Source organism: Somniosus microcephalus, chromosome 9 (genome assembly GCF_052327205.1).
Source record: "Somniosus microcephalus isolate GS21.2 chromosome 9, FLI_Smic_1.0, whole genome shotgun sequence".
In the NCBI taxonomy this organism is placed as follows: Eukaryota; Metazoa; Chordata; class Chondrichthyes; order Squaliformes; family Somniosidae; genus Somniosus; species Somniosus microcephalus.
In genome coordinates, this window is record NC_140995.1 from 185,757,724 (window position 1) to 185,829,812 (window position 72,089).

The 72,089-nt window shown below is 42.1% G+C and overlaps 2 protein-coding genes across 4 annotated transcripts in view; one reads left to right on the forward strand and one right to left on the reverse strand.

Moving 5' to 3' along the window:
* Positions 1-7,776: 7,776 nt before the first annotated feature.
* On the reverse strand, positions 7,777-55,946 carry ttk (ttk protein kinase). 2 transcript variants are annotated; one of them, XM_085997682.1, is made up of 22 exons: positions 55,801-55,946; positions 52,766-52,894; positions 52,072-52,297; positions 47,346-47,452; positions 47,096-47,245; positions 46,308-46,389; positions 45,125-45,215; positions 44,293-44,381; positions 43,883-43,961; positions 42,583-42,700; positions 39,394-39,575; positions 37,113-37,258; positions 36,814-36,985; positions 36,605-36,697; positions 32,247-32,404; positions 27,293-27,444; positions 26,618-26,742; positions 23,702-23,779; positions 19,660-19,836; positions 18,064-18,151; positions 13,077-13,174; positions 7,777-9,495 (listed from the first exon to the last, which is right to left on the reverse strand). In XM_085997682.1, the coding sequence occupies exons 1-22, from the start codon at positions 55,880-55,882 to the stop codon at positions 9,418-9,420; spliced, it is 2,700 nt and encodes an 899-aa protein (XP_085853808.1). In that variant the 5' UTR covers positions 55,883-55,946; the 3' UTR covers positions 7,777-9,417. The 2 variants fall into 2 exon arrangements, with proteins under 2 accessions (XP_085853808.1, XP_085853809.1); XM_085997683.1 differs by lacking the exon at positions 55,801-55,946 and adding an exon at positions 55,619-55,755.
* A 5,587-nt stretch (positions 55,947-61,533) lies between these two features.
* Positions 61,534-72,089, forward strand: part of elovl4a (ELOVL fatty acid elongase 4a) — a 68,167-nt gene continuing 57,611 nt past the window's right edge. Inside the window, exon 1 of one of the 2 annotated variants that reach the window (XM_085997686.1) lies at positions 61,534-61,556. The gene's annotated coding sequence lies outside the window, so the exon portion shown is untranslated. Of the gene's footprint in view, positions 61,557-67,894; positions 68,278-72,089 lie in introns of those variants that run through there. The other variant, XM_085997684.1, reaches the window with a different exon arrangement.

The following is a 72,089-nucleotide window of genomic DNA, read 5'->3' on the forward strand; positions in this document are numbered from 1 at the left end:
CAGTGTGGCATTGGCAGCGGGTGGAGGCGGAGCTGAGCAGCAGAGCGACTACAAGAGGCCCCAGAGGCTCAGGTAGGCCCCAGTGTGGCATCGGCAGCGGGTGGAGGTGGAGCTGAGCGGCAGAGCGACTACAAGAGGCCCCAAGAGGCTCAGGTAGGCCCCAGTGTGGCATTGGCAGCGGGTGGAGGCGGAGCCGAGCGGCAGAGCGACTACAAGAGGCCCCAGAGGCTCAGGTAGGCGTACCAATCTCAGGGAAGGAGAGGTAAAAAGTATTCAAGTGTGACATCACCACAAAGCGGGTAAGTGATTGGTTGGTAAGTATTTCTCCCTTTTTAGGCTTAAATCTCCTTGGTTTATAGTTTCTAAGGTGTGATATTCACCATCTAGAATCGAGGCAGAGAGTATTTAAGAATATTAATAAATTTAATTAATTACATAGAATGGGAGATCAGGCGATGTGTTGCTGCTGCAATATGTGGGAGCTGGTGAACACCATTGATGCTCACGGTGATCACATTTGCAGTAAGTGTTGGCTGCTCGAGGAATTCCAGCTCCGTGTTGAAGAGCTGGAGTCCGAGCTTCAAATACTGAGACACATCATGGAGGGGGAGAGTTACCTGGACTCTGTATATAAAGGTAGTCGCACCAATTAGATTAATTAATTCAGATGTAGTCCGTGGCCAGGGTCAGGCTGGTGTGACTAGAAGTGAGGGAGGTACGGGGATCCAGGAGGTAGTGTTGGAGGAGCCGCAGCCCTTGCACTTGTCCAACAGGTCCGAGGCTCTTACTCCCTGTGAGGATGGGAACAGGGACTGCGAGGAGGATGAGCAACCTGGCCACAGCACCGTGGAGCGGGGGGCCATTCAAGTGGGGGGAGTTAAAAGAAATGTTGTAGTGGTAGGGGATAGTATCGTTAGGGGGATAGATAGAGTTCTCTGCAGCCGAGAGCGAGAGTCCCGAAGGCCGTGTTGCCTGCCCGGTGTCAGGGTTAAGGACATCTCCTCTGGACTGGAGAGAAACTTGGAGTGGGAGGGGGAGGATCCAGTTGTCGTGGTCCATGTTGGTACCAACGACATAGATAGGACAAGGAAGGAGGTTCTGCTGAGGGAGTTTGAGCAGCTAGGGCCCAAATTAAAAAGCAGAACCACAAGGGTAATAATCTCTGGATTATTACCTGAGCCATGAGCGAATTTGGCTAGGACAAATAAAATTAGAGATTTAAATGCGTGGCTCAAAGACTGGTGTGGGAGAAATGGGTTTTGCTTCCTGAGACACTGACACCAGTACTGGGGCAGGAGGGAGCTGTTCCGTTGGGACGGGCTTCACTTGGCCAGTGCTGGGACTAGAGTCCTGGTGGATCATATAACTAGGGCTGTAGAGAGGGCTTTAAACTAACTAGTAGGGGGGAGGTTCCTAGAGAGCAAATAATACAAATGACAACAGAGAAGGTCATAGACTTAGGTAGCAGAGGGGAAATTAAAAACCAGAGCATGTCAGGAAGCGGCAGAAGGTATGGAGTAAAAGGTAAAGTAATAAAAAGGGCAAAAGCAGGAACTAAGTGTCACAAAACATATTTGAAAGTTCTCTATCTGAATGCACGTAGCATTTGTAACAAAATAGATGAGTTAATGGCACAAATAACTACATATGGGTATGATCTTGTGGCCATTACAGAAACATGGCTGCAGGGTGACAGTGCCTGGGAATTAAACATACCAGGTTATTTAACGATCAGGAAGGACAGGCAGGAAGGAAGGGGAGGTGGGGTGGCTATGTTAATAAAGGAAGGAATCACTGTAATACAGAGAAATGATATTGGGTCAAAAGATCAGGATAATGAAACAGTTTGGGTGGAGGTAAGGAATAATAAGGGGAAAAAAACTAGTGGGCGTAGTCTATAGGCCTCCGAACTGTGGCAACTCTGTTGGACAGAGTATCAATCAGGAAATAGTGGAGGCTTGTAATAAAGGAACATCTATAATTATGGGGGATTTTAACTATCATATTAATTGGACAAATCAAATTGGGCAGGGCTGCCTTGAGGAGGAGTTCATTGAGTGTATTAGGGATGGGTTTCTTGAGCAGTATGTAACTGAACCGACCAGGGGGCAGGCAACCTCAGATCTGGTCCTGTGTAACGAGACAGGATTAATTAAAAATGTCCCAGTAAAGGATCCCCTTGGAATGAGTGACCATAACATGGTTGAATTCCATATTCAATTAGAGGGTGAGAAGGTTGGATCTCAAACAAGTGTGCTAAGCTTGAATAAAGGAGACTATGAAGGTATGAGAGCGGAATTGAGTAGAGTGGATTGGGGAAATAGATTATTAAAGGGTAAGACGATACATGATCAGTGGTGTACATTTAAGGAGTTATTTTACAACTTCCAAAAAGTATATATTCCACTGAGAAGAAAAGGGTGTAAAAGAAAAGACAGCCATCCGTGGCTAAGTAAAGAAATTAAGGATAGTATTCGACTAAAAACAAGGGCATATAAGGTAGCCAAATCTAGTGGGAGGATTGGGAAAACTTTAAAAGACAGCAAAAAATAACAAAAAGATTAAGAAAGGGAAGATAGATTATGAAAGTAAATTAGCAAAAAATATAAAAACAGATAGTAAGAGTTTTTATAGTTATATAAAAAGAAAAAGGGTGGCTAAAGTAAATGTTGGTCCCTTAGAGGATGAGACCGGGAAATTAATAGTGGGAAATATGGAGATGGCAAAAACACTGAATGAATATTTTACATCGGTCTTTACAGTAGAAGACACTAAGAATATCCCAACACTGGACAAACAGGGGGCTAAGGGGGGGGGGGGGGGGGGGGAGGAGCTAAACACGATCAAAATCACTAAGGAAGTGGTACTCGGTAAAATAATGGGACTCAAGGCGGATAAATCACCTGGACCTGATGGCTTACATCCTAGGGTCTTGAGGGAAGTGGCGGTAGGGATTGTGGATGCATTGGTAATAATTTTCCAAAACTCCCTGGACTCGGCAATGGTCCCGGCAGACTGGAAAACTGCTAATGTAACGCCCTTATTTAAAAAGGGCAGTAGACAGAAGGCTGGAAACTATAGACCGGTTAGCCTAACATCTGTGGTAGATAAAATTTTGGAGTCCATTATTAAGGAGACAGTAACAGGACATTTGGATAATCATAATTTAATAGGACAAAGTCAGCATGGTTTTATGAAGAGGAAGTCATGTTTGACAAATTTGCTGCAGTTCTTTGAGGAAGTAACATATAGGGTGGATAAAGGGGAACCAGTGGACGTAGTGTATTTAGACTTCCAAAAGATATTTGACAAGGTGCCACACAGAAGATTATTGCTTAAGATAAAAAATCACGGGATTGGGGGTAATATTCTGGCATGGATAGAGGATTGGCTATCTAACAGAAGGCAGAGAGTTGGGATAAATGGTTCATTCTCAGACTGGCAATCAGTAACTAGTGGTGTTCCGCAGGGGTCAGTGCTGGGTCCCCAACTCTTTACAATCTATATTAACGATTTGGAGGAGGGGACCGAGTGTAACACATCAAAGTTTGCAGATGATACAAAGATGGGAGGGAAAGTAGTGAGTGAGGAGGACATAAAAAACCTTCAAGGGGACATGGACAGGCTAAGTAATTGGGCAGAGATTTGGCAGATGGAATACAATACTGGAAAGTGTGAGGTTATGCACTTTGGCAGGAAAAATCGTAGAGCAAGTTATTATCTTAATGGCAAGAAACTGGAAAGTACTGAAGTACAAAGGGATCTGGGGGTCCTGGTGCACGAAACTCAAAAGGTTAGTATGCAGGTGCAGCAAGTGATTAAGAAGGCCAATGGAATGTTGGCTTTCATTGCTAGGGGGATAGAATATAAAAATAGGGAGGTATTGCTTCAGTTGTACAAGGTATTGGTGAGACCGCACCTGGAATACTGCGTACAGTTTTGGTGTCCATACTTAAGGACATACTTGCTCTCGAGTCAGTACAAAGAAGGTTCACTCGGTTAATCCCGGGGATGAGGGGATGGACATGGAGAGGTTGAGTAGATTGGGACTCTACTCATTGGAGTTCAGAAGAATGAGAGGCGATCTTATTGAAACATATAAGATTGTGAAGGGGTTGGATCGGGTGGATGTTCCCGATGATGGGTGAAACTAGAACTAGGGGGCATAGTCTTAGAATAAGGGGCTGCTCTTTCAAAACTGAGATGAGGAGGAACTACTTCACTCAGAGGGTGGTAGGTCCATGGAATATGCTGCCCCAAAAAACTGTAGAAGCTACATCATTACATAAATTTAAAACAGAAATAGACAGTTTCCCAGAAGTAAAGGGATTTAAGGGTTACGGGGAGCGGGCAGGAATTTGGGCATGAGTCTAGGTTCGGATCGGTCATGGCCCTGTGGGTAGCGGAGCGGGCCCAGGGGCTGTGTAGCCTGATCCTGCTCCTATTTCGTGTGTCTAATTCTGTTAGATGCAGGAGATGGTTCTGTGATGGTGGATTGGCAGTTAGGATCAGATCAGCCATGATCTTATTGAATGGCGGAGCAGGCTTGAGGGGCCGATTGGCCTACTCCTGCTCCTATTTCTTATGTTATGTTAGCATTCCTGAAGCAGGGCTTCATGCATCAGGACGACATATTGGAAAATTGGGACACAATTTTCTATCTATTAAAATAAATGAATGGAAAGTCAGGGAAGCGTGATTCTGGCATGCAAAGATCTGCACGAGGGGCAGCAATGAAGATTTGCCTCATAATTTTTTGTTGACTGTATTCCAACATACTCCTGACTGGCCTCCCACATGCTACCCTCCGTAAACTTGGTCATCTAAAACTCTGCTGCCTGTGTCCTAACTCGCATCAAGTCCTGTTCACCCATCACCCCTGTGCTCGCTGACCTACATTGGCTCTCAGTTAAGCAACGCTTCAATTTTCATCCTCGTTTTTAAATCCCATCATGGCCTCACCCCTCCCTAGCGGCTGCAATCTCCTCCAACCACCACCCCCGGATATCTGCACTCCTCTAATTCTGGCCTCTTGAACATCCAAGATCTTAATCACTCCACCATAGGTGGCCGTGCCTTCAGCTGCCAAGGCCCTAAGCTCTATAATTCCCTCCCTAAACCTCTCCGCTCTCTACCGCTCCTTTAAGGCATTCCATAAAACCTACCTCTTTGACCAAGCTTTTAGACATCTGCTCCAATATCTCCTTATGTGGCTCAATACAAAATTTTGTTTTATAATATTCCTGTGAAGTGCCTCGGGATGTTTTACAACGTTAAAGGCGCTATATAAATACAAGTAGTTGTAGCGCAAGACAAATTACGAAAGGTATTCCTTAAGGTGCATCTTAAAAAGGAGGAAAGACAGGCGGATGGGAATTCCCGAGTTTAGGGCCTCCGCAACTGTAGGAATGGCCACTAATAGCGGAGCAATCAAAAACAGGGATGCGCAAAAGACCACAATTGCAGGAGCGCAGAGATCTCAGTACTGTGGGGGTGGAGGAAGTTACAGAGATAGGAAGGGTGAAGCCATGGAGGGATTTGAAAACAAGGATGAGAACTATAAAATTGAAGCGTTGCTTAACCGGGAGTCAATGTAGATCAGCAAGCACAGGGGTGATGGGTGAACAGGACTTGGGCCGAGTTAAGATACAGGCAGCCGACATTTGGGTGACCCTAATTTTATGGAGGGTGTAAGGTGGGAGGCTAGCCAGGAGAGTGTTGGAACAGTCAAGTCTAGAGGTAACCAAGGTATGGATGAGGGTTTCAGCAGATGAGCTGAGGCAGTCACATAGTCAGGCAATGTTAGAGGTGGAAATAGGCGGTCTTGATGGCGCAGATGTGTGGTCGGAAGCTGAAAGATCAAATATGACATCAAGGTTACGAACAGTCTGGTTGAGCCTCAGAGTTGCCAGGGAGACAGATGGAGTCGGCGGCTAAGGACTGGAGTTGGTGGTGAGGATCAAAGACAATGGCTTCAGTCTTCCCAATATTTTAGGTGGAGGAAATTTCTTTTCAGAAGAGCTAGAGAACCCCCACAGAAATTCACCCCCATGGACTCGATAAACAGAAGGGGGCTTATGGCAAACTACCTCCGTGGCTAGACTTGCATGGACTTTAAAAACAAAATAGCTTTATAGTATTTTGCTGTGAGGTTCACCCACTGAAATGGATTCCCAACTTCATTCTGTAAGAGGAACCTGAATGTCAAGCTGCCAATCAATGAGGAATCTAGCCAATTAATGGCCTTGCCCACTCAATGGTCTCAAACTGCTGTCAATCAAAGCCACGACCCTAGGCTGGCACCTATGCTTTGATCTGTTACCAGATGACACGTGAATACCCTCAAACCTATCCTGAAATTTCTTAATCACCTTAAATCAACAGTCAATAGGCTATCAATTGGTTAGAATGTCTTAGTGATGGACATTTCTCAGTCTGACTGTCACTGACATGCCAAATTGTACAGAACACCTTAAAAAGTAAGTGTTCATCAATTACTTTATGGAACAAGCAATGGCTTAAGATGCATTTCATTGCAAATAATGACTGATTACTTCAGACAACCATGGCGTAGGCTATAGAAAACTTGCAGTTTAGAGTCCTTTTGACTGTTCTGAGCTGATGGCTTTTTTGCTGACAAGTTGTTTGTGTGGCCTTGAATATTAGTGCCCTTGCATGCTATTTCTAGCTGTACAAAACAAGTAATGTGAGTACAAAAAAGTAAAGGACAGATTTTTCTGTAGCAGGGTATCTAATGGCACCCTTCAACTCCAAACATTTTTGCCCAAGTTGCTGAAAGTGCGAGCTAATAAAAGTGCAGCGAGGGAAAGAGCATCTGGGACCGAAGTGAACAGAGCAGCCAACTCTATCTCCTTAACCAATCAGAATGAAGGATTAAGAAATACACAATGGAAGGACGGAGGAGGAAATTAGAGTGGGTGACTTAATTGTCAAATCAGGTACAGAGAGAGAAATAAAAAGAGGGAGTGAAAGATTAGATTGAGAGAGGAGAGACAGAAAGGAAAGGTTAAAAGAGAGACTTCTAAAATCTTCAACAATTAAATCTGAAGGAATGAGGCTTCACACTCCTAACAGTTCATTTTCAGTGCCAGAGAGGTTGGTTGGCAGTAATTAACAATCATGCTATTAAAAAGTTACTTACACTTGAAATGACAAGACAACTTTGTGGCGAATTTAGCTCGTACCTGCCATGCAAATAGAGCAACTTCACGACATTCAATCCCTTTCAACGGTGAGCCAGATTTGCGAAGTTAATGGTGGAGCGGCGCAACAGCAACTTTTGGATATTAGCATTTAACCGCACATCTGCTCCTCACCTGAAGTTGTTATACCATTTACATATAAATAACAGCGAGCACCATTAGCCTAATCATTATTTTGAAACCAAAATCTAGCCCAAGGTTTTTTATCACAAGTGCATTGTATTCTTATGAACACGATACAAGGCCCAGGGCCGAGAGTCAGTCAATGATTTCTGATTGTGAAACAGGCTCTGTAGACCTACTGTATGAGAGAGTCTATTCAGAGGTGGCTGCATAAAAATTCAGGGAACAGAAAAATGGCTGCTGCGATCAGACTTAAACATCACAAATCTTTGCTGGAATCAAGCAGCCTCCTTGTAAAGAAAATATTCAAAAAAGTGTATTCACAAACAGGCCTAGCTGGACAATGTGCTGATGAACTACATGCAGGCTGTGTCGACCTGTTACATTAGCATTAATGTAAACATTACATCATGTTTGAAGAAAAAATAGCTGCTTGGTACAAATATTTAATTGGAATAGGAATGCTATATCAACATTTATTAGCTGACATTTTAAACCAAATTTTTCCAGTGAGCAACAAACTACATAAAACTGCAGAGAATTTCTCTTCTATAGTAGTTAATATCTTAATGTGGGCATACTTCTGAAACAAATCTGCATTACGTTTAGAGTGTATGAGCATGGTCACAAATGGTTATATCTTCACTAATGTCACATTAATGTTCCACATTATAACTAGCGTCTCATAATTTCACTGCTAATTGCCAGTTAGCTTCAACTTTCCCTCAATTAAAGCAAGTAGGTTAGATCGACAATTTAATGTTCTTTTCCCTCTTCTCTCCCCAAGGCATTAATTTAAACAGTGTTGTTATCCAACAGCCTCTTCAACAAATTCTTCAATGACTAAGCCATGCCTTTTCATAGTTCTTGTACAACTATTTTAAAATCTCAGGAGCTTTGAAAGGTGAAGTTATGATGTGATATACCTATTAGAGAAGCAAACAAATATCACTATACAGAGGATTCATGGTGAGTTAATACTTCAACCAAAATTGTCTGAGGTTATGTACTTGCTTACATGTTCTCTTTATTTGTATTTACAAAACAATTAGGTATAGTATATTAGTAACAATTGCAATCAGCTGATTAGTTTATATTTAGATTCATCAAAATTTGTCTTTTCTTTTTAAATACAAGAGTACTTGTATATCTAGCGTAGACCAAGTTTAATAGGTGCTACAGTTCAAAGTATTTACAGGTTATCTCAACAATATGTAGGTAGGTAGCTGGGTGGTGCAACACACTGACTTGTCAATCAGGTTGTGTATAAAAGAAAATTCACCATCAGTGCAGGAAAATAAACTAAATCTCCATCTTTACGCACCTCAAATTCCAATTGATTGATCAAGAAAATACAAATTCAAGATTTTAAAGCCTCAAATGTGAACGTGACAATGGGTTAGACTGCCTTTTCACCTTTGGTACCCATGTTAAATTCTAGCCCAAAAGGATGGGAATGAAATCTCTGGTAGCTGTATGTGAATGAGTTTGGATAGTCTCCATTCAGTTCCAAGAATGTAATGGAACAAAGCACAAAACAGCCTTTATTTAACAATCTGAAGCCCACGGATGGTTATGCAAAATGCAAAAAGATCAGACTGGTGCAGTGGCGGCTGGTCTTCCTAAGTTGGTGAAAAGCAGGGAGAGCTTTACTTTGCCACTAACTTCTAAACCTGACGCAAGAGTGCTTGATGAAAAGAAAAACATTTGTTACCAAATTATTTGAAAATACCTTGAATCTTGCATCTTTAGAAATAGTGCTAAGTTCTTTGAGCCAACCTCAGTCCTCCCCCTCTTTGTAAATCAGCATATGTAGACTTGTATGCTACTGCTACTACAGGTGGATGGGAAGCATTGTTCTTGGCAAGACACCATGATGTTACACACAACAGGCTGTATACTATATACACAAAAAGATCAGCGACAGCCACATGGCAGTTTAAGAATCAGATCAATCTTCCATTGCTCTACATGTTCCAAGAGACATAGGATCCAAACTCTCAGTCTTCGGGATCTGCTATTCTCTGGCTCGATTCACATTTTTCATCTGAGGAATGCATCATTATATTTGCTACAAATTGTGACGGGATGGCTTCACAAAAGCGGACACATCGAGATCATGGCCATTGTTGCACTGTTCCCATAAAACCTACAAAAGAAAGAGTTAGGTTGCTGTAAAGCATGCTTTCAGCATTTAAAACTGTTAAATCTTGGTGATACAGGATGGAATGTGTATTCAATGATGCAGACCTTGCCTTCTGCAAAATCAATGACAATGGAATGCAGTTTGCATGCACAGACAAGCTTCTAAATGTTGTCCAAATTGCTAGCTCTGCTTCAATCACAGAGTTATTTTAAATTAAACAATATACCAAATAGTGTTATAGGGGAAAATTGTGCGCAAAAGTATTGACAATTCTGAAATACCTCCCCCCACTTAAATTTTTATTTTATAAGTACAATTATTATTCTGGACACCACACACGTGCTCAGTATGCAACAGACTGCTTTGGCTGAGGACATGCACACATAATTCCAAGAGGCAACTCCAAAGCAGAGTTTTTAGTTCGGTACCAATTGAGTACCATAATATTATTTTGTGAAATACACTGTTAAGTAAGATTCTTGCTGTGGGTAGGATTACAGAAAAATGCAACAGAAATTGACCAATATTCAAATACACTGGTTCATATATTGACTTAAGGAACATAATCGGGAAAAGTTCCAATTCAGTACTGCTTCTCTCAGAAGTACGTTTCAATTAGAGTAAAATTAGCCTGTAAAATGTTTTACCCTTACACACACTGCTCCAGAATACTCTAGGTCATGCCATGTTGTAACACAAAATGTTTGAGAGCACAAATCAGACAATTTATAGTGGCACTACAATGTAAAACATGTTTATGGACAGAAACCTGTACCCTGTGCTGGTTTGCCTAGCTTGGCTCAGTTGGTAGCCTCGGAGTCAAAAGGTTATGGGTTGAGGAGGCCCCTCCCAGCACTTAGGCATATACTCTGGAGACATTGTGATGCAGTCACGAGGGAATGCTGCATTGTTGCAGGTACCACCTGTCAGATGAGGTGTGAAAAAGTCCCTATCCAATGTCCACCTGATCAAACAACGGGTAAAGTTCCCATAGTACTGTTTGAAGTATAGGCAGTTCCCCTGGTGCCTTGACCAACAATTCTTCCTCAACCACCACCACCACAAACAGATCAACTGGTCACTTACTTCATGGTGAGATTTGACTGTGCACAAAACAGCTGTTTTAACTAGAACAGATAAGGGGGAACCAGTAGATGTGTTGTATTTGTATTTTCAGAAGGCATTCGATAAGGAGCCACACAAGAGGTTATTAAACAAAATTAGGGCTCATGTGATTGGGAGTAATATACTAGTATGGATTGAGGATTGGTTATCGGACAAAAAACAGAGTAGGAATAAACGGGTCATTTTCGAGTTGGCAGGCTGTAACTAGTGGAGTACTGCAAGGATCAGTGCTTGGGCCTCCACTATTCTCAATCTAATTCAATGATTTGGATGAGGGGACCGAATGTAATGGCCCAGAAATTCAGGTCGGAGGCTTCCCGCGGGTGCAAGCCCCCGATCTGCACTTACCTAGCGCGCCGGCCGTTCAGCTGTGGGCCCGCATGGGATTCCGATCCTGGGCCTCCTCCAACTGCCGGCGTGCAGTGCTTGCATATCCCAGGGGCGCAGTTAGTTCGATGCATCCCCTAGGATCACGTGGGCCACGGAGAGCCAATGGTAGCAGGGAATGCTTCATTCATAAGTTTGACAGGAAGAGCTGTCAAACCTATAAATACTATAAGCCCCAAAACACCACTAAAACCTCAAATAAATTTTTTAAATCTTTTAAAAGTGTAACTGCTGGAGGCTTACCCTCCCGGAGAAAGCTGCAAAAAAAAACGTAAGTTCAATGCGCACGCGCTGCCTCTCCGGCGCGCGCGTTCGACTTCTGAACCCCTTCTTTCAGGGGAACGGAAGTGCCGGTTTCCCGCGCATGCACGAAACCGGCACTTTCGTTGGGCCTACGCGTGAGTACCCAGTGCGTACTCACCCGTGGGGACCCGAATTTCTGGGCCAATATATCCAAGTTTGCTGATGATACAAAGCTAGGTGGGAATGTAAGTTGTGAGGAGGATGCAGAGGCTACAAGGGGATATAGATAGGCTAAGTGAGTGGGCAAGAACATGGCAAATGGAATATAATGTGGAGAAATGTGAAGTTATCCACTTTGGTAGGAAAAAGAGAAAAGCAGTGTATTTTTCAAATGGAGAGAGATTGGAAAATGTTGGTGTGCAGAGGGACCCAGGTGTCCTTGTACACAAATCACTGAAAGTTAACATGCAGGTACAGCAAGCAATTAGGAAAGCAAATGGTATGTTGGCCTTTATTGCAAGAGGATTTGAGTAGAAGAGTAAAGACGTCTTACTGCAATTATATAGGGCCCTGGTGAGACCACACCTGGAGTATTGTGTACAGTTTTGGTCGTCTCGCCTAATGAAGGATATACATGCCATAAAGGGAGTGCAACAAAGGTTCACCAGACTGATTCCAGGGATTTTGGGGGGGGGGGGGGGGGGGGGAAATTGTCCTATGAGGAGAGATCGAGTAGACTAGGCCTGTATTCACTAGAGTTTAGAAGAATGAGATGTGATCTCATTGAAACATACAAAATTCTTACAGGGCTGGACAGGGTAGATGCAGGGAGGATGTTTCCCCTGGCTGGGGAGTCTAGAACCAGGGTCAGTCTCCGAATAAGGGGTCAGCCATTTAGGACCGAGATGAGGAGAAATTTCTTCACTCAGAGGGTGGTGACTCTTTGGAATTCTGTACCCCAGAGAGCTGTGGATGCTCAGTCGTTGAGTATATTCAAGGCAGAGATCGATAGATTTTTGGATATTAAGGGAATCAAGGGATATGGGGGATAGTGCAGGAAAGTGGAGTTGAGGTAGATCAGCCATGATCTTATTGAATTGCAGAACAGGTTCAAGGGGCCAAATGGCCTACTCCTGCTCCCATTTCTTAGGTTCTGTTTACCTACAAAAAGGAACTGTATTTCCAACCAATTTATTGTATGTGACATGTCTCTCAGAAATGTTGTGACAAAACCCTAGTTGCACTGCATGGATTTTAGCGTTGTTCTGGTTCCCAAACTGCAGTATTAATCACGTTATGAAAGAAATGAATATGAAATAGGGAACCACAGAAGGGACGAGTTAAAAAAATTAAATTTTAAAAAACAGAAGGAATAAGCAAATACGTTAACTATTTAGGTAGCCACAGTGATTTCCTTTTTGATGCCTGGATCACTGACTCCGAAGTCAAGACTATTACTGATGCTGGAGAGACAGCCTTGATCCTTACCAAATGTCAGCGTGAATGTAAAATTGAAAACTTAATGAAAACATGGCATGTCTGATTACTTTACATTACAAGTACTGTATAACCACTGCAAGATGGTCAGGTCAGAAGAACAAGAACTATTTGACTTTGTCTATTTCAATACAAAAAATGTCAGTGAAGCACTTTGATAAAGTACTATAGAAATGAGTGTATTATATTGCAAGCTACTGTACTATCTAGTGAAAAATACAAAATATGGTACAAGTTTTGCAGTGTTTCCTACTAAAATGAAGTAGACAGTTAACTACAAAACAATTATTGACAAATCCAAAATGTGAAATAAAAGTCAGGATATGACTTACTCTAGTTGCCCTGGTGATGCTGTTTGGAGAATTCAAAGCTACCAACTGGCTTAAGATGTGATGCACTTCTTTTCTGGATGCCTTGCTGGATTCCACTTCTATACAAAACAAAGCATTCCATTGTTATGCCCAACACAAACTCTCAAACCGTTTAGCCAGATAGAGGAATGCTCTCTTTACAAAGTGGCACTTTCTCAGATACAATCAGGAGCCCCCTCCCATATTTTCTCCCCAGCCATTGTGTAACTCAACAAGTGCACCTTTTAAGTAGGAAAATCTTAAACATTTCATGTTCACACTTAATTCCCATTTTATTTTGCACTCAAAGGCTAACTATGATTTTAATTACATTTTGCAATGAATTTTCAGAAAGATCTCTAAATTTCCTGTTTCTGTGCAGAGCTCATTTCCCCATCTTTCCCAGAGCAATTAAACTTCATATTTACTGTATGAATTATGCTAGTGACATTTGACAATTCTTTGGAGAAAATAGATGCATTTCCAACCTAGACAGCCTATTAAAAACAAAGGATTAAGGGTACACAAGCCTCGCCCCAAAATTGTGATGCTTTATGCATCACAATACATTCTCACCTACCCACCCAAAGCCATGTAATCTCCTGGTAGAGGCAAAAAAAGACAGATTTCTTACATTAGTGACTACACTTTAAAAGAATTTAATTGGCCGCAAAGCACTTTGGGACAATGAGGTTGTGAAAGGCGCTAGATAAATGTTAGTCTTTCTTTTATAAAAACCCAGGCCAATTAATTAAGAACTTGGAAAATTCCTCTCCAACCCCCTTAGAACATAAAGGAGCAGGAGTAGGCCATAAGACCCTTCAAGCCTGCTCTACCATGCAATAAGACCACAACTTCACTTTCCTGCCCTATCCCCATATCCCTTAATTCCTCTGGAGTCCAAAAATCTATCTATCTCAGCCTTGAATATACTCAACAACTGAGCATCCACAGCACTTTGGGCCAGAGAATTTCAAAGATTCACAACCCTCTAAGCGAAGAAATTGCTCCTCATCTCAGTCTTAAATGGCCTACCCCTTATCCTGAGACTATGCCCCCTAGTTCTGGACTCTCCAGCCAGGGGAAACAATCGCTCAGCATCTACCCTGTCAATCCCCCTCAGAATCTTGTACGTTACAATGAGATCGCCTCTCATTCTTCTAAACTCCAGAGAGTACAGGCCCAATCTACTTAATCTCTCCTCATTGGACAACCCTCTTATCCCAGGGATCAATCTAGTAAACCTTCATTGCACCGCCTCCAAGGCAAGTATGTCCTTCCTTAAATAAGGAAGCCAAAACTGCACAGTACTCTAGGTGTGGTCTTACCAGAGCCCTGTACAATTGTAGCAATACTTCCTTACTCCTGTACTCCAACCCTAACAATAAAAGCCAACATGCTATTTGCCTCCCTAATTGCTTGCTGTACCTGCATGCTAACTTTGTGTTTCCTGTACAAGGACACCTAAATCTCTCTGAACACCAACATTTAATAGTTTCTCACCATTTAAAAAATATCCTTTTTTCTATTCTTCCTACTGAAGTGAATAACTTCACATTTCCCCACATTATACTCCATCTGCCACCTTATTGCCCACTTAACCTGTCTATATCCCTTTGCAGGCTCTTTATGTCCTCCTCACACCTTACTTTTCCACCTAGCTTTGTATCGTCAGCAAACTTGGATACATTGCGCTCGGTCCCTTCATCCAAGTCATGAATATAGATTGTAAATAGCTGAGGCCCAGGCACTGATCCTTGTGGCACCCCACTAGTTACAGCCTGCCAATCTGAAAATGACCCATTTACCCTACTCTCTTTTTTCTGTCTATTAACCAAACTTTATCCATGCCAATACCTTATTCCCCAACCCCATGTACCCTTATCGTGCTTAACCTTTTAAATGACACCTTATCGAATGACTTTTGGAAATTCAAATATACTACATCCACTGGTTCCCCTTCATCTACCCTGCTGGTTACATCCTCAAAATAACTCAAATTTGTTAAACACGATTTCCCTTTCATAAAATCATGTTGACTCTACCTAATCATATTATGATTTTCTAAGTGTCCCGTTACCACTTCTGTAATAATGGATTCCAGCATTTTCCAGACAACTGATGTCAGGATAACTGGCCTGTAGTTCCCTGTTTTCTCTCTCCCTCCTTTCTTGAATAGCAGGGTTACATTTTGCTACCTTCCAATTAGCTGGGACTTTTCAAAAATCACATCCAATGGATCCACTATCTCTGCCGCCACCTCTTAGAACCCTAGGATGTAGGCCATCAAGTCCAGGGGATTTGTTGGCTTTTAGTCCCATTAGCTTCTCAAGTACTTTTTCTCTGCTGACATTAGTTACTTTAAGTTCCTCGCTCTTATTAGCCCCTTGGTTCCCCACTATTTTTGGTATACTTTGTGTGTCTTCTACTGTGAAGACAGATACAAAATATTTGTTTAAAGCCTGCCTATTTCCTTGTTCCCCAATATATCTCCTGTCTCAGCCTCTAAGGGACCAATGCTTACTTTTGCTGCTACTCTTCCTTTCTCTTACAATCTGTTTTTATATTTCTTGCTCCTTTACTCTCATTCCATTTTCTCCCTCATCAATGTTTTGGTCATTCTTCGCTGGTTTCTAAAGCTCTCCCAATCCTCAGGCTTACTACTATTCTTCTTTTATTCTAATACTATCCTTAACTTCTTTAGTTAGCCATGGATGGCTCACTTTGCCTGTGGAGTTTTTATTTCTCAATGGGATGTATATTCATTGAGAATTTTGGAATATTGAAAGCGATTGAACGTAGTTCAAGAGATCCTGATTTATGTTACAGGATACCCAACTCTTCTACAAGGGGATTTCCACTCCAACCAGAAACAGGTCCAGCTCTCCCTTGAAAGAATACACCGAATCAGCATTCATCACGAGTCGGAAACCGTTCCAGAGGTCCAGGGGAAAAGAAGAACCGCCCAACATCCAACCTGCTTCTGCCCTTACATAACTTGTAAACAGGACTTCTAACATCTTATCTGTCTCCCTAACCTATCCAGTTGAAATAATTGCTCTATATAAGCACAGTTACATCCCTTAATTATTTTATATACCTCAATCAAATTATCTCCAAGTTTACACTTCTCTAAAATAGAGACTGAGCTCATTGAGCCTATCTGGGTAACTAATTTGTTTTAAACAGGGAAATCTAGTGGCACCCTTTCCAAAGCCTCAATATCTCCCACCATGTGAAGAGACCAAAACTGGGCACAGTATTCTAACTGAGGCCTAACCAAGTCCTTGTACAAAGACAAAATGGTATGCTCCTTTGCTTTAAAAAAAGTGAATTGTCTTGCCAGAACACTGTTCGTTTAGCTATAGCTCCATGGCATTGGTCATGAACCTTTAGAGATTGATACACTAAAACACCCAGATCCTTTTCTTTCACCACTAGGTTTATTTCTATTCCCCGTAAGTTTAGCATTTGACCTGCCCATGTGCATAACATTACACTTTTCTAAGTTGTACATTATTTGCTAAACAGGGGTCAGATACCCCAGAACATCCAGCTCTGCTTGCAGTAGTTGAGCATCCTGTAACATTCGCACATATCTTCGTATCTTCTGCAAACTTGCAGAAAATGACCAATACCTACACGTAGCTTATTAATGAAAATAGTAAATAGCAAAGGCCCCAATACCCATCCCTGCAGGATACATTCTAAGCAGATTGAAATCCATCGACAACCACGTTCTGCCCACAGACAGACATTCACCCATAATATGGTCTTCTCTGTCCAACTGCTCATATAGTACATCCCTAATGAATCCCTCGAGCATCTTACCTATTACTGAAGTCAGGCTTGTAGTTTCCAGGGTTTGCCTTAACCCCCTTTTAAAAAATTTGAACTATGTTAGCCTCCTTTCAGTCTAACAGAACAGTTCCTGACTCCAGTGAGCTATTAAAGATACTGGCAAGGGTTCACATAGCATCCGTCCCATCTCAAGGATCCTTGCATAGATATCACCTGGGCTGGAAACCCAATCTATTTAAAGTTCTGTATTCTTTCTAAAACAATATGCTCATCTATTTTATTAACAATTTTTTTTGTTACCAGTGTCCACAATCCTCTCTTTCATTAACCATTTAGCTGATCTAATAGCAGCCATAGCAACTTTTAAACTGTTATTGGTACTTGTGTTTGTTTTGCTGTGCATTATGTACTTCTAATTTATAAAAATAATTTTTGTTTACATCTTATCTGTCTTTGTACATGACCAGTCAACCACCTTGGCCTCTTCTTACCACACACCCTTTTTAAAACATTTTTTGGGACGTACATGGCTTCCACGTGCTTTAGTTTGCTCTTTAAAACTTGCCTTTTATATTCTGCATCAGTTTTAACCCCACCCAGTAGAGTTGACCAATAGACCTACACCAAATACTCTGGTCATTTTATTAAAGCTAGTCCTTTTGAAATCTGGAATTAATTGTAGTTTTTCAACACGTGGTCTGTTTCCCAGCTGTTGTCCCACATGGAGGCCTGACACCATGTTAGGCTCGCTATTAAACACTAGATCTTGTATAGGATTGCTCCTGGTTTCCTCTTTGACATGTTGCCATACAGAAACATTGAAGAAGATGTAAAAATCATAGATTCTTACAGCACAGGTGGTGGCCATTTGGCCCATCATGCCTATTCTGGCTCTTTGAAATAGCTATCTAATTAGTTCCACACCCCTACTCTTGCCCCATAACCCTGCAAATTTTTCCTTTTCAAGTATATATACCCAATTCCCTTTTAAAAGTTACTATTGAATCTGCTTCCACCACCCTTTCAGGCAGTGCATTTCAGACCATAACTCAGTAAAAAAAAAATTACTCCTTTGGTTCCGTTTCCAATTATCTTAAATCTGTGTCCTCTGGTTAGAGTAAAGAGTTCAATTCATTGGAAACAGTCAATTTGAGGTTAGATGACCTACCTGACTGCTGAACTTGGAGATGCACGTAGGGATGATCGAGCAGTGCTGCAATAGATATCCTTTCCTTAGGATTCCTCATCAAGCATTTCTATTTATATAAAACAAGCTTCAACTCATGCAGTACAGCAAAGGACCACATTACAGGATATTTAGTCACATTAAATACACTAAGAAACTTTCAGAATTAAAGCCGAGACATCAAATGCAGGCTTCACCAACTTTGTGCAGTTACAATTTTTAGAGAATTAAAGAACCGCAACATTGTCAACTTTTATTTTTTCCTCACTTAATTAAATTACACTGTTTAAACATAGACTAACACTACACCATTCAGAGGAGTACATATATTGCAGTACAGAGTCACATTTATTTTTCAATTTTCTCTCCAGTGAATAATAGATGCCAGACTCAAACCCAGACAGTTGCATCTTAGAACCAGACATTTACAGGACAGCAGGAGGCCATTTGATCCATTGCGTTGGTGCTGCTTCTTTGCTAGACTAATTCAAACCTAAACCCACAGCCCCATGCTATCCCTATAGCTCTATTTCTTCTCCGGCATCAAATATTCCCTGGCTCACCGCCCCTTTCTCGAGCAATTAGGGATGGGCAATAAATGCTGGTCTTGCCAGCGACACCCACATCCCAGGAACGAATAAAAAAAAAAGTATCTACTTTTCTGTTAAGATACAATGATCTTTGCTATACCTACTCCCAGTGGCAATTTATTCCATGTTCCAACAACCCATTGCATGAAGAAATGCCTCCTAACCTCCCTCCTCACTGAGTGACAATTTAAAATGGAGGACTCTACAATCTACAAAGATAGCCTTTCCTTATTCACCATATAAAAACCCTTTAATTTTAAAAACCTCTTAATTTCCTCTTTTCTGTTTTGGTGGAAAGTTCCACTATCTTAAGTATCTCCTCAACTATAAGCTTCTCATCCCAGGTGTCAAAACTGAACACAGTACGCTGAATTGCCTTGTGTAAGGAAATAGGGAAGAGAGAGATATGGCAACGGAACAGGCACATGGGATTAGGGCTACTGCTCATGTGGAGGATAAACAACATGGACTTGTTAGGCTGAATGGCCCGTTTCAGCATTGTAATTTTTAAGTTATTAATCGAAAATAAATATGTAATCATTTAGAACAGGAAAACTCAGAGGCAAAGCACTTTAGTAACTGGTCACAAAATAATTGCAGGTTTCCACCATCTGGTAGTGGTGTGGAGCAATCTCAATTCTCTTTTCCCTCCATCCCCAACTCTGGTAGCCATGTTGTTTTTTATTTGCTGGGAAGACAGGTTTGATTTTATTTCTAAAATATATAGATCGGTGAATTTTTATTTTACATTTACTTTTTTCAGCCTCCAGCTGCCACTCCCAAAGCCACAAGTTAACCCTCCTCGAGCATTCCACCGAGCTCCCGGACTGTGATCCACTCCTCCCAACTTGGGGGAGGAAAAGAATCACACAAACACAGGTTTTCTTGTGTTCTCACTGTTCTCGCCTTTACTTGGGTTTGATATGCAAGATGAGAAATTAAAATAAAATGTTGTTTTAAACAATTTATTTGATAGAAAATTGCATACCTTCAGTACATCAAGAAGATCCTTTTCTGCAATAGCAGGGAATTGTATTTCATGGCTCAGGTCTGTAATAGCCTGTAGCTTGCTGATCTGGTTTGTAAGGTGTTGAAATGGCGTCTTCCCATAAGTCATGTAGTACAAGATACAGCCAAGGGACCACACATCACTCTTTGGACTTATCTGTAATGAAGTGCATGGTGAAAAAGTCTTCTGCAGTGCCATGGTTAGGTACTTTTTAGTAAGGCAATCAGAATAGATCTAGATGTTCTAAGCCTGTTAAAAGTTTGTGAAAAAATGAGAGCTAAAATTGTCAATACTTTTTAAATTAATATTTTCCTTTTATTTCCAAGGAGTAACCAAGGACAATACACATAACCAAAAGCAAATGATGCAACAATGGTGCATTGTACATCTACTAACCCAAATTATAGGCATGCATTTTAGAGAATGGCATTGAAATAGCTGGTGTAGTGGCTCAAGCTATGAGCTATCCACCTAGAATACAACCCATGAGCCATCTCCTAATTACCTGTAGCCTTCAGCAAACTTGCTACCCTGCATGGCTCTAAGCCTCCATTCATATCTTGCCCAGGTATGAAACGTTGAGAAGCGCAATTCGGTGCCACTTTATTTTATCTATGCATTCAATTTTTATCTTTACCAGTTTTAAAGTTGAGAAAAGGTAGCAAGATTGTGTACAAGATGCATCAGTTGGCTATCTGTGCTGGGAATTTCCTCGGGGCTTTGCCCATCTGCTGCTGTAATTTCGGCAGAGTGGGAGAAGCCCCAAATACCTGATGCTGGCATTTAGTAATGCTGGGTAGAATAAATGGGGTTTAACTGCACTGAGGGCTGTGCTCGGTTTTGGTAGCAATGGGAATCGTCTTGGACATTGACATCAGTGCAGTGGCACTACTGGGATTTGGCACCATGGCGAGGGAGACGATTCCTTTGGTTTCACATTACTATGGAAAGAAAACCTAGGGTTTAGCAGAACTGGGGTGGGTGGGACATGGCTCATTGGTGGCTTCCTAGCATCGGTCAATAATTAGGGGAGGGGTACGGCATGGGCCTGATGGTTTAACATGGGTTAGGAGCATCTCAAGTCAGGCAGCCATGGTTTGTAACTTTCCAAAGAGATCTCTGCAAAAATAAAATTTGAGGACAGATTTTCACCTTCACTGCCCGAGCGGTAATCTGGCAGACAGATCGCCCACCCGTTATAGTACCCACCAGATGTTCATTCCACTGAAATCACCAATATGAAAATCAGGCAGGTTGTATAAAGTGCAGGTGATCTGCCCACCAGATTACTGCCCTGGTGGTAAAGAGGACAGCCTATCCCTTGGTTTCTGGAAGTGCTGCTTTGTTCATCTGTCAGTCACTAGCTCGGTCTCAGATGTCAGAAAATGTAAACATTGTAATCAGCATCAACAAAAAACAGGTGAATCATCATAATTAGAGGCTTTACTAATTCTCAAATTAGGATGAGAAAAGTCAATATGCCTCTCAGCCCAAGACAGATTTTGTTAGTTAATTTAGCTAGCTAAATGCTAAAGATACATCCTGGGGAAACTGCACATTACACATACTCCTCCTGCAGGACCTCCCTTCAACCAAACCTCCCTTCAGCCAACAGTCAGACGTCTAGGAGAAAAAGATCAAGGCCAAGCTCAAGCTTTTGGAGAGGCTGAAGCCCTCAACTAAAAATTTTGAAGGTATTAAAATTCACAAAGCTAGGTGGCAGTGTTAGTTGCGAAGAGGATGTGAAGAAGCTTCAAGGGGATCTCAACAGGCTCAGTGAGTGGGCGAGAACATGGCAGATGGAATATAATGTGGATAAATATGAAGTTATCCACTTTGGTAGAAAAACAGAAAGGCAGAATATTTCCTAAATGGTGAAAGATTGGGGAATGCAGATGCTTAAAGGGACCTGGGTGTCCTTGTACATGAGTCACTGAAAGTGAATGTGCAGGTGCAGCAAGCCATTACGAAGGCAAATGCTATGCTGGCCTTCATTACAAGAGGATCTGAGTACAAGAGTAAAGAAGTCTTACTCCAATTATAGGGCCTAGGTGAGACCACACCTGGAGTACGGTGTACAATTTTGGTCTCCTTACCTAAGGAAGGATATACTTGCCATAGAGGGAGTGCAACGAAGGTTCACGAGATTGATTCCTGGGATGGCGGAACTGTCGTATGAGAAGATAGTGTGAGTAAACTAGGCCTGTATTCTCTTGAATTTAGAAGAATGAGGGGTGATCTCATTGAAGCATACAAAATTACAGGGCTTGATAGGGTGGATGCTGGGAGAATGTTTCCCTTGGCTGGGGAGTCTAGAACCAGGGGCCACAGCCTCAGGATAAAAAGGTAGGCCATTCAGGACTGAGATGAGAAGAAATTTCCACAGAGGGTGGTGAATCTTTGGAATTCTCTACCCCAGAGGGCTGTGCAGGCTCAGTCATTGGGTATATTCAAAACAGAAGTCGATAGATTTCTGACGAGTAAGGGCATCAAGTGATATGGTGATAGGGCCGGTGAATGGAGTTGAGGCAGAAGATCAGCCATGATCTCATTGAATGGCGGAGCAGGCTCGAAGGGCCGAATGGCCTACTCCTGCTCATATTTCTTATGTGACAATGCAATTGAAAAATATCATGCTATTAAGAGTATTTTTTTTAACACTTTATTTTGTACATTAGAAATTTTAAGCAGAGAAAATAGAGCAGACTTTTTTTCCCTCCAAGAAAAGCATTGAATGATTCAATTGGTTCATCAAAAAGCAGGAGTAAAATATTTATATAAGATTTCCCCTTATAAATGCTTATAAAGGAAGATTCCATTATAAATGCTGACACAAAAATAACAAGCGTGTATAAGAACTGAAATCCGTATGAAATATTTTTAATGTACTAGTTGCCATAGCATTGCTCATGGCGAGTTGGAAGGTAAAGTGGGAAAGGGTTGCTGAGTAAGTTGGGGTAGGTTGCGTTAGCAAGGGACCATGAAGTTTAGGCTGGGGAAAAAAGGATTTGAAGTAGTAATCGGACTGTTTTCCAAACATAGATTAAAATAGATCGATTTTTTTCAATATTGTTTTGTATAGCATTGCCCATGGTAAGTCACAGAATATAATCTATGTATCGCACGTCTGACAGTGTTGCTGGTGGTAACTGATTTTCCTCTATTGGTTGTCGGTATATGCTCTTCTAGTTTCTTGTGTTTATTTTCTTCTTCTGCCTTTCGTTATTTTGTTTCTTATCCCTCTCGTCAATGGGCAGTGCAGGCACAGGTCAGGAGAGTGAAGTGTGATGGTTGGTGGAGGAATCTAGCTGGAGCTATAGGAAGGTTTTGAGTGATAGGGGCTCCTGGCTGCCTTGAAGTTTCCCCTACCTTCCCATAACACACTTGCTCCAGATGTCTATTTTTCATTTCTGCTTAGCATCGCTACCTGATGCTCGTGTACTCTTTGCTGCTCCCCATCTGTACACTTCTCTCCCCGCGTAACCCGATCCCTTTCTTTGTGACTCATCCGGCCTTACCCACCCCCAAATTCATCTTTCATTGCTATTTCCACCATGCACTTTATTTTCACATTCCCAACCCCTTCTATTCTCCATCTCCCTCCTCACAACACCACTTCCCCTGCATACTCACTCCCCAGTTGCCCTGCCAAACTCCCTTCCCACTTAACTCACAAATATCCCTTCCTCACCAGAAATTCACCTTTGCTCCGTTTCAAACCCCTTGGTTCTACAAGTTGCAATCTCATTTCTCTCTACACTCATCCCTCCCCCACCATGGCAGACTGGGGAGTGCTCTTTGCCAGCCTGTTCTTTCGCCGGTGCAGCCTGTAATACTTCACAAGCCTCATCAGTTATTTTTTCTGGTAAGCCAGCAGTTCAATTCTCAAAACACTAGGAGGACATCTGATTCTTCTAGTGGTTATAGCTGTAACTCATGCGATACAGCAAAATTTAAATTCAAGTACATGTACCGAACCTATCCGTGTATATATAAATATATACTTAAACACAGTTCTTACCTTTGACTTTGGTCTGTTTTCACCATTGGAGAATGTATCTTTAATAGTCTCGGGTGCCATGAAATTTAATGTGCCAACCTGAGAGGCAGAGGTAAATAAGGTTAGTATTCAGATATTGGTACACTGATCTGGTTAAAGAAAAATAATATTGGTTCATTGTTATCGAATTGTAAACGTTAATTCTTTGGCTTAGGAATTCCATCACATGTTACTGTGGCTTTGAGAGAGAATTTGTACCCTAAACAGTTTGCCAACTCAGGCATGCCTTGATCAGAGGTAGGATTGTTGTTCTTTGCTAGGAGACAGCTAGAACTAAAACATTACATCCAATGAAACAGATAAATTGAAAAATCTGTAACAAGTCAAAAAAGGTACAAACACAGCTCCAAACCACACCAGACCAGATTGAAAAGGGGTGATCAGGAGGGAGCTTTGTACTTGGATACTATACTTAAAAGAACAAAGGAAACCGTACCTATATTAAGTGACTCTCATTCATTTAACCGCCACATATAATTTGGTGGTGGGTGAGGACCTGCATCTTTAGGCCACCTTCAGACACAGCAGACTCCGGAGATCCCCACCATCACAGAAGCCAGTCTTCAGCCAATTCAATTCACTCCACGTGATATCAAGAAATGGCTGAGGACAGTGGATACAGCAAAGGCTGTGGGCTCCATCCTGACAGCATCCCAGCTGTAGTGCTGAAGACTAGTGCTGAAGACTTGTGCTCCAGAACTAGCCACACCTCTAGCCAAGCTGTTCCAGTATAGCTACAACACTGGCATCTACCCGACAAAATGGAAAATTGCCCAGGTATGCCCAATCAACAAAAAGCAGGACAAATCCAATCTGGCCAATTACCACCCCATCAGCCTACTCTCAATCAGCAGCAAAACGAAGGGGTCGTCGACAGTACTATCAAGCAGCACTTACTCATCAATAACCTGTTTACCGATGCTCACTTTGGGTTCCGCCAAAGCCACTCTGCTCCAGACCTTATTACAGTCTTAGTCCAAACATGGACAAGAGTTGAATTCCAGAGGTGAGGGGAGAGTGACTGCCCTCGACATCAAGGCAGCATTTGACCTAGTGTGGCATCAAGGAGCCCTAGTAAAATTGCAATCAATGGGAATCTGGGGGGGGGGGGGGGGGGGGGAGGCAGGGGGGTAACTCTCCACTGGCTGGTGTCATACCTAGCAAAGGAAGCTGGTTGTGGTTGTTGGAGGCCAATCATGTCAGCTCCAGGGCATCACTGCAGGAGTGCCTCAGGGCAGTGTCCTAGGCCCAACCATCTTCAGCTGCTTCATCAATGACCTTCCCTTCATCATAAGGTCAGAAATGGGGATGTTCATGGGCGATTGTACATCTGCAACTCCTCAGATAATGCAGTCCATGCCCACGTGCAGCAAGACCTGGACAACATTCATGCTTGGGCTGATAAGTGGCAAGTAACATTCGCGCCACACAAGTAATGACCATCTCCAACAAGAGAGTTTAACCACCTCCCCATGACATTCAACGGCATTACCATCGTCAAATCCCCCACCATCAACATCCTGGGGTCACCACTGACCAGAAACTTAACTGGACCAGCCACATAAATACTGTGGCTACAAGAGCAGGACAGAGGCAGGGTATTCTGCACCTCCTGACTCACCAAAGCCATTCCCCATCATCTACAAGGGAGTCAGGAGTGTAATGAATACTCTCCACTTGTCTGGATGAGTGCAGTTCCAACAACACAAGAAGCTAGAACATAAGAACACCAGAAATAGAAGCATGAATAGGCCACTTGGCCCCTCAAGCCTGCTCCGCCATTCAATAAGATCATGGCTGATCTTGGGCTCAAAGCCACTTCCCTGCCCGCTCCCCATAACCCTTCACTCCCTTATCTTGCAAAAATCTGTCCGTCCATCTCCACCTTAGTGACCCAACCTCCACAAAGATACCATCCAGGACAAAGCAGCCCGCTTGATTGGCACCCCATCCACCACCGGCACCCCATCCACCACCGGCATCAACAAGATGCACTGCAGCAACTTGCCAACGCTTCTTCGGCAGCACCTCCCAAATCTGCGAACTCTATCGCCCAGAAGGACAAGGGCAGAAGGTGAATGGGAACACCTTCTCCTCCAAGTCACATACCATCCTGACTTGAAAATATATTGCCGTTCCTTCATCGTCACTGGGTCAAAGTCCTGGAACTCCCTACCTAAAACCACTGTGGGAATACCTTCACCACAGACTGCAGTGGTTCAAGAAGATGACTCACCACCGCCTTCTCAAGGGCAATTATGGGTGGGCAATAAACGCTGGCTTTGCTAGTGACGCCCACATCCCATGAATGAAAAAAAACTTGGCATGTTTAACTTTTGCATAAAAGATCGGAAATTCAAGCAGTGGGAGGTGGTCTCAACAGAAACCTTTCATTCGGTCAAGAAACACAACAACAAGGCCTGCTTCTCACTAGTCACCAGAAGAGATGTTGGTGCAGTCGTTGGGACAGTTCTGGCAAAAACAAATTACTTTTAGTGGCTCTCAGACCCTCCACAACCAGCAGCATCACCTCATTCCTTTGTTACAATGCCACCAAGGGTAGCCTGATTGCAGTGGCAGCAAAGTTAAGTAAATGGGGCATGAATCAAAACTGCCTAAACTCAGTTTTCTTCCAGAGGAGTTAGTATACAGCTATTTTAAAGAGGTCTTTCACCCCATCAGTCTGAATTGGATTCAATCCTAAATTATACAAGTAAAATCATAGCATACAACCCACCATCATCTACTCGCCCAATGGTTTCTCTCAACACATCACAAGTCCAACTATGGACAAAGTTAACCTTAAACACTACAAGTTCTATCAACCTACTAAAATCTTTACAAAAGTCAGCTTAACCCAACACACCCATCACTCACCAGAGCATCTTTACTAATACTGGTCACATCTGGTTGTATCTCGTTGGCAATACCAAAATCTATCAACTTCAGCATTCCTTCAACCATCAGAAAATTGGCTGGTTTCAGGTCACTGTGAATAATGCCTAAAAAAAAAAAAATTCATTATGCTTTCTCATGGAATGGGGATGAAATTACAAAGACTACATAGTCCCAACATTCAAGAATTTTACAGTGGACGGTAAAACAAGATAAATGAAATGTACACGTGACCAAATTCAAGAAATTGGTTGGTAGCAATCTTAAACCAAATTGCAAGATGAATACACCTTAAAATCCACTTCAATTATGCACTTTCGTTACGACACAGAAATCCCTTAGAGGTGTTATGCCTCATTTAGTGGTGGCTGGGCGGGGGGTGTAAAAGAGAAAGGGAGTTGGTCGTTGTCAGGAAAATCTTTAGATATTACCCTTAGTGTTACCACACCCGATTGCATTACTATTGCATTAGTAATGCACCCTCATGGTCAAATACCTGACAAACACGCCGTTCAGCTCACACATGAAGAGCAGCCACTTAGGTGGGGGAACAGCATTATCGGCACTCGTGCATTTTTTACACATTTGCAACATTTTTAGGAAAGAAAAAAATTGAATATCAATTTTAGTTAAATGGAGTCTTAAGCAAGTACTTACCATGCTGATGAATCGTGTGAACAGCTTCCAACATGTTTTCCCAGTATAATTTGCGCTCCAATGGATTGATGACCTTTTTCCTTCGGAGCAAAGTGTTTAAGTCTATGTTGCCACATTCCATTACCACGTAGATATAATTTTCTGTGGTCTCACTGTGTTAAAAGGAACCAACTATAAGAGTACATTATTTGAAAGCATTATACACAAAATGTTAAATGCAAAAGACAAGGCTGAAGCATTTGCAACTATCTTCAGCCAGAAGTGCCGAGTGGATGACCCATCTCGGCCTCCTCCAGAGGTCCCCAGCATCACAGATGCCAGTCTTCAGCCCATTCAATTCACTCCACATGATGTCAAGAAACGGCTGAAGACACTGGATACTGCAAAGGCTATGGGCCCTGACAAGATTCCGGCAATAGTACTGAAGACTTGTGCTCCAGAACTAGCTGCGCCCCTAGCCAAGTTGTTCCAGTACAGCTACAACACTGACATCTACCCGGCAATGTGGAAAATTGCCCAAGTATGTCCTGTCTACAAAAAGCAGGACAAATCCGACCCAGCCAGCCAATTACCGTCCCATCAGTCTACTCTCAATTATCAGCAGTGATGGAAGGTGTCGTCAACAGTGCTATCAGGCGGCACTTACTCAGCAATAACCTGCTAACTGACGCCCAGTTTGGGTTCCGCCAGGGCCACTCAGCTCCTGACCTCATTACAGCCTTGGTCCAAACATGGACAAAAGAGCTGAACTCAAGAGGTGAGGCGAGTGACTGACCTTGACATCAAGGCAGCATTTGATCGAGTGTGGCACCAAGGAGCCCTAGCAAAACTGAAGTCAATGGGAATCAAGGGGAAAACTCTCCATTGGTTGGAATCTTACCTAGCACAAAGGAAGTTGGCTGTGGTTGTTGGAGGTCATTCATCTCAATCACATGACATCACTGCAGGAGTTCCTCAGGGCAGTGTCCTAGGCCCAACCATCTTCAGCTGTTTCATCAACAACCTTCCCTCCATCATAAGGTCAGAAGTGGGGATGTTCGCTAATGATTGCACACTGTTCAGCACCATTCGAGACTCGTCAGATACTGACGCAGTCCGTGTCCATATGCAGCAAGACCTGGACAACATTCAGACTTGGGCTGACAAGTGGCAAGTAACATTCGCACCACACAAGTGCCAGGCAATGACCATCTCCAACAAGCGAGACTCTAACCATCTCCCCATGACATTCAATGGCATTACCATCGCTGAATCCCCCACTATCAACATCCTGGGGGTTACCATTGATCAGAAACTGAACTGGACCAGCCATATAAATACTGTGGCTACAAGAGCAGGCCAGAGGCTGGGAATTCTGCAGCGAGTGTCTCACCTCCTGACTCCCCAAAGCCTTTCCACCATCTACAAGGCACAAGTCAGGAGTGTGATGGAATACTCTCCACTTGCCTGGATGAGTGCAGCTCCAACAACACTCAAGAAGCTCGACACCATTCAGGATAAAGCAGTCCGCTTGATTAGCACTCCCTCCACCACCTGCGCACTGTGGCTGCAGTGTGTACCATATCTACAAGATGCACTGCAGCAACTCGCCAAAGCTCCTTCAACAGCACCTTCCAAACCCGCGACCTCTACCACTTAGAAGGACAAGGGCAGCAGACGCATGGGAACATCACCACCTCCAAGTTCCCCTCCAAGCCACACACCATCCTGACTTGGACCTGTAACGCCGTTCCTTCAGTGTCGCTGGGCCAAAATCCTGGAACTCCCTTCCTAACAGCATTGTGGGTGTACCTACACCATATGGACTGCAGCGGTTCAAGGCGGCGGCTCACGACCATCTTCTCAAGGGCAATTAGGGATGGGCACTAAATGCAGGCCTAGCCAGCGACGCCCACATCCCATCAATGAATTAAAAAAAAAATCTTATCTATTTAGGTACCGACTGTACATTTCCAGTAATTTGTTTTTGTTTCAGATTTCTAGCATTTACAGTTTTTTTTTAAATTTATAATTGGATGGTTGGTAGTGGTGAAAAGAATCGTGTGTTTATCTTTGCTCTCCAAGGTGATCCTGGAGTAGCAGGCTTTCTTAGGAGAGGAGAGTGGGACCCATTCACACTTCGTGTGGTCCAGCCAGATCTAATGGATGGCTAAATCAGTTGTGTGCCAGATATGTTCAAGCCTGCATCCTCAGTGCATGAGCAATCAAACATGGAAGCCATACCAGGGAAACAACCAGGATGGAGGAGAATAAATGTTTTTTTTTTTTTTTTTTACTGGGAACAAGGGGAGGGGTGGGGAAAAAGTGCAGTTGAGAAAAGTCGATGGCTCTAAGTGACTTGAGGGAAGTGTGTTTTCTGGGGGTGAATGCAGAAAGAATTGGAGTTGGAAGCAGCTAGGGAACGTAGGTGGGGAGCAATACAAGGAACTGGTCAGAAAATACGTCAGTGATCGAGACCATAGGAGTCAAGATGCAATGGGACATGGTACGGTTAAAGGGTTGGTCATGAAAACGAATAGGAGAATTTATATGGATGTAGGGGTTTAGGGTGGGCAATGAACTCTGAGGAGAGTGCAAGGGCAGCTGAAATCACCAAGGATGTGAAGTTGCTCAGTGCAGAGGTCGAGGGAAGATATCTCTGGGTGAAACAGGATGGGCCTGGAAGACGGCAAGAATTTTTGAGGAAAAGCGAGGGGTGGAACAAGGCGAGGTGCTCGAAGGAATAGAAAGTAGCAGAGGCGATGGGATACTTCAGCCCCTCAAGCCTGTTCTGCTATTCAATTCGATCTTGGTTGATATGTACCTCAACACCTTTACGTTAAAAAAAAGTGACTGTATATTGGAATCCTAATCAATCCTTACTCTCCCCCTTGAGAGATGCGAAGGTTAATTCCAGTGCGCTTGCTAAGACCAGCTACAGCAGTACAGGTGGGAAAACATGTGATCTTCCTCATCTGTATGGATCAGTAAAATGGCTGATCCCAATCGGCCTACTCCTGAGGTCCCCACCATCACAGAAGCCAGTCTTCAGTTAATTCAATTCACGCCACATGATATCAAGAAACAGCTTAGCGCACTGGATACAGCAAATGCTATGGGCCTCGACAACATCCCAGCTGTCGTGCTGAAGACTTGTACTCCAGAACTAGCTGTGCCTCTAGCCAAGCTGTTCCAGTACAGCTACAACACTGGCATCTATCCGACAATACAGAAAACTGCCCAGGTATGTCCTGTCCACAAAAAGCAGGACAAATCCAATCCGGCCAATTACCACCCCATCAGTCTACTCTCAATCATCAGCAAAGTAATGGAAGGTGTCATCGACAGTACTATCAAGCGGCACTTACTCACCAATAACCTGCTCAATGATGCCTAGTTTGGGTTCCGCCAAGACCACTTGGCTCCCGACCTCATTACAGCCTTGGTCCAAAAATTGACAAAGGAGCTGAATTCCTAGGGTGAGGTAAGAGCGACTGCCCTAGACATCAAGGCAGCATTTGACCGAGTGTGACATCAAGGAGCCCTTGTAAAACTGAAGTCAATGGGAATTGGGGGAAAAACTCTCCACTGGCTGGAGTCATACCTAGCACAAAGGAAGATGGTTGTGGTGGTTGAAGGTCAATCATCACAGCCCTAGGACATCGCTGCAGGAGTTCCTCAGGGCAGTGTCCTAAGCCCAACCATCTTCAGCTGCTTCATCAATGACCTTCCCTCCAACATAAGGTCAGAAATGGGGATGTTCGCTGACGACTGCAGTGTCCAGCACCATTCACAACTCCTCAGATAATGAAGCAGTCCATGCCCACATGCAACAAGACCTGGACGACGTTCAGGCTTGGGCTGGTAAGTGGCAGGTAACATTTGCGCCACAGAAGTGCCAGGCAATGGCTATCTCCAACAAGCGAGTCTAACCACCGCGCCTTGACATTCAACGACATTGCCATCGCCGAATCCCCCATCAACATCCTGGGGGTCACCATTGACCAGAAACTTAACTGGACCAGCCACAAATACTGTGGCAACAAGAGCAGGTCAGAGGCTAGGTATTCTGCTGCGAGTGTCTCACCTCCCGACTCCCCAAAGCCTTTCCACCATCTACAAGGCACAAGTCAGAAGTGTGATGGAATACTCTCCACTTGCCTGGATGAGTGCAGCTCCAACAACATTCAAGAAGCTCGACACCATCCAGGACAAAGCAGCCTGCTTGATTGGCACTCCATCCACCACCTTAAACATTCACTCCCTCCACCACCGGCGTACCGTCGCTGCAGTGTACACCATCTACAAGATGCACTGCAGTAACTCGACAAGGTTTCTTCAGCAGCACCTCCCAAACCCACGACCTAGAAGGACAAGGGCAGCAGGCGCATGGGAACACCACCACCTCCAAGTTCCCCTCCAAGTCACACGCCATCCTGACTTAGAAGTATATCACCGATCCTTCATCGTTGCTGGGTCAAAATCCTCGGACAATTTTCATAGGATAACCCATTCAAAACTCTGCAACATGTATCCTGTCCTATTTACCATCACCCTTGTCATCTGACCACTAACTCCCCGTTCAGTGTGCCAAATCCAAAATCCTGGTCTTAGTTTACAAATCTCTGTGATTTTGCCCAAAACTACCTCCACAAATGTCTTCAGCTCTACCTAACAATCCATATCCTCCTTCCTGGTTCTCCATCTTCCCATCCCAACACTCCTCACTCTGACAAATCTGTCAGCAATCTAGGTCCTACCCTATGGCACACTCTCTAAACCTCTTGGCCTGGTTACTTTCCTCGCCTGCTTCAGACTCTGCATTTGGTCAACCATGTTCTTCTATTACTCCATGGCCCATTTCACTGAGATGAAAAGCCTTGGGACACGATTACTTTTAGGCAAGTTGTTCATAAAGTAATTGGTAACTAAAATGCAACTAGAAATACAAAGTCACCTGGTAAAAACTACTCACTAATCTAAAAGCTTGATTATCTTGTCACTGTGTTGTTGTAGACGCTTCAAGTATTCAATTTCATCCTTGTAGCCAGTTACTGCCTGGTTATCTGCATCCTGCAGATTCACTTGCTTAACAGCGTACAGTTGTTTCTTCTGGTCAAGTACTTGGAACACCTGGTGGGAACAGAACATGTTATTTTCTGGCTACAAGTATTCCTCGTTCTTCTAAATAAATTTTTCTCTATAAACAACTAGATTTTTTTTTAAACCAACAGTTAACTCCGCCTTCCATCCAACCTTCTTTGCCCTTTCCAATCCTGCTCATTAAGCACATCAGTAACTCAAATGGGGGAGCATGGGGGAAGAAGGAAACATTAAACATGGTAACAGAATGTTTTACCTTTTTTCAAAAGAAGTCCCTGTTGCATCACTCTTTGAACTTTTGGGATTGCTTCTATCAAAGAGAAAAATGTTGTACTTCTTTTTAAATATGTAACTGCAGAAGAGCCAGAATGGGTTTTTAAATTGATTTTCAGTTAGCCTTGGCTGCAACAGTTCTTTTGTCAGGTCAGGGAGAAAAACAATGTGCAAGCAGTCTAAAGATGCCTTCAGTTTCAAGGAGAGGTGCAAAGCTATTCCATCGGTGTCATTGCTTAATCAGAAACCATTCAGGCCAAATTTGTTTGGCCAGTCCATCACTTTTTTCAAAATGTTTATGTATGCAAACTTGCGGACTCGCGTTAGAATCAAGTTCTGTTGTGGTCAGGTATTCGATCAAGTATCTCAGACGACGACAATAATTTGCGTTTATATAGTCCCTTTAATGTAGAAAAATGTCCTAAGGCACTCCAAAGAAGTGTAATCACACAAAAATGGGCTTTGAGACAAATGAGGAGATATCTGGGACGGGGTGGGGTGAGAGCCAGTAACAAAAGCTTGATCAAAAAGATTGGTTTTAAAGAGGAGGAGAGTGTTTAGGGAGCGAATTCCAGAGCACGAGGCATAAGATGCACAGCTGATGGGGCGAGGGGGTGCATAAAAACAGATTCAGATAAATGGAGCATTTAGGTGGGAGGAGGGACAAGGCCATAAAGGGATTTAAGCACAAGGATGAGGATTTTAAATTGGAGGAGTTAGCCTGGGAGACAGTATAGGTCAACAAGGATAAGAGTGATAAGTGAGGCAGTCCTGGTGCAGAAGATATGGGAAGCAGAGTTTTGGATGAGCTGAAATCTGCAGTGTGGAAAACGGGAGGCTGGCCAGGAGAACATTAGCGTAGTCAAGTCTGTAAGTGGCGGTTTTTGTGATGAAGAGCATATGGGGTCGGAAGCACAGCTCGGTGTCGAATAGGTTGCAGAGGTTGGGAACAAGCTGGCTCAGCTCGAGACAATGCCCAGGCTGTGGGTGGAATCAGTGGCCAGGATCTGGAGCTTTCCTTGGGGGGGTCGAAGACAATGACTTCAATCTTCCTAAAGTTTAATGGGATAGCAGACAAATAATGTGACAACAGAAGCAGTGGAGGAGGTCGAGACAACTAGCAGAGAGGTAGAGCTAGGTATTGTCAGCGTACATGTGGATGCTGTCCCCATGTCTGTGGATGATGTCACCAAAGGATGGTGTGGTCAAAAGCTGCAGAGGCTTCTCCTTGTACCCCACTCAGTTACTGCGCTCCTACTCACTGGAATCTCCTGTCTAATTCAGTTTGTCTTGCCACCTCCCTGCCTTCAAAAACTCCGCCAATTGTGCCTTTGGTTCCTTATCCTAATGCTCAATTTTTCTCCTTTTCACTCCTGCTTAGCATACATTTGTTTTGTGCTTAATGCAAAATGCAATATAGAAATGCAAGTTGTGAAAACTTTTGACAAGTCAAAAATTTTAGCTATCTTTAATGTAAATGTTAATTCTGGAAAAAGTAAAATATTGCAGCTCGAGCTCCATGGACATTATTATGGAATCATAAAATGATATAGCGCTGGAGGCCATTTGGCCCGTCGTGCCAGCATTGACTCTTTGAAAGAGCTATTCAATTAGTCTCACTCCCCTGCTCTCTCAATAACCCTGTAAATCTTTTCCCTTCAAGTATTTATCCAATTCTTCTTTTGAAAGTTAATATTGAATCGGTTTCAGCTATCCTTACAGGCAGTGCATTCCAGATCACAACTCGCTGTGTAAGAAAATGTGTCCTCATGTCACCTGATTCTTTTGCCAATCACCTTAATCAGTGTCCTCTGGTCACCGACCCTTCCGTCACTGGAAACAGTTTCTCCTTACTTACTCTATCAAAACCGTCCATGATTTTAAACACCTATATCAAATCTCTTAACTTTTTTTAAAAAAAAACTTGTTTATGGGATGTGGGCGTCGCTGGCAAGGCCAGAATTTATTGCCCATCCGAAGCTGGTGGTGAGCCGCCTTGAACTGCTGCAGTCCAAGTGGTGGAGGTATTCCCACAGTGCCGTTAGGTAGGGAGTTCCAGAACTTTGACCCAGCAACAATGAATGATCAGCAATATACTTCTAAGTCAGGATGGTGTGTGACTTGGAGGTGGTGGTGCTCCCATGTGCCTGCTGCCCATGTCCTTCTAGGTGGCAGAGATCACGGGTTTGGGAGGTGCTGCTGAAGAAGTCTTGGAGAGTTGCTGAAGTGCATCTTGTAGATGGTACACACTGCAGCCACGGGTACGCTGGTGGTGGAGGAAGTGAATGTTTAAGGTGGTGGATGGGGTGTCAATCAAGCGGGCTGCTTTGTCCTGGATAGTGTCGAGCTTCTTGAGTGTTGTTGGAGCTGCACTCATCCAGGCATGTGGAGAGTATTCCATCACACTCCCTACTTGTGCCTTGTAGATAGTGGAAAGGCTTAGGGGAGTCAGGAGGTGAGACACTCACCGCAGAATACCCAGCCTCTGACCTGCTCTTGTTGCCACAGTATTTATGTGGCTGGTCCAGTTAAGTTTCTGGTCAATGGAGACCCCCCAGGATGTTGATGGTAGGGGATTCGGCGATGGTAATGCCATTGAATGTCAAGGGGAGGTGGTTAAACTCGCTTGTTGGAGATAGTCATTGCCTGGCACTTGTGGCACGAATGTTACCTGCCACATATCAGCCCAAGCCTGAACGTCGTCCAGGTCTTGTTGCATGCGGGTATGGACAGCTTCATTATCTGAGGAGTTGTGAATGGCCGAGGATGCATTCCATCCGCACTGGGTGACTTTTCTATTTTAAAGGGTTGCTAACCTTTTAAGTACCTCCTCTTTATTTTTATCTTATCCAATATCACTATCTCCTCCTTTACTGCTACATTGGCCGGAACTTTCAAATTAGTGCCTCATGCAAATCTAGAGTCACAAGATAATTATGGATGAGGAAGACCATTCAGGCCATCTTAGTTTCATCAGACTCTCCAACGCCTTTCCATCATCTACAAGGCACAAGTAAGGAGTGTGATGGAATACTCTCAACTTGCCTGGATGAGTGCAGCTCCAACAACACTCAAGAAGGTCAACACCATCAAAGGCAAAGCAGCCCGCTTGATTGGCACCCCATTCCCAACTTAAACATTCACTCCCTCCACCACCGGCGTACTGTGACTGCAGTGTGTACCATCTACAAGCTGCACTACAGCAACTCGCCAAGGCTTCTTTGGCAGCACCTCCCAAACCCACAACCTCTTCCACCTAGAAGGACAAGGGCAGCAGGCGCATGGGAACACCACCATCTCCAAGTTCCCCTTCAAGTCACACACCATCCTGACTTAGAAGTATATCGCCAATCCTTCATTGTCATTGGGTCAAAATCCTGGCACTCCCTCCCTGACAGCACTGTGGGTGTACCTTCACCACACAGACTGCAGCGGTTCAAGGCAACAGCTCACCACCACCTTCGAGGGCAATTAGGGATGGGCAATAAATGCTGTCCTTGCCAGCGACACTCGCATCCCATAAACGAATAAAATAAAGAGAATGGCGCTAAAGCCCCCCATTGCAGCAGCGAATTATTCCATGGTTTTCAGTTCCACTGTGCTATCAGAGACTCTATTTCATGCGCTGATCACTCGGAAGATAAAACTCCCGATAGCAGCCCTAAATTTTCCTTTAGTTTGAACGTGAGAGCTTGGGCTACTCTTGCAATTTAACAATTATTGTCCAGATTTACCTTTTCCATATTGTTGTCTTTATTTATTTATTTATTTATAAAAGGGTACAATTTCATCACCGTTAAATGTTGTACAGTAATAATCCAGCTTATATTGTAACAAGTTCTTCAACCCAGCTCTATGGTCTTGTGTTACTGTACAGTTTTGCCTTACTTCATATTGGTCCCATAAAATGCTTTCAACTGATAATTCATAGCAAAGGAGTTAAATGCAGTAAATTACCTTACTTGATCCTCCTGTTCCAAGTAATTTTATTATGGAGTAGATTCTCTGGTTAACCACAATACTTTCATTGGCAGCAAAAGTACCTGCAACCTGACCAAATAAATCTCAAATTTAAAATATAACGTTACATTCAAATTCAGAACACGTTCAATTATTTCTCAAACGGATATACTGTATTAAAAATTCAACTTGCAATAAATCATTACCCCCAACTGTGACAGATGCTGAGAAGATCCATATTGTCGGAACTGATCACAAGGTTGCTGTGGTGTTGCTGGGGTAGGTGGGAAACTGGTGTAAAATTGGGGAACTGGTGTAAAATTGCACGGAGTTGAAACCTGTGCCAGTGAAGATTTGCTCACAACTGGAGTCTGTGAACTTAAAAAAATAAAAAAAATCCACAGCACTTATAGTTTGGAGATTACACGTAAGACAAGGTGAAAATCAAGTTTTAAGAAGGCATAGTATAGAACTTCAATGACTATTTAACAGACATGATTATTACCTGCTTGTGTGGTGACGGGCCATTTTGTTGCAGGGTGTCTGACAACTAGATGCTGTTGAAACTGCACTTTTACCAACACCACTAGTGGATGGAAATTTCTTCGGAGCAAGCATTACACCAGCCTTTTTAAATATTGCTCCATTAGCCTGTAGTTGAAAAAAAGTGAATTAATACTCTCAAAAGAATGCCAAACCGAGCTGCTCCAAAATTAGTGTAGCCTTAATGGGGTTTTGACATTTGCAGCTGCATGCACATTCAGGGCACCAGCTAATTTTAGTACAAAGACAACTCGTAGTTAGAAAGTGATGGTTATAGTGAAACCCAACTTTCACTGGTGGGTCCTGTCAAAATGATATGATTGCTATTAATCAACATCTTGGATTTGATTATGATTAATAGCGACGATCAAATCTCCAACAGAAAGGTTGGTGAGGCTTTAAGAACCAGTGTTCATAATGTGATCACATTTGACATTACAAAGATTGGAGAAGTTATAAAAACCCAAACTAATCGGCAAAATTTTAAAAGGAGCAACTTGATGTGCTTGAGAAGTCTGGTCAAAAATGGACCTGACAGTTTTGAATATGGCTGGGGGGAGTGGAGGAACAAGAGAGTTCCTACAGGAAGATGATTCTGAATGCACTGAACCAACATATAGCCATGCAAAGCAAAGCTACCACAATTGAATGCATTCCTGCCTGGCTGAACAGGATTACCAAGCAACTCAAAAAGGAGAAAAAAGGCATTTATGGCCATGAAGGAAAATGGCACAGAATTAAGACAGATTCAATACTAAAAAGGCATGTCAGGATTGGAGAAAAGGCCAAGACAAATTTCAAATTGAATATGGCAAGAGAAGTGAATGGAGTGGGGCCACTGAAAGAGATCAGTGAGGGCATGACAACTGATAGTACACAGGCTGCAAAAAGCGCTTTGGTTTTTATAAAAGGAGGAGACGGGTAACTGATTTGATTTGCAAAGGGAAATAGAGGGTGCTGCAGAAGTAAGTTGTGACACCATTCACATTACAACCAGCATGGTTGCCGAACAGCTGTCCAAACTTAAGGTAAATAAATCTCAGAAGCCGGATAAGATGTATCTGAGGGCCCATAATGAACTAAGGCAGGAAATGGTAAAATCTCTGGCACAAATCTTCCAGAAATCACCAAATAGCGGCGAGGCGCAGATGTTACTCCCATTTTTATTTTTATATATAATTTTTTTTAATTTTTTTTTTTTAAAAAGGTAGCTCACGTGACCCAGGAAACTAGACATCCATTGTGGGTATAGTTAGGGAAACCCTTATAAAAGATAGGATTTAAGATACATCTGGATGGAAATAAAATCATAAAAGATAGTCAATATTGCTTCATGAAGGGGAAAGCTTGCCAATCTAATTTACTGATTTTCTTTGAGTTTGTGACAAAGGAGCTGGTTAGAGGCAAGGCAGGGGATGGGATGATGTACTTGGGTTTCAGCAAGGCCTTTGATACATTTCCTCTGGAAAGGCAAATACTGAAAATAAAGAAAGTTGGAACTGCTGGCAATATTTTACAACGAATACATAATTGGTTGATCAATAGAATCCAGAACGTGGTGGTACAGGGATGGTCGGTCATCAGCCTGGGAGACTGTTGCACAGAGTCCCATAGGAGGCTGCTTTGGAAACTCTTCTGTTTAATGTCTTCATAAATGATCTGGAGCTAGGAGTCACGAGCATAGTGGCTAAATTTCTAGATGATATAAAGCTAATGAAGATGGGAAATTTTAAAGCTGAGCAGGTAAAGTTACAGGAGGATTTAAATGTACTTGGGAATTGGCAGCAGAGGTGGCAGATGGAAGTCCATGTAGAAAAATTCAACACACTTCACATGGGGACCAAAAAAATGGAAGGGACTTCAATTACTTAAATGGATAAAAATGTGTATGGGAAGTGACAGAGATCTAGGGGTCCTGAATGACAATGAATCAAACTATCGCAATAATGCTTGGTGGCAACGAACAAAGCAAATCAGATGATTTCAACAGTAGAAATCAACAGTTTCCTAGTATTAAGCAGCACTTGACGGACCAGTTGGATTTTAGAATTGCACTAACAAATGCAGTAGTCTTAGATGCCAGAAGCAGGTGTCAACAACAGGTTCTGGCATTCAATGACAGCTCCACAACTGTCACTTAGAGAAACTTGGGAGCGAAGAAAAGAAAGAGTTGTGATAAAATTATAAATCCAGCCTGCACAAAAAACTATAATGTAAAAAAAAAAGTTACAGGAGTATGTTACCTCAGGTGAAATGTGAAGAAAAGCACCGCCAAATATTTCTCTCTCCTTTACAGTTTCTGCAGCAAAACAACCTGGTTTCTTTATTACACCAACACTGTGCATCTTGGCTTCCTTGAACGCCTTTTCTTTCAGGTTGTCAGATTTTAGTTCACATTCTTGTTGCTTAATTTGGTCAGGAGTTGCTGTGAGACAAAAGCCATACTTCTTACCTCGATTCCTTATTTCAAAAAAAACTACTAGCTCATTGGGAAAGGAGCTGGGGATGAAAAGGGTTGGGCAGATAGAAGGGACAGAAGGAGGAAAGGAAAGAAAAAAGCCTAGCAATTTAATCTTCAAATGCTTTTTACTGACGAACTCATCTCAATATAACTAGATTTGCAATGATTTGGGTCTTTTACAAAACACTTGTACAGCAGATGTCAAATTAAGTTGAAATAAACTTAAAGTATACAACAGCAAGGAACCAAAATAGACCATATGCATATATTACAGCAGTTATTACAGGAATAAAAAAGTTACTGAAAATCTTAAGTGTAGCGCTTGGCTGCCAGGGGAAAAGTCAAAAATGAGCAGAGACATAGAATGTAAAATCAAAAAAGGTAAGATTGATACTGTACAAAGCACTGATTGGATCCCACCCGGAATACTACTTGCAGTTTTGATCATTTTTCCATGGAAAGGATATCATTGCCCAAGAGGGCCCAGTATAGTGCAAAATGATGCCTCAAATCCAAGTTATGAGTAAAGGTTGTGAGTTTGACTTGCTTTCTTTCAAGGTCACAAATAGGTTTTCACAATTGTAGAGGGGTTTTTATAACATTGATCCAGACAAATTTGTTACACTGATGAAGGCTTCAGAAATATATGGAGTATGGAATTTAGGGAAAATTATATCACAAAGGACAATAGACCCAGCTTATTATCAAAGCAAATAGTCTTGGTGGGGGGGGGGGGGGGGGGGGGAAAGGGAGGGGTGAAGGAAATGAGGGACATGGTGAGAAGTTGAAAAGAATGAAAAGATTTTGGTATATGCAACATAAGTCTCATACCAAGGGTCTATAGCAATATACTATAAATACTACTGCCTACATGCATAGTGTTACATGGAGTAAAAGACAACATGATGCACTGCAATGTAGCCCACAATAACACCAGAAGGGGAAACAGGGATTTCCCCCAGTTTTACATTTTCAACGAGTTACTTCCATGTGATGTCATTTGTACCATTGCACCCAATATTATTTAGAATTTACATAAAGCAGATGAGGCCTGCCCACCCCAGAGTTGAAACCACTGAGACAGCAGCAGAGACACAAGTGGACTTCCTGAAGCTCCAACTTGAACCAAATATTTCCCAAGTGGAGATAAATTAGGATAAAAGTCAGCTGCTCCTGGCCATAAGTAGTTAAAAAAGCACTTACCTGCTGGATCCGGCAGTTCACGCATCCTTTCAGCTGCCAGGTCCCAGACCCCAGCTGTTAAATCTAAAAGGCTGTAAAAATCTGAGGCGTGGAGCCTCTAACATATTTAAATTACAGCCCCGCCTCTCGAGCAGGTTACTCGCCTGCCCCCCCAACCCGCAACAGTTAAACCCGAAGTCGGCGAGTTCATGGCGGCTTTCAGATTTAATTAATTAGCCCCCGGTCCGGGGGGGGGGGGGGGGTGTTAAATTCCTCCTACCATTTCTGCAAAAGTATAGAAAGACATGAAAGATAGCTAAAAACTGTGTCCAGTTTTGGTTTCCTCACATGGTGGGTGATATTGAGGCTTTGGAGAGGGTGCAGAGGAGGGCCACTAGACTAATTCCCAGTCTAAAGCATCTTAATCATCAAGATCGGCTAAAAGAGTTGTGATTCTACACTTTAGAGAAGCGCAGACTTTAGGGGCAGGGAGAAAGAAAAAAAATCGGTTTGAGGTTTATAAGATAATGAAGGGAATAGATTGTGCTCCAGCTGACAGTTTGTTTCAATTAAAATAGGTTAGGGAGAACCAAGGGTCACAAATTTAAGTTGCAGATGGCTAGATCTAGCTTAGATGTCAAAAGGTGGTTCATTTTCCAGAGAATAGTGGACCTCTGGAACAGACTGCCGTCTCGTGCAGTGGACGTGGACTCGCTGAATTCCTTCAAGCGAGAGCTGGACCCATTTCTGGCTGGAGCGGAGATCACCTCTTACAGAAGGTAGGTACTGCAGGAAAGCAGTGATCTCCTGGAGTGGTTTCGATCGCCTAGATGGGTCAGAGAGGCATTTCCTAGATTTTTTTTCTCCCAAATTGGCCTGGGGTTTTTTAATCTGTTTTTTTGCCTCTCCGAGGAGATTGCATGGTTTCAGGTTGGGTGGAGTGTATATACTGTGATACACAAAGTACCACAATTGTGCGGGACAGGCTCGATGGGCCAAATGGTCTTTACCTGTCCGTCATTGTTTGTACATTACATGACATTCTCATTTAGAAATTTCAAGGACAGCTAATGTAGAAGACAGAGGCAATGTCTTTAGAGGTTAAGGTATGAGTGGGGTAGAATAAGGACCATCACCTTGAATCTATCCTTGGCTCACTTGCTAGTCAGCAAAAGGTGAGTGAAAAAGGGCTCCACTGTCTAGCATTTGCATTCCAGACTTAAAATACACTAAATGCCCCTCTCTTCTCCCCACTATAGAAAATACATTTCAATCTTTAGCTTTCAGCTTAGAGAGTGATTAGTTACAGTACCCCTTCCGCTCTTCCCAACCAAAAAAAGCCAGTACAGGAAACTTTGGTTTATCCGGAGGTTGTATGTCCGGAATACTCGATCTAATGGCAAAAATCAGGAGCCGTTTTCCATAAGTTTTTTTAGATCTCGTTCTTTTTTTTTTCCCCCCCAGTCAGCCACTGCAAGGTCTGTAGCTATAGCAACAGCTTCAGCTAGAGACGCTTGCAGCTGCAGCCGACTCTTTAGAAGCTGTTGCTAAGCAACAGCGTTTGTTGTCAGATACGGAGATGAAAACCTCCGTATGCTTCAACATTAACTTTGTATGTCCGGCAGTTTTGATAGATCGGCAACACGCCGGTCCCATATATCACAAAGTTTCCTGTAAATATAAAATGTTCAGTGTTCACTCATGGACAATACCCAACAACCAAGGTCAGGTAAGTAAAACCCAGGAGCTTTTAAACTGGAGGTTACACAAAGTTGTATTAAACACTTACCTTCTTGCTTTTTTAAAGCAAATGGTCTGCTGCAAGAGGAGCTGCGAGAATCATTAACCTTTTCACTATCTTCATCTGAGCTGAGCAAATCTGGGGAACGGGTGACACTTGAACCATACTGAAAGTGTAAAATAAATACAAATTAAGAACTTCCATATACTGTTGATATTTATTGGAGACACTTCAGTACAGAATAGTGGCCACGAATTAATTACACTGAATGAAAGTAAACCTGGTATATGCATCATTCATTTCTACAAAAGCATAATTTAATTTCTCAGGCTTCCTTTACTGAAGCCAAGAAGACAACCCAAAAACCTCAGTTCTAAATTTGCCCATTTAAATTACTGAATACACAAAATAATTCTGAAATAAAGATAGAAAATGCTGGAAAAACACAGAAGGTGCCTCGACATCTGAAAGAGACAGGTTAATGATGCCAATTGATTTGCTGTGTGTCTCCAACATTATTTTAGAATTTCAGCTTTGACAATTTTTTTTTAAATCCCTAGATAGTAATTCACACTATTTAGGCTAGAAATGTATGGTATGTATATTTCAATATTTATCCTATTTAAGTGCATTTTCTAAATCCAAGTACTGCCCGAGACACCTTAATGGGGTTGGGCAGAGGAACTGGACCATATCAGGCCTTTTAACATAACGTACTCCATCTAGATCTTCCAAGTTTTTGGAACTAAGTTCGATATCAAGCAATGCAAGCTGGTCTGATCCGTCTTCCGCCACTTATTCCAAGAGGATAAAGACGATATATGCATTTATATAGCACCTTTAACATAGAAAAACATCCCAAAGTATTTTATGGATGCGTTATCAAAAGACTGACACCAAGCCAAAGGACAGGTGACCAAAAGCACAAGAAAGATCAGTGCCACCTTGTATAAAAAAAAATTACACACTGCAGAGTCAAAAAAGTGTCTGAAAGGAAGGATTTCAAAACATTTGTCTATTTAATAACAATTGGCAGGCCTTTCATCTACCCACAAATAACCTTGGAATTTGCAGATTTGAACCGACCGTACACCAATTTATATGCTTGTAATGTAATAAAAGAATTCAAAGCAATGGACAACACTGTGGCATAGCATGTTGAACAGAGTGGAGAACACACATTTACACTGAAAGTTTCCTGTGTGGTAAGTTCTCAATTTCAATTGCATTGTTATGAGATGAGGCACATAGAAGCCAGATATCACTGTACAAACAGCTGGCTTGAGAGAAGCATTAGCCTCCCTACAGTATTGTCCGAAGAGGAGTTTGAAAAGGTTATATAAATTACCTTCAAGTCATGGGTACATGGATCTGGTTGAGGCAATGCTGAAGCCAATACACTCATAGCTTTTGTTGGACAGGTTTGCCTGAAGATTTTTAAAAAGAGAAATTGCCCACAAAATTAAGTACAACCAATTACAGTATAAAGCTTGTAGTACTCCTGCAACATTTGTATCACTGCAGAAAGTAATTTTTAATATTTTATACCTGTGCTATACTTGCTACAAATTACCAGGCACGTAAAAGTTATTTTATGATATACCAAATATCTGGTCAACACAACAAAGATACTGCCCATAATGGAAAATACGACTCACTGACATGGTAAAAAAACAGTATTCACCCACTAATAATCTTTTACTCAAAGGTGAATATGTATTCACTAGTTACACAATTATGAATTTGTTTAAGGTTTACATCTTCACAGAAGCAGCATCCATCTTCTTTAAGCCACTCACTGCTTCATTCATTATTGGCTGAAGGGGGACACTGCCTGCTTGCAAGATCTGCAAAGAAAACACAAAGTTTTGAGCTGCAACAATTGACAGGACTGATTTTTTTCTTCTGTGGGGGGGGGGGGGGGGGGGGGCGGTGCACAGTAGAGGAAGGGGCGGAGTCAGATTGCCCTCATTTAACAACACTAACCTTTGTTCAATAATTAACCTAGATTGAATAATTATTGATTATTTAAAACCATATATTAGACATTAGAAATTTTAGTTTGTAAAAAAAAGGCAGCCATTTTTTTCAGAAGGATTTGTGGGGACTAAATACTGGGCCACCTAATGGTGTGAGAGATCATGTGTTTCTTTTTGACAAACCAAAATGGATAATATGGAACAAGTTAGTAAGAAAGGCCAAAGAAACAAATTGTACATAGAGTTCAAGTGACAAGAAGAATTCCTGAAGAAAGAAAGGATAGGAGGGACAAGGAGTTTTTTTTTTTTAAAGTCATTCGGGTTGTATTCTGACACTTAACACAAGTAGCATCACCCTCATATCCTGCTTCCATAGCAGACCGTCAGATCATATTTCTGTATGTATATCAGTCCTTATTTAGTAACCATAAAATCAGTGAAAGTTGAGGTATGTTTGTCTTAGAGACATTTCAAGGAAATTAGTAATTTAAATTGGAGAAAACAAGAATACAAGGACACTTATTTGGCAACAAATAAAAATGGATATTAGGCAGTTATCAAACATACATGAGATAAATTACAGTTAAAGTTTTTGCTGTGAAATCTCCTACCTTGTTACAAGCACTGTTTTTCAGCTGCTTAATGGTTATCTGCTCTGATAGTGATACATCATTCTCTTTGGCCAAGTTGCTTGTGTCAGCCCTAATAATACAAAAAAAAAGCAATAATTGGTGACCACTTGGTGACTTGAGCCTATGCGCAAAGAATGAAAACCTGAATCAGTGCAGACAAACAGGAACCTTTTGCAACAGTAAACTTTTTTTTTTTTTTTTTAATAAATTAGAGGACTTTACCTCACACGTCGAGTTCAGCAAAGACTACACTCATAAGCATGTTCTCGCTCCCTATGAGCCGTTATCAGCACAATATCTTGATAATTTTAACAAGCCATGGGGTCCAACAGAAAACCTCGTCAGTGTATATATCACATACTACCACATGATTTCTTTGACTTTAGAAGGCAGAATAAACATCAGACCATGGCTTACACTATAAACTACCAAACACATTTACTAAATGATAAAATAGACAGATAATAATTACAAACTTTGTTCTACATTCCAAGAATGAATAGTATAGTTAAGTTTCCTACGCTATAACTATGTAAAACCAGAGGACTGTTCCCAACAACCCTGCATGCAGTTCATTCCTAACCTTCCAAGGGGTCTTCTGCCTATCTCCCTCTCTGGTGGCTTCAGAAAGACTTTGCACTTGGAGATAGACCTGAACAAACTAAAAAGGTGCCAATCCCACAAGATATTTTTAATTGAGTGGCTCAACCCTCTTCTGGAAATAAACTAAATCAGTTCCAAACATTTTGGACCAGCTGCCAAACATTGCACCATTCAAAAATATCTATCTAACGGCAACTGGTTGATTGTTGCCTCTTATTAACAGCACTTTGAACACAAGTAAAACATGCAGGTAAACAGTTATAATTTAAAGATATTTACATATGCATATTGTTTATTCTGGGGTACTGTGCATCAACAGCCAGAGATATTTTCTTGAAGTGAATTTGGTTTTATCTTGTATGTATTACAAGAAAGAAAGGGAGAAGCCAGTAACCTAACACGTTGAGAGACTTTTGTCATACAATCTAGGGAAATATTCGAGGTACTCTTACCAGCTGATTTACAGGATCCCAAAAAATCTTGTTGGTATGCTCAAGCCCAAAAGCAACTTTCAAAATATACAAAGAATTTTAAAAGTAAAAATGATCTTCAACTTCACCTCAATGATGAAACAGGATCACATTGTAATTCTCCAGAACTATTGCTTGAAAACATGCTTGGTGTAGTTTTAATCACCGTCACTATGAAAGAAGAAAAATATACAAGTTATCAAGATGTGCATGTATGCTTACATATTTTGGCCAGGGAGGCTAAAGAAGTCAAATTCCATCTTAGAGGAGATACCAGGATTTTTACCTATCTAAGACGCATGTGCAATTTACAGAAGTTTTAAAAACAAATTGACCTCATTGCCTGTAAATGTGCAACAAAGACAAAAAGTTAGCCTAATAAAGGTGGCAAGCTCCTGTTGTGAAAAGAAAAACATCACCTGTATACAAAAGTCACCTTTCCCAAATTCCCCTCCAAAATAGAGTGTAAATAAATTTTCTTCCAGTCTCACCTAAAGCTCTGCAAATTCTAAAATTTCTCTCTCCTTCGTGATTTCTACTGAGTTCCCCCAAAATTAGCATCAGGTGGTGGCGAGAATTACACAACAACTACAACCTCTAGTCTTCAGGCTTGTGGAGCTTTAGATTCTATAAGTTTATAAATTTGAATTAAACAGCAATGTAATTTTAATAGTAAACAGTTTGATTTACTGCATATTTAATATTTGCTCATCGTGGGTAATCCTACAGACAAATGTTCAGAACATATTGCATTTAAATTGCCCAAAAAACAGTACTAACACAAACTAGTATAGTTTTATACTAATGAGTCTCATTTGCTTTTTTTCTTGCCCCCACCTCCCTCCCAAACAATTTCCGATTCTTCACACTTACTCACCAGATAGATTTTCTTTATCTCCGTCTTCAGGTCGTGCAAGCTGCATTTTCCCCTGGTTTAAATTTTGAAAAGCAACTTCCAACAGCTCTATGGGTTTTGCTTTGACATCCAGGGCTTTCTGAAGAATGGTTCTACATTTCCTTACAGAGCCTGTCCAAAGGCAATAACTTAATTACTTACTGTCCACAAAGTTGTAATAGCAGTTATTAAAGGCTTTCAATAATAAAACTGGAATGCAAGTCATACAAACCTCGATTCAGATGAAATTGTGCGCACGCTACATGCACAAAGGCAAATCTCTTACAGTTCACTCTAGCCAAGTTGAACTGATCCTGTGCTTCATCTACATCTACAAAACTGAGGGGGGGGAAAGTGATTAGAATCTCTTAAGAGCTGACAATGATAAACAAAATTGAAGTTTAATCACTTAATCTTTGAGTAATTCTAAGGCTCTGGACATGTTGGTCAAGGGATGACAGACACTATTTCCTTATTGGGATCTGCATGCCTGTTCGATGCTCATTCTGATTTAAGTTTTCAGAACTTAGACTTCTATGGAGAAAGTATTTTTTATTTAGATCTTACTATAATTTATTTTAAACAATGCAAGGAATTTTCTGTCACTGTGGTTAAGTGCTTGTCCAAGTGTTGCCCATAGAAAAATGTACACCAACCCCACGCTTCAATTTTAAAGAAAAGTTGTTTAATTATATGTACATTTTGGCTATACATTTACATTAATGGTTTGCACCTGATCACTAGATTACAAATAGCCTAATTATAATTTACTTAATTAATTCTTCAGTGAGACTGCAAGTTCATATTAATAAGGTCTTCAGATTAATTGCTTTACCCGTTAATCAAAGTTTTACCCGTTAGCACTTTATTTCCATGCAGCAACTTTCCAATTCACCGAGCTCAGAACAGAAACTTATATGGAGCAATTGGTTGCAGGGACAGGAGGAAGGGAGTGAAGTGCAGAAGCACAGTGGTATAATAGGGACTTCCATATACTCAGCAAATAGACAAGCACTTTTGTAGTTGCAGCTTTAAGTCACAAGTGGCATGTTGCCTCTCCAAGTGACCTAATGGAGCAGGTGCAAGAGATTGAATGGGAAGGGAACAACTAGAAGTAAGGGTTTATATTAGAAAGATAGGAAATGAAACCTGCAAAGGGATTGTCGAAAATTAGTAAATTGAAGAGGAGGACCTCAAGGGTAGTTATCTCACGATTACTCCCAAGTGACATGCTCTAATAAGGGGTATAGGAATCACAGGACATGGGAGATAAATGAGGCTAGAAAATGGTGTAGAAAGTAAGAGCCCAGATTCTGGGGACATTGGGATCAGTTCTGGGACTGAATGAAAAGTAATATGGTGCAAGTGGTCGAGGGAGGAAAACAAAATCATTTATACAGCACTTTTCATGCAGAAAATCTCCCTATGGAGCTTCGCAGGTGTAAATAAAATGGACATCAATCCAAAGGAGGAAAGTTTGGTCATAGAGATGTGTTTAAGGAGTATCTTAAAGAGAAGATGGTACTAGAGTCAGGGATTTAGGGAGAGAATTCCATAGTGGGCTGAAGGCACAGCTGCTGATGGTGGTGCAAAGGGTGGGGTAGGGTGAGGCATGGAGGGATTTAAGCACCAGTAGGAGAATTTTAAATCTGAGGGATTAGGGGAGCAGAAGCCTGAGGAGACAGGTTTGGTGGGCGATTGTGATTTGGTGTGGGACGGGATATGGGCAGCAGAGTTTCAGATGAGCTGAAGTTTATGGAAGATGGAGAATGGGATGACATCACTAGAGTACGAGAGTTTGGAGGCAGCCAAAGGCATGAACAAGAGTTCCAGCTGAAGATGGCGGAGGTAGGAACAGTTTGGGAGGGGGGAAGGAACAGTTTCTGATGTTGAAATGGATAGTTTTTGTAATGGAGAGAATAAGGAGGTTGGGGCTCAGCAGAGGAAGCAAAAGGATGTAGGAAAGATCGAATAGAAAAACAGAAAGCATTGATGAACAGATTCTCAGGAGGAAGTATTACTAAGAGCAAGATAGAAAAATGGTGGTAAATTTGAGTTGTATGTATGTAAACGAACAAAGTATATATATTCGTAAGAAAATTGGTAAGCCGGAGGTACAATTGTGAAGGTGGGTTTGGGGGCGGGCAGGGGGAGGGAAGGAGGAGCAATGATGTACACCAAACCAGAAAGTCTTCAAGAATGAACACAATTGTAATTCCCTTCTATGCTTTACAGATCAGTTGGCATGAGGGGTGTAGTCAAGGGCAGTTAACTTTCCATGAATGTGACTTTGGTAGTTACTGGGAACATTAAGAAATTGTACTGGTGCAGCAACAGGTAAGTCACACTATCCCATAAGCCACTGCATGCTTCAGCAGTCCATAGTCAGAAAGTGATGCACACACACAGCCACACAGACTGTTAAAATATTGCCAGTGATATTGAGTCAGTCAGCAAATAAAATTAAGAAATCTCCAACTTCCAAGATGAACAGTGAACATGGAATCAGAAATTTATAGCATAGGAGGAGGCCATTCAACCCATCATGTCTGTGCCAGCCAAAAGAGCTATCCAGCCTAATCCCACTTTCCAGCTCTTAGTCTGTAGCCTTGTAGGTTACAGCACTTCAAGTGCATCTCCAAATACTTTGTAAATGTGATGAGGGTTTCTGCATCTTCCACCCTTTCAGGCAGTGAGTTCCAGACCCCCCACCACCCTCTGGGTGAAAAAAGTTCTCAACTCCCCTCTAGTCCTTCTACCAATTATTTTAAATCTATGCTCCCTGGTTATTGACCACTCTGCTAAGGGATATAGGTCCTTCCTATCCACTCTATCTAGGCCCCTCATCATTTTATACACCTCAATTAAGCCTCCCCTCAGCCTCCTCTGCTCCAAAGAAAACAACTTCAGCCTATCTAATCTTTCCTCATAGCTAAAATTCTCCAGTCCTGGCAATATCCTTGTAAATCACCTCTGTACTTTCTCTGGTGCAGTCACATCTTTCCTGTAATGTGGTGACCAGAACTGCACGCAGTACTCTAGCTGTGGCCTAACTAGTGCTTTATACAGTTCAAGCATAACCTTCCTGCTCTTACTTTCCTTTATTAGCCGAGGCATAGAATATATCCCGTATGCCTTCTTAACCACCATATCTACCTGTGCTGCTACATTCAGGGATCTGTGGACATGCACTCCAAGGTCCCTCTGTTCCTCTTCACTTCTCAGTGTCCTACCAGTTATTGCGTATTCCCTTGCCTTGTTCGCCCTCCCAAATGCATTACCTCATACTCCTCCAGATTGAATTCCATTTGCCTCTTTTCTGCCCACCTGACCAGTCCATTGATATCTTCCTGCAGTCTACAGCCTTTTAAATCATGCCCCCTACATAGAAGTCCAAATCATTGATATATACCAGAAAAAGGGACCTAGTACTGAACTGTGTGGAACCCCACTGGAAACAGCCTTCCAGTCACAAAAACACCAGTCGACCATTACCCTTTGCTCCCTGCCACTGAGCCCATTTTGGATCCAATTTGCCACTTTCCCTTGGATCCCATGGGCTTTTACTTTTCTGACCAGTCTGCCATGTGGGACCTTGTCAAAATCCTTGCTAAAATCCATGTAGACTACATCAAATGTGCTACCCTCATTGACCTTCCTTGTTACCTCCTCAAATAATTCAATTAAGTTAGTCAGACACAACCTTCCCTTAACAAATCCAAGCTGACTGTCCTGGATTAATCAGTGCCTTTCTAAATGACGATTAATACTGCCCCTCAGAAGTTTTTCCAATAATTTTCCCACCACTGAGGTTAGGCTGACACTCTGTCTCTCCCTTTCTTCCTTTTTAAACAACGGTGCAATGTTAGCAGTCATCCAGTCCTACAGCACCACACCTGCAGCCAGAGTGTATTGGAAAACAATGGTCAAAGCCACCGCTCTTTCCTCCCTTGCCTCTTAACAGCCCAGGATACTTTCAAATATGCTAAATCTCTTAATATTTCCTCTTTCTTTGTTTATCTCATTTAATTTCACTCCCCTCCGAAACTACAACGTCTGTATCGTCGCTCTCTTTTGTGAAGATGGATGCAAAATATTCATTAAGAGCTTCAAAACACAGGTTACCTTTCTGGTCTCCAATAGGCCTTACTCTCTATTTAGTTATCCACTTGCTCGTTACGTATTCATAAAACATCTTCAGGTTTTCCTTGATTTTACTTGCCAATATTTTTTCATGCCCACTCTTTGCTTTCCTAATTTCACCCCTGCACTTTCTATACTCCTCTCGGCTTTCTGCAGTATTTAGCTCTCGGTATCAGACATAAGGTTTCCTTTTTTGCTTTATCCTACCCTGTATACCCCTTGACGTCCAGGGGGCATACAGGGTAGGAGAAGGTAACATCCTTCCCTGAGGAATTACTACACTGATGTCAAAATAATGTCATTTTGAAGTTTGTATCCTCTGATGAAATCATGCATCCAGTCCAACGAAATGTCAGATTTAATCTTCTATTGAGGTTCAGTTGTCGTACCCAATCAAAAAGGCCACAAACATTGAGGGCGACTGTCACTGACAGAATCTCTCAATTACTGGGTCGGAATAATGAGCTCAGTGATCAACAGATTTCAATCAGAAGCTAACTTGTGTCATCCAGCAAGTTTTGATTATACCAGTTACTCACCCTTCAACACCAGGTTTGAAACATCTTGGTACGCACCCAAAACTTAACTCTACAACAAAGAAGTTAACTGGTAGTGAAAAGTACTCTCAATTTTAATCTGAATCCAAATAAAAAAAGTGAACAATTGTCCTAGACTAAACTACACATGGGTCGCTCTTGCTCTGCCAGCACTGTTCTCACATAAATTAAACATGGATTTTGTTCACATAAAAACTAGCGTGTGAAGTTCAGATATCTGTATCTAAATGCTTTTATTGCAAAACATAAGATACTTACACTTTAAGCTCTGCAAAACGGATCATGATGCGAGCATAGCATTCATTTGCATAATGTTTTTCCACTGATAGAGCAGCAACTGTGTCATCGTATAGCTCCATAAGCCTATTCAATAGGCTCTCGTTAGTTTGAGGGTCACCCATCTTTTCCACTTTCTGAAGGTATGCAAACCAATCTTCTGGGTAGTTTCCATCAGCCATAATTTGTCTGATAGTGGCAGTGTGATCTGTTGTAAAATAGAATACAAGATTTAATTGCAATAAAAGCATTCCTGGTGAAAAAGATCAAACATGTGAAAAGTTGATGGAATCACAGAAGCAGCAGGGCCCAGATCAATTCAGTATTCTAGGTTACTTCGTTTTTGGTATCATAACAGTCATATTAATATCACTGGCATTCCCTTAACTAAAGTTATTTTGCCTCACTTCCTAAACTGCCTCTTACTGTTGCATATTCCTCAAATACAAACAGGCCCTAACTTTAAGAAATCGCTCCCAAGCTTATTCAGATCAATTCAGATTAAAGATTCAATACTCAGAGCACATTATCAAGCATGGTTCCCTATGTAATGCAGGTATAATACGTCTGCTTTAATAGGGGGGGGGGGGTGGTCACTGTTCAATTTCAATGCTTTTCTAATTATATAATCAAATAGATTAACTAAAATATTAAGAAAAAATGTTCTGCACGGTACCTGTAATATCCAAATTAGATTTCAACTCTTCAGTTCTGTTTGCTTCCTCATATTTTGTTCGGAAGTATGCTAATCGACTCGTAAGGCGAGCCAGTCGCATCCTTGATTCATTTATTTCATCCTCCATCACTATAAACAAGAAAGAGAAGCAGCATTAAAGTATCTTGACTTTTAGAAGTTCATCAATACTTTCAAAACACAATATCCCACTGAAACTGCCTTTTTTTAAAACATTGAATATTCAAACAATTAGTCAATTGTTGGTAACACTCAAGTTTACAAACACACGTGAAAGGTGCCAAAGATCAAGCTCAAGCACAGTCACACATGCATGATCACCCCATTTTCACCCCACTCTTGGGGTCCAAGTCAAATCTGCATTATAATGAGACGCACTATACAACAAATCTCAATAGTACAGCGCATCCCACTTAATCTGTTTGTGGAATTGGATTATTTGCTGTCCAGCACACATTCTGGAGTAAATGAAGAGAACAGACTTATTAAATGCCTGGGTTATGAAGGGACGCATGAGGTTTCCATCTTTCCGTTATTTTCTGCATTGCCTCCATGGGATGGTTACAAGGCCAGAGGAAAGCATGCATTGTTGAATGTAATATTGATGGATGGTGAAAGATATTGTTACACATCTAATTGAACATACAGGCTGAGAGATGAGGGGGTTAGGAAATGGAGCAGACAGTCATGGGTTCCATAAAACAGTGGCAAAGAAACCTCAGCTGAGGAAAAAGGATGATGTTTCAGAAGCTCTAGTGTGGAACGTAGAATCATCAGGAAACAATGCAACAGATGGAGAAACTGGAAAGGGGTGAAATCTTTACAGGAAGCAACACTGGAAGAAGCATAATCAAGATACTTATGGGAAACTCTAATAGATACCATTGATTACAAACATTAAAAGCCCATTGACAGAGGCAGATGTCAGGAAGGGAAAGTCCAGAGATGGGACATGTAAAGATGAAGAATCGGTGAACATTTGAAGTACAGTAAATTTAAATCTGCAGTTCAGGGAGGGAAGAAATAGAACTTAAATAACCATCAATGTAACAGAGCAAGAGGTCAGGGAGCCCCTCACAACTAGGATTAGAACAGTGCTCCATATATCCTACAAAAAGACAGGTATAGTTGGGACACATAAGGGTGCTTAAAGTAATACCTTTTATCTAAAGGAATTGACTGGAGTTAAGAGAAGCTTTTCAAGATGTGTACAAGTTCAGCCAGATGGAGGAGAGTTGTGGTGGTCAGGGAGTGGTTCGAGCACGGTTCAAGGAAGAGGGGAAAAGTCCAGAGTTCACTCTGGTGAAAAATGGAGCCGGAGAAGGACTAGATCTATGGCAATGGGGAAAATGTTTGGACTGGAGAATCTGAAATCATGTTTAATAATAACATGTACAGAAATCTTGAGTGCTGGGAACCAAAACTTGTAGTTAACATAAACAAGGCCTCATTGCTTCAAGGCATTTTATGAAAAGACTGCACTGTACTAACTGCCACAGCTTGATCACCGGCAGTGTTGAATGCAAGCTAGACAACAATGAATTTTAATTTCTCAAACACAAACTCCAACAACTTGCATTTATATAACATCTTTAAAATAGTAAAATGCCCCAAGGTACTTCACAGGAGCGTTACCAAACAAAATGACACCGAGCCATACGAGAAAATATTAGTGCAGATGACCAAAAGTTTGGTAAGAGAGGTACGTTTTAAGGAGTGTCTTAAAACAATCCAATCAAGACAGTCTCACCATAGTCAGCCCCAACACTTGCATCAGACTGAAGTGCAAAATACATGTACAAGATGCTTCAAAGGAATTGTTTACCCATCCAAAACGGCAACATTGGCTCCTTGTAGCATTTTTGCTTTCCAAATTTCAGGAATATTGCCAGTGTTCACAGTTCACAAAATTAAACCCGCAAATGTAGTGGGTAAAAACTCAACCCCATGTCTAATGGCTCAGATCATAAGCAGTGCCGGGCAGGAAGTCCCAGAGTAGAGCCACCCGGAAGGAAGGGTGGGGGGAGGGCAGTTGGCAGGAGAAATAGGGTTGCCAACTCTGCTTAGACATAATCCAGGAGGTTGCATCACATGACCTCCTGCCTCCAACCATCCCACACTCCCGCCACCTGTCACCCAACACGTGTCTGTCTGTCCTGCTGGCACATCATCTTCCGAAGCCAGGAAAGTGAGCAGATTTTCAGTTATCTGACTAGATGATTCTTGACTCTCAAAAAGCCTTTCTCCAATAATTTTATAACTAATAATAACTTGCATTTATGTAGCACCTTGAACATTGTAAAAACACTACACAGGCAATGTTCCTCCAAAGGAGTGCGGGCATGTGCACCAATCGGGAGGTCCTGTGCAGGCTGCTCACCAGCTTCGGTTGCTGGAAAAGATACCGCACACCAAAAAAGAGGGAACATTGTCCACAGGCGCATTATCCAACAAAATTTGATACTGAGCCACACAGGGAGATATTTGGACAGGTGGAAGGAGAGAGGGAGGTTACAAAGGATTATATATATAGGGTATATACAGCACATAAACAAACCATCCAGCCCAACCAGTCTATGCCAGTGTTTATACACCACACAAGCCTCCTCCCATCTTTCCTCATCTAAATCTATCAGCATAACCCTCTATTTCCTTCTTCCTCATATACTTGTCTAGTCTCCCCTTAAATGCATCTATACTATTCGCTTCAACCACTCCCTGTGGTAGCGAGTTCCACATTCTCACCACTCTCTGGGTAAAGAAATGTTAAGGAGCGTCTTAAAAGGAGAAAAGAGAGGTAGAGAGGTAGACAAAGAAAATGGAAAAAAAATACACCATTTATTTTATTGCCCCATATCATTTCTCCCCGGTTGTTTGCAGTAGTGTCGGGGTCAGCCTCCCTCCACAACAGCACAAACCCCAATGGGTTTTGCCTCGGCTGGACCCGGTGGCGGCCATCCCTGTCTCCCTCTCGGGCACGTCAACCAATCTCACCCCGGCTGATCCACCGCACTTACCGACTTCCAGCCGCTGCTTTACAAACAACACCAACCGCCCGCGTTCAAAATTCCCGCACTTCTCAATAAAACGCGCTTGCATTGGCTGAGAACGCAGCGAAGATTCCGATTGGCCGGTAGCTGCCTATCTCCCCACCACCCATCCCCATCAGTGAGCGAGGAGAGGAAGTGGGTGGGGCTGTAAGACAATGCTGCGCCAATCAATCAGCCAGCCTGCTGTCCAATTGGACATTTTGAACCTTAAAGGGGCGGAGCTTCTGGCAGGTTGCCAGGGACGCGATGGTTGGGAATCTGCTTGCGGCTCGCGCTGGCATCAGCCCCAGCCAGGGCAGCAATGACTGAATAGTGAAGGATTGCTTCTTGGTTGAATACACTTTAAGGAGACTTCTCCACTTTGCAATGCAAAATTCCACAAGCCTTTCCTCTTTCACACAAAGTCCGCATATCCATTATCTCCATTCTTTTTAAGCTCCACTGCCTCTTCGCCCAAATGAATCAATTTCAAAATTCTTGTTCAGTAAAGAAGTATATACTCAGATTACCCACTTTTTATTTTTAGAGGCTAAAATATTAATTACAATTAAACAATTGGGTAGATTATCTGGTGCAGATGCAGACCAGAGAAGAAGCAGGTGCAGCAGGCTTCAAGCTCACCAATTTAGTTGGAGGCAGATGCTGTAAATCAGGGGGAAAAACACAGAAAATGTTGGAAACCCTCAGCAAGTCAGACAGAATCTGTAAAGAAAGGAACATTATAACATTTCAGGCACAGCTTTTCATCAGAATCTGAAGACATGTATTTTTGGGGGAGAAACCTGCCATTCTTACCCTTTGTGACTCCAGTCCCACACAAACATGAATTACTCTTAAGTGATCTCTAACGTCGCCACTCAAATGTATCGAGGGTTGTTAACCCTTCGGGGTTGTCCTGGTATCTCCAGGAATTAAAGATTCATTTGGACACTGCTGCAAGAAATCTGGAAGAAAAATGATATGGGCAGTAGTTGGATGCAGGGCTGCCTCATTACCATTAACTTGCAGCATATGTGATTCAAATTTGGGAGCCCGCAATGTTGGCAGAAGAATAAAGTGTATGACAGGCTTTATAATATTGTATTGGGTCTTGAAGACATAGTGTTTGTGCAAGGGAGTTTTGTATAAACTTACATCAAGCTATTAAGTAGCATGGAATCAGGCCAGGTAAGACAGCAACAGAAAGAACCTAAATGTTTAGGGATGTGAGCCTCAGGTGCTGCTTGAGCAGCTGTGGCTCAGGAAGGCTGCAATATTTGGAAAACAATAGCATAGGTCTTACAGAAGTATGTCATAAAATGCCTAGAAGGAGGTAGCCACAAAAGTCAACTCTGATAACAACATAGCTGCAAGTTAGAAAGAAATAATATTAGAGACCTCATAACATTTGAAAGGTGGGTCCAATAACTACTTCTGCTTGTAGAATGCTTTTAACACGATATATGTTCCAAAGCACTTCACAGAAGTAAAATGGACAGCAAACATTGGGTTTTATAAATAGGGGCATAGAATACCAGAGCAAAGAGGTAATGATAAATTTGTAAAAGCCAATGGAATATGCCACAATTAGAGTACTGTGTGGAGTTTTGCATAACCCATTATAGAAAGGACATTAACACTATAGAGAATGTAGTATGATAACATGAAGATACCACTGATGAGAAACAATAGTTATGTGGAATAATAGTTAGATATATTTCTTAAGGCTAAAGGGATCAAAGGATATGGAGAGAAGGCAGGGACAGGGTACTGAATTTGAATGATCAGCCATGATCTCAATGAATGGCGGAGCAGGCTCGAGGGGCCGAATGGCTTATTCCTGCTCCTATCTTCTATGTTTCTATATTTAGTGAGACTATTTCCACTGGAGCAATGGCTAATGATTTTTTTGATTGATAAAGGGTTTTAATAGGGTGACTATGGAGAGAGTATTTCTTCTTGTTGGGGAATCAGTAACGAGCAGCGATCAATTTAAAATTGTAACTGAGGAGAGTGATCAGGAGAAAATTATTTACACAATCATTAGAGCATGCAATGCTCTGCCCCAGAGACTAGTTAAAGCAGAGACAATTATATCTTCCAAAGGAAATGTGGATAAACTTCTGAAACCATTAGATTAGTTTTGTCTTGGTCTAGCAAAGAGCCAGCACAGACACAATGAGCTAAATGGCCTCCTTTTGTGATGTAAACTTCTATGTTTCTAAGAGTTAGGAAAGAAGACTGGAAGCATGATCAAAAGGAGGCTTTTCCAGGTGTGGAGAAAAGTAGCAAAATTGACAGTTTTTAGGAAGTGCGTTCTGGAAAGTAGGCTAAAGGTGGCTGAAATCTGTGTTTCTGATGCTAGTGTGGCAAGTGAGAGGGTGATATACAGGAGGCCAGGTTTGGAGGACAAAGCAGCTGGAGGGGGACTTAGGGCTGAAAGAGCTGCAAGGAGTGGGTGAGGCCATGGAGGGAATTGTAAATGAAGACAAGGATTTTGAATTGGGGAAAGAAAACTAACAGAGGTTGAGTACTGGAGGAGTGGTAACAGACTTAATATGGTACATAATGTGGGCAGCAGAGTTCTGGACAAGCTCAAGGTAGTATTGGGTGAAGATCATGAGGCCAGTGAGACAGGCATTGGTGAAATTAAGTCTTTGGAGATTAAGGATAGATAAGATAGTGTTTTGAGATAATAAAAGCATAGATAAGAGTTTCAACAGTGGTGCAGGTGATGTAATGCCCTAAGAATTGTCTTCAAGGTGTCCTCAAAATGGAGTCATTAGTCAGACTGAATGCTAGGAAAGGAAAAGGCTTATCTTAATTAAACAATGGACGTTTAAACAAAACAAAACTCAGAGAGATTCCTTACTAGGGAAAGAAAGCAAGCAATCAAGAAGACAACAGGCTCACAGATGGCTCTTTAAGGAGGTCATAAAGATATCCTGCCTTATCTGGATCTCTGTGTAGCTTCTTAGTTAGCAACGACCTAAGAAGCTAGGGAGTAAATGAACCAACTGACATGTGGAGTTGCCAGTGTTTCATTGATTTGAAGATCAACAGAGGTACCAAGATGGGTGTGTGAGGTGATTGACACCAAAAGGGTCGAATTCTTCTATCATATCTGTCACTCAGATTGGTCAATAGAATTGGGGAGGTTTCTTTGGAAATTAAGGATACTTAAGATAGTGTTTTGATGCAGAAGGCCTCAGTCTCAGAGCAGGCTCAAGGGGCCGAATGGCCTACTCCTCCTCCTATTTCTTATGTCTTCAGTTTTCGGTCCTTGGTTCAGTTCTATTTCTTTTAGTAGTTCTTGTAGTAGTGTTTGTTGTAGAGTTCTTTGTCCAGTATATGTAGAAGGTTGTCTTCGTAAAATCATCTCCAGCAGAAAGAAAAAAGTTACAGAAGTTAAGATTGAATGGCTATACCAACCAGATCGCACTGAAGTGTGTCACTTAGATATACAAGGTTCCCTGATACGTAAAAGAAAAGACAGCCATCCGTGGCTAAGTAAAGTAGTAAAGGATAGTTTCCGACTGAAAACAAGGGCATATAAAGTAGCCAAATCTAGTGGGAGGATAGAAGATTGGGAAACATTTAAAAGCCAGCAAAGAATAACTAAAAGATTAATTAAGAAAGGGAAGATAGATTATGAAAGTAAACTAGCAAAAAATATAAAAACAGATAGCAAGAGTTTCTACAGTTACATAAAAAGAAAAAGGGTGGCTAAAGTGAATGTTGGTCCCTTAGAGGACAAGACCGGGAAATTAGTGGTGGGGAGCATGGAGATGGCAGAAACGCTGAACAAATATTTTGTATTAGTCTTTACAGTAGAGGACACTAAAAATATCCCAACACTGGACAAACAGGGGGCTATAGGGGGGGAGGAGCTAAACATGATTAAAATCACTAAGGAGATGGCACTCGGTAAGATAATGGGACTTAAGGTGGATAAATCCCCTGGACCTGATGGCTTACATCCTAGGGTCTTGAGAGAAGTAGCGATAGGGATTGCGGATGCATTGGTGGTAATTTTCCAAAACTCCCTGGATTCAGGAAAGGTCCCAGCAGATTGGAAAACTGCTAATTTAACGTCCTTATTTAAAAAGGGAGGTAGACAAAAGGCTGGAAACTATAGACCAGTTAGCCTAACATCTGTTGTTGGTAAAATGTTGGAGTCCATTATTAAGGAAGCAGTAACAGGACATTTGGATAAGCATAATTTAATCGGACAGAGTCAGCATGGTTTTATGAAGGGGAAGTCATGTTTGACAAATTTGCTCGAATTCTTTGAGGATGTAACAAACAGGGTGGATAAAGGGGAACCAGTGGATGTGGTGTATTTGGACTTCCAAAAGGCATTTGACAAGGTGCCACACAAAAGATTACTGCACAAGATAAAAAATCACGGGATTGGGGGTAATATACTGGCATGGGTGGAAGATTGGCTATCTAACAGAAAACAGAGAGTTGGGATAAATGGTTCATTCTCGAGTTGGCAATCAGTAACTAGTGGTGTTCCGCAGGGGTCAGTGCTGGGACCCCAACTCTTTACAATCTATATTAACGATTTGGAGGAGGGGACCAGGTGCAACATATCCAAGTTTGCCGACGATACAAAGATGGGAGGGAAAGCAATGAGTGAGAAGGACATAAAAAACCTGCAAAAGGACATAGACAGGCTAAGTGAGTGGGCAGAAATTTGGCAGATGGAATATAATGTTGGAAAGTGTGAGGTTATGCACTTTAGCAGAAAAAATCAAAGAGCAAGTTATTATCTAATTGGAGACAAACTGCAAAGTGCTACAGTACAAAGGGATCTGGGGGTCCTGGTACATGAAACACAGAAGGCTGGTATGCAGGTACAGCAGATGATCAGGAAGACCAATGGAATCTTGGCTTTTATTGCAAGGGGGATGGAGTATAAAAGCAGGGAAGTCTTGCTTCAGTTATACAGGGTACTGGTGAGGCCACACCTGGAATACTGCGTACAGTTTTGGTTTCCATATTTAAGAAAATATATACTTGCTCCCGAGGCAGTTCAGAGAAGGTTCACTCGGTTGATTCCGGAGGTGAGGGGGTTGACTTATGAGGAAAGGTTGAGTAGGTTGGGCCTCTACTCATTGGATTTCAGAAGAATGAGAGGCGATCTTATCGAAACATATAAGATTGTGAGGGGGCTTGATCGGGTGGATGCGGGGAGGATGTCTCCACTGATGGGTGAGACTAGAACTAGGGGGCATAATCTTAGAATAAGGGGCTGCCGTTTCAAAACAGAGATGAGGAGAAACTTCTTCACTCAGAGGGTAGTAAATCTATGGAATTTGCTACCTCAGAGAGCTGTGGAAGCTGCGACATTAAATAAATTTTAAAAGGAGATAGACAGTTTCCTAGCTGATGAGGGAATTAGGGGTTACGGGGAGTGGGCAGGGAAGTGGACGTGAGTCTAGGTTCGGATCAGCCATGATCCTATTGAATGGCGGAGCAGGCCCGAAGGGCCGTATGGCCTACTTCTGCTCCTACTTCTTATGTTCTTATGTTCTTATGAAAGGAGCTGAGATGTAAGCCAACTAGTCCATGTGCAGCTACCAGCATGGAATGCGAATTTACCCAGGAACAGAGGATGCAGGAGGAACAGGTAGCATTTCTACAGATGGAGGTTCATCACTCTGAAGTCTGACGAGGCTAATACCAATCTCGCAGAGGAAGGAGAGGCAACCAGTTCATCCAAGCCAGTGCATAAGGTAGAGGACATATAAGTTCTGAAAACATTGCTAACCAGAAGTACATAGACTTTAATCTACTCAATTGACTGGCTCTCTAATTCATCAGCCATCTAAAGAGTTTAATTTCAAATTAATCTCAACAATTTATATCAATCTCAGACACTAATCTCAACTGTAAATTTATAATCAGCGAGCAGTTAATGCTGAATTACTGTGACATAACTGACTGACCTTGTTATTTATTTTATCAATTAACCCTGTCTACTAATTCTTTGCATACTCAATTTTTAAATTTAATTGCTGCTAACATCATTATAAAGTTAACAAACAATTGTTAGTTCGTGATTTTGTTGTTTGATTTCTTCTTTGATAATTTGCTTTTGAGTGCTGAAATTACAGTACTAATTGTTCTTATTTCGGGACAACTTGCCCATTACCATTTAAAAAAATTTGTTTTATGGGATGTGGGCATCGCTGGCAAGGCCAGCATTTATTGCCCAACCCTAATTGCCCTTGAGAAGGGGATGGTGAGACGCCTTCTTGAACCGCTGCAGTCAGTGTGGTGAAGGTACTCCCACAGTGCTGTTAGGTAGGGAGTTCCAGGATTTTGACCCAGCGACGATGAAGGATCAGCGATATACTTCTAAGTCAGGATGGTGTGTGTGACTTGGAGCTGGTGGTGTTCCCATGTGCCTGCTGCCCTTGTCCTTCTAGGTGGAAGAAGTTCTAGGTTTAGGAGGTGCTGCCGAAGAAGCCTTGGCGAGTTGCTGCAGTGTATCTTGTAGATGGTACCCACTGCAGCCACGATACGCCGGTGGTGGAGGGAGTGAATGTTTAAAGTGGTAGATGGGGTGCCAATCAAGTGGGCTGCTTTGTCCTGGATGATGTCGAGCTTCTTGAGTGTTGTCGGAGCTGCACTCATCCAGGCAAGTGGAGAGTATTCCATCACACTCCTTACTTGTGCCTTGTAGATGGTGGAAAGGCTTTGGGGAGTCTGGAGGTGAGACACTCGCCGCAGAATACCTGGCCTCTGACCTGCTCTTGTTGCCACAGTATTTATGTGGCTGGTCCAGTTAAATTTCTGGTCAAGGGTGACCCCCCAGGACATTGATGGTGGGGGATTCGGCGATGGTAATGCCATTGAATGTCAAGGGGCGGTGGTTAGACTCTCGCTTGTTGGAGATAGTCATCGCCTGGCACTTCTGTGGCATGAATGTTACCTGCCACTTATCAACCCAAACCTGAATATCATCCAGGTCTTGTTGCATGCGGGCATGGACTGCTTCATTATCTGAGGAGTTGTGAATGGCACTGAACACTGTGCAGTCGTCAGTGAACATCCCCATTTCTGACCTTATGTTGGAGGGACGGTCATTGATGAAGCAGCTGATGATGGTTGGGCCTAGGACACTGCCCTGAGGAATTCCTGCAGTAATGTCCTTTGTGCTAGGTATGACTCCAGCCAGTGGAGAGTTTTTCCCCTGATTCCCATTGAATTAGTTTTACTAGGGCTCCTTGATGCCACACTCGGTCAAATGCTGCCTTGATGTCACTTCTCCTCTGGAATTCAGCTCCTTTCTCCATTTTTGGACCAAGGCTGTAATGAGGTCGGGAGCCGAGTGGTTTTGGCGGAACCCAAACTGGGCATCAGTGAGCAGGTTATATTGGTGAGTAAATGCCGCTTGATAGCACTGTCGATAACACCTTCCATCACTTTGCTGATGATTTTGGGTAGTACCATCCAGTCATAGTGAAAGAGGAGGTAGTGGAGATACTGGATGAGATAAAAAAATTGATAAAGAGGAGGTACTAGAAAGGCTGTTTGTACTTAAAGTTGATAAGTCACCAGGACCGGATGGGATGCATCCTAGGATGCTGAGAGAGGTTAAGGAGGAAATCGGAGGTACTTGCCATAATCGTCCAATCCTCCTTAGGGGGGTGGTGCCACAGGACTGGAGAATTGCAAATGTTACACCCTTGTTCAAAATAGGGTGTAAGGATAAACCCAACAACTACAGGCCAATCAGTTTAACCTCGGTAGTGGGGAAGCTTTTAGAAACGATAATCAGGGACAAAGTTAAAAGTCACTTGGACAAGTGTGGATTAATTAAGGAAAACCAGCACAGATTTGTTAAAGGCAAATCATGTTTAACTAACTTGATTGAGTTTTTTGATGAGGTAACAGAGAGGGTTGATGAGGGCAATGTGGTTGACGTGGTGTATATGGATTTCCAAAAGGCGTTTGATAAAGTACCACATAATAGGCTTGCCAGCAAAGTTGAAGCCTATAGAATAAAAGGGACCATGGCAGCATGGATACAAAATTAGCTAAGTGACAGGAAACAGAGAGTAGTGGTGAACGGTTGCTTTTCGGACTGGAGGAAGATATAGTGGTGTTCCCCAGGGGTCGGTACTGGGACCACTGCTTTTCTTCATACATGTTAATGACTTGGACTTGGGAGTACAGGGCACAATTTCAAAATTTGCAGATGACACAAAACTTGGAAGTATAGTGAATAGTTGAGGAGGATAGTGATAGACTTCAAGAAAACATAGACAAGCTGGTGAAATGGGCGGACATGTGGCAGATGAAATTTAATGTAGAAAAGTGTGAAGTGATACATTTCAGTAGGAAGAACGAGGAGAGGCAATATAAACTAAAGGGTACAATCCTAAAGGGGGTACATGAACAGAGAGACCTGTGGGTATATTTGCACACATCGTTGATGGAGGCAGGGCAGGTTGAAAAAATGGTTAAAAAAGCATATGGGATCCTGGGCTTCATAGAGGCATAGAGTACAAAAGCAAGAAAGTTATGATGGACCTTTATAAAACACTGGTTCGGCCTCAACTGGAGCATTGTGTCCAATTCTGGGCACTGCACTTTAGGAAGGATGTGAGCGCCTTAGAGAGGGTGTAGTAAAGATTTACGAGAATGATTCCAGGGATGAGGGACGTCAGTTACGTGGATAGACTAGAGAAACTGGTTGTTCTCCTTAGAGCAGAGAAAGTTGAGAGGAGATAACAACAGAAAATGCTGGAAACACTCAGCAGGCCAGGCAGCATCCGTAGAGAGAGAAACAGAGTTAACGTTTCAGGTGGAGGTAAGGAATAATAAGGGGAAAAAAACACTAGTGGGCATAGTCTATAGGCCTCCGAACAGTGGCAACTCTGTTGGACGGAGTATCAATCAGGAAATAGTTGAGGCTTGTAATAAGGGAACATCTATAATTATGGGGGATTTTAACTATATTAATTGGACAAATCAAATTGGGCAGGGCTGCCTTGAGGATGAGTTCATTGAGTATATTAGGGATGGGTTTCTTGAGCAGTATGTAACTGAACCAAACAGGGGGCAAGCAACCTTAGATCTGGTCCTGTGTAACGAGACAGGATTAATTAAAAATGTCCCAGTAAAGGATCCCCTTGGAATGAGTGACCATAACATGGTTGAATTCCATATTCAATTAGAGGGTGAGAAGGTTGGATCTCAAACAAGCGTGCTAAGCTTGAATAAAGGAGACTATGAAGGTATGAGAGCGGAATTGAGTAGAGTGGATTGGGAAAGTAGATTAAAGGGTAAGACGATACATGATCAGTGGTGTACATTTAAGGAGTTATTTTACAACTTCCAAAAAAAATATATTCCACTGAGAAGAAAAGGGTGTAAAAGAAAAGACAGCCATCCGTGGCTAAGTAAAGAAATTAAGGATAGTATTCGACTAAAATCAAGGGCATATAAGGTAGCCAAATCTAGTGGGAGGATAGAGGATTGGGAAAACTTTAAAAGACAGCAAAAAATAACAAAAAGATTGATTAAGAAAGGGAAGATAGATTATGAAAGTAAATTAGCAAAAAATATAAAAACAGATAGTAAGAGTTTTTATAGTTATATAAAAAGAAAAAGGGTGGCTAAAGTAAATGTTGGTCCCTTAGAGGATGAGACCGGGAAATTAATGGTGGGAAATATGGAGATGGCAAAAACACTGAATGAATATTTTGTATCAGTCTTTACAGTAAAAGACACTAAGAATATCCCAACACTGGACAAACAGGGGGCTAAAGGGGGGGAGGAGCTAAACACGATCAAAATCACGAAGGAAGTGGTACTCGGTAAAATAATGGGACTCAAGGCGGATAAATCACCTGGACCTGATGGCTTACATCCTAGGGTCTTGAGGGAAGTGGCGGTAGGGATTGTGGATGCATTGGTAATAATTTTCCAAAACTCCCTGGACTCAGCAAAGGTCCCGGCAGACTGGAAAACTGCTAATGTAACACCCTTATTTAAAAAGGGCAGTAGACAGAAGTCTGGAAACTATAGACCGGTTAGCCTAACATCTGTGGTAGGTAAAATTTTGGAGTCCATTATTAAGGAGACAGTAACAGGACATTTGGGTAATCATAATTTAATAGGACAAAGTCAGCATGGTTTTATGAAGGGGAAGTCATGTTTGACAAATTTGCTGCAGTTCTTTGAGGAAGTAACATATAGGGTGGATAAAGGGGAACCAGTGGACATAGTGTATTTAGACTTCCAAAAGGCATTTGACAAGGTGCCACACAAAAGATTATTGCTTAAGATAAAAAATCACGGGATTGGGGGTAATATTCTGGCACGGATAGAGGATTGGCTATCTAACAGAAGGCAGAGAGTTGGGATAAATGGTTCATTCTCAGACTGGCAATCAGTAACTAGTGGTGTTCCACAGGGGTCAGTGCTGGGTCCCCAACTCTTTACAATCTATATTAACGATTTGGAGGAGGGGACCGAGTGTAACATATCAAAGTTTGCAGATGATACTAAGATGGGAGGGAAAGTAGTGAGTGAGAAGGACATAAAAAACCTGCAAGGGGACATAGACAGGCTAAGTAATTGGGCAGAGATTTGGCAGATGGAATACAATACTGGAAAGTGTGAGGTTATGCACTTTGGCAGGAAAAATCGTAGAGCAAGTTATTATCTTAATGGCAAGAAACTGGAAAGTACTGAAGTACAAAGGGATCTGGGGGTCCTGGTGCACGAAACTCAAAAGGTTAGTATGCAGGTGCAGCAAGTGATTAAGAAGGCCAATGGAATGTTGGCTTTCATTGCTAGGGGGATAGAATATAAAAATAGGGAGGTATTGCTTCAGTTGTACAAGGTATTGGTGAGACCGCACCTGGAATACTGCGTACAGTTTTGGTGTCCATACTTAAGAAAGGACATACTTGCTCTCGAGTCAGTACAAAGAAGGTTCACTCGGTTAATCCCGGGGATGAGGGGATGGACATATGAGGAGAGGTTGAGTAGATTGGGACTCTACTCATTGGAGTTCAGAAGAATGAGAGGCGATCTTATTGAAACATATAAGATTGTGAAGGGGTTGGATCGGGTGGATGCGGGGAGGATGTTCCCGATGATGGGTGAAACTAGAACTAGGGGGCATAGTCTTAGAATAAGGGGCTGCTCTTTCAAAACTGAGATGAGGAGGAACTACTTCACTCAGAGGGTGGTAGGTCCATGGAATATGCTGCCCCAAAAAGCTGTAGAAGCTACATCATTACATGAATTTAAAACAGAAATAGACAGTTTCCTAGAAGTAAAGGGAATTAAGGGTTACGGGGAGCGGGCAGGAATTTGGACATGAGTCTAGGTTCGGATCGGTCATGGCCCTGTGGGTAGCGGAGTGGGCCCAGGGGCCGTGTAGCCTGATCCTGCTCCTATTTCGTATGTCTAATTCTGTTAGATTCAGGAGATGGTTCTGTGATAGTGGATTGGCGGTTAGGATCAGATCAGCCATGATCTTATTGAATGGCGGAGCAGGCTCGAGGGGCCGATTGGCCTACTCCTGCTCCTATTTCTTATGTTCTTATGTAGGTCTGGGACCCTTCGATTTGATGGAGGTGTTCAAAATCATGAGGGGTCTGGACAGAGTAGATAGAGAGAAACTGTTCCCATTGGCGGAAGGGTTGAGAATCAGAGGACACAGATTTAAGGTGCATGGAAAAGAACCAAAAGTGACAGGAGGAAAAGCTTTTTTACGCAGCGAGTGGTTAGGATCTGGAATGCAGTGCCTGACAGGGTGGTGGAGGCAGACTCAATGGTGGCTTTCAAAAGGGAATTGGATAAGTACCTGAAGGAAAAAAAATGAAGGGCAACAGAGAAAGGGCGGGGGAGCGGGACTAGCTGAAGTGCTCTTGCAGGGAGTCGGCAAGGGCTTGACGGGACAAATGGCCTCCTTCTGTACTGTAACCATTTAGCGATTTTTTTTGCACCACTGCCCTGTCTGGCGAGCGCGGGCTGTGAGAGCATGCGCAGATTGTGCTATGATGGGTGAGTGACAGGTGCGGTCGCATGCGCAGTGAGCGGACCGTGATGGGAGAATCAGTGAAGGACGGAGTGTGAAGTGTGAGGGGGGTGGCGGCGACGACGGCAGAGGAAGGGGGAAGAAAGTCGCTTGTCGGGCCGCGAGTCGAGTCACAGAGTTGAATAAGAATCCCCAAGCAGCGAAAGGTTATTGGGTTATATCCGCTGATTTCAGATTGTTGACGATACCGTCGTTGGTTCACACATTCACCCGCCTGCTCGCCGGTTGGAACGGGGGTCCGTTGTGTGCGCGAGAGAGAGAGAGAACACGAGCGTTTCGTCTCCCGGGAGAGCGCGAGCACGCGCCGGGAGTGAGCGCGCGCGGCAGCGGGCAGGGAGACACTGACCTTGTAAGCGAATGTGCAGCAAGCGGCTCTGATTGCACCCCAGGTAAGAGCGACAAAATACATTTTGTAGCATAGCTCACCTAGTGCACAATGCCCGAGGAAAACCCTGCATTATCGGGGTTCTCATCGGTTTGGCATCCATCGCAATTGTCGTGGAGTTGTTATAAACGGGTGATTGGTTTGGAGCGAGGGCAATTTTTATTATTCGACACACACACAATGCAATTAACGAGGCTGATCAGACGGAGGAGGGTTTGGATAAGCGATGGATGATGATGTCCTTTCTGTGGCTGCAGAATTTTAAAAAAATTGCCTCAATTCTTATTAATTTTTTTTATATGTCTGTCTTTCGAGATGGTTTTCCTTACCATGTGTTCATTTGATGTTCATGAGTTCATTTGATTTGTTCGCGAGTGGTTAACGAATATTTCCAGAAATCTTAAGACCCGAGACAATGCAGTGGGGTGACATGGAGCTCACTTGATGACAGTGTTTTGAGAGAGGGAAGGAAGAGTTGCAGAAAACACAGGCGCTTTTGTTTAAATGGGAGTAGTCGTTTGTTTTTGGCTGTTATTTCACCCTTTTTTTGTACGAAGAAAATACATGGTGACTCCAGCCGTTTTTGCCAAAGATACATTTCTTAGTGATCATTTTGAAGCTTTAGGTGTTTATCTCAAACAAGCTGCGTGTAGGAATAGAGATGGCATAATACAAGCCGTTAATCTGATTTTAATACTGGCTAATAATATTTCGATTGGTTGTTTAGCATTTAGAAATCAGTCTTCACATGTAGTCCAGATAAATTCGATCTTTTAGGGGAAAAAATCGATTTTTTCTGTATCTGCCTAACAATGACGAGGGATTTTTTAATTGCTCCATGAGATATTCAAGATTATTTTGAATGTCTGTTTCCAAAAGTTCACCAGTGAGTGAGAAATCGAGTCTATCTGTAATATCCTTTAACATCACACTTTGAAACAGGTCAAAAAACATGCATGATAATTTACTGTTGGCAAATTTTGTTAAAAATGCAGTGTTACAGCTTAGTGTATGGGTCCAGCACAAACGTAGCAAGGAAGATTGCAGCTCAGAACATTTGACCTAGGGAACATTTGTGACAAAATTTAGCATAATTCATTCATATTGATTTAGTATAATTTATTTTGAGATAATGGAAAAATACAAAATTATACACAATTCAGAAACAGCCCTACTTGTTCTAAATGTATGTACAACAGCTAATAAGTGTTTGCCATTTCCAGTTAGAATAGGAATAAATCAAATGAGACATCCTTTCAATATAATATACGGTAGTAATAATATAAGCAAGCAGGTCAGTGCAGTATTAATAACGTGCTATCAACTTTCATGAGTAAACTACAAAAATAGTACAAATTATGCAAAAGCGATTTTAGGAACAAAATGTTTAACATGCTAGCCAGCATTTTTGTTCCAATTTCTTCCCTTTTCTCTTCAACCCACAGTCTTCTGGATATATGACTCATGCTACAGCATAGATCCACGGGCACTTAGTGGCAACCCTCCTGTACTTTCTCCACTCTTCATCTGTGCGACTAGACAACAACAATAGCTTTCATTTATATAGCACCTTTAACATAGAAAACATCCTAAGATGCTTTACAAAAGTGTAATCGGACAAAAATGGACACTGAGCCAAAGAAGGAGGTATTTTTTTTTGGTTGAAGGAGGTATTAGGAGGGGTAACATAGATTGGTCTGTGACTGTCAGCCAGCCACTCACCATGTAAGGCAGTGTAGCAAGTCTGGTTTTGTTCTGACCTGGCATCTATACTTTCCTTCAGATGGCCCCTGGTTAACAATCAGAATTGAGAATCCTTGCAGGGAGTCCAGGATGTCTGAGGTCAATTTTAGCGTACCACTGCCACCCTGGCTTAGGTCCGCTAACTCAACACAGACAAGGGACCACACTTGTAATATTCCAGCTTTGTAAGGCTAAGTAGAACACTGTGACATATTATCCATGGAGACATGGGGAAGCACTGAAATTTATTTATTTGAATTTTGTAAATTAGTGCAAATTGCAGTATTGACAATATTTGAGGATTCGACTGGGAGAAGCAGAGATTTTTTTATTTGAGGGTGAGACTCCATTTTAAGGTTTCTGCTTCCTTATTTGGGCCTCCTTCCACCACGTACCAACCACAGTCTGGAGTCAAGTATCACACTGTAGAAGTTGTTACTATGGAGTCATATCCGTTAGGAACTGTCCAAAATAATTTGAATTGCAACATTTATATAGCTGAGAGAGGTTAGAGACTGAATTTTAATCCAGGTCTCAGAAGCAAAAGGACAATGTTCTGTTTCACTGCACCTTCGAATTCTCATCATTAAAATGGTATTTTAAAGCAAATGTCTTATGATTTTAGGTAGGATGTGGAGTTGACCATGTAACATTAATTGGAGGTTGTCACCCCGTGGCAAAGTAATTTTGTAATCTTTCAATTTAAAGAATAAATGTCACCATTAATGCACCTTTTAAAACAGTTGTGAAGAATTCTGAAAAACATTGTTTTTATTTTTTTTAAATTTAAGCTGAGATTTGATTACATTACAGGAAACTTTCTGGAACTACATGAACAAATCGATGATTAAATATTATATGATCCTAGAAATTGTAGCAAGGTTGCTTGAGTAAGGGGAATCTGTTGCTTGATGATACTTCTCCAGAGTCAATTTTGAGGACTTCTGTTATTCTGAAAACATTCTTATTATGTCACCTAATATTTAATCAAGAAGAATGTCACTTGTGATTTACATACCAGAGCCCACTCAATGAGTTAATGACTGTACAAAGGCTGTTACCCAGCTCCCTCAGATTGTCAGAGACAGTAACTATTCAAGAACATTTGTCCCATTTCCATATCATTAGAAACCACAGTTTCAGCAAAATAATTGTATAAATTGACTAATCTAGTTTATACTCACATCATTGCATATAGATGTTGCTTATTGTGGAAGAGACTAAACTCAATTGAATGCGATTGGCATATGTTATTTAAATTGGTCTTGGAATGCTCAATTAAAATGAAGTAAATGACTCAAAGTCTAATTTATTTTATTAATGATTCCAGCAAATAAATTTCTGCAGTACATGCTAAATTGTTCCGAGAGCACAAAGCTTCCTCTTCCTATCGACTTTATCCAGTGAACAGCTGAGTCATACAGACCTGCAAATTCCCAGCTTCAATCCTTACTCCATTCTGAGTTCGAGCTGATATTAGTAGCATGGTGGTAGGGACACCACCATTTGACCTTAATGCCCATTGGTTAGGGAGAGGAAAGTCAGTCAGCGTTCCTGCTTCTGATTGTTATCCAGTGCTTGCTGGAAGTGCACATGTGGACAGCAAATTAGGACACCTTTGGGCGCAGCTATGATGGCCTCCTTGGTTGAATAACCTGTCAGTCGAGGTTCACATATGAGTAACTGTCACATGGGCTGGCTGTGGTAAACCACTGTTTGTATTCCTGTTTGTCCTGTTTGTATTCCACTGTGTACATGCCTGGACATGCCTCGGCTGACTCCTCCCACAGGTCCTAGTATAAAGGTGACTGCTCCCCAGCCCTTTGTATCCTGGACCGGTCGACCACTCGAGGCAGACCTCCATTCTGTTGTTAATAAAAGCCTTTAGTTACTCTTCTAACTCTCAGTCTTTTATGAGTAATTGATAGCGCATCACTGGCACTGGAGGGTATCCAGCCCCATGGAACCCTATCCTGAGGGTGATTTACAGCCTGTGGAAGAGGTGAAGAATTGGTGGAAAAATACTTTTCAAAAGCACAAAATATTAATGAAAAATGAAGCTGCAATTATATT

Bases quoted from the DNA above. Each gene is read 5' to 3' on its own strand.
- ttk (XM_085997682.1), bottom strand. From the start codon at position 55,882: ATGCAAGCGCGTTTTATTGAGAAGTGCGGGAATTTTGAACGCGGGCGG. The intron at 43,962-44,292 runs GTAAACCTTAAA...AAAAATCTTCAG, and splicing joins GATGCTGCTTCTGTGAAGAT to GCAAACCTGTCCAACAAAAG. The intron at 32,405-36,604 runs GTAATTTACTGC...TGTTCCCACCAG, and splicing joins GAACAGGAGGATCAAGTAAG to GTGTTCCAAGTACTTGACCA.